At 48.7% G+C, this 71,666-nt stretch overlaps 2 protein-coding genes and 3 pseudogenes across 2 annotated transcripts; 3 read left to right on the top strand and 2 right to left on the bottom strand.

Annotated features, from left to right (window-relative positions):
- Nucleotides 1-3,765, top strand: part of LOC125629049 (olfactory receptor 4E2-like) — a 6,170-nt pseudogene extending 2,405 nt beyond the window's left edge.
- Nucleotides 3,766-9,032: 5,267 nt separating this feature from the next.
- On the bottom strand, nucleotides 9,033-11,633 carry LOC125629051 (olfactory receptor 4E1-like; annotated as a pseudogene).
- A 28,076-nt stretch (nucleotides 11,634-39,709) lies between these two features.
- On the top strand, nucleotides 39,710-40,627 carry LOC125629062 (olfactory receptor 10D3-like). Its single transcript, XM_048834312.2, has one exon. It carries the CDS (start codon nucleotides 39,710-39,712, stop codon nucleotides 40,625-40,627), a length of 918 nt encoding a protein of 305 aa, XP_048690269.2.
- A 6,896-nt stretch (nucleotides 40,628-47,523) lies between these two features.
- LOC125629008 (putative olfactory receptor 10D4) lies at nucleotides 47,524-52,295 on the top strand (annotated as a pseudogene).
- Nucleotides 52,296-61,025: 8,730 nt separating this feature from the next.
- LOC125629009 (olfactory receptor 10G6-like) lies at nucleotides 61,026-61,967 on the bottom strand. Its single transcript, XM_048834281.1, has one exon. The coding sequence runs from the start codon at nucleotides 61,962-61,964 to the stop codon at nucleotides 61,026-61,028; it is 939 nt and encodes a 312-aa protein (XP_048690238.1). The 5' UTR covers nucleotides 61,965-61,967.
- Nucleotides 61,968-71,666: the final 9,699 nt, after the last annotated feature.

The following is a 71,666-nucleotide window of genomic DNA, read 5'->3' as shown; positions in this document are numbered from 1 at the left end:
GCTTTTGCAAGAGTAGTTTACACTTGCAAGGGAGAGAAACAATAAGTGTCGACTACTGGACATTTCTTTTATCAGGGTAAATATTTTCCCACCTAGGATGTTGGTGTGTGTGCATCACGCTATTGAGTAGGGGCTAAGAGCCATGTCTGTCACAGGGCCTCTGCCTGCTGTGAGCTAAATCATTGTATCTGTTCCCAGAGGCACATTGTAGCAGCACACCTGTGCTTTTCACAGCTTCAAAGGCTGTGCTGGAATATATGTTAAGTGCCCTGTTCCGGCTTCCTCCTGTGTTTCCAGCAATGCTGGTCTGAGGGGGGGCGGGGGGGGGGGGGCTGGCTGTCTGGCTACACCATCAGAGGAGAGAAATTCTGGAATAGCCTCCCAATAGGAGTGGGGCAAACAAGCTAGTGAGCTTGAAGATGGAGTTTGATAAATTTACAAATGGGATTACAAATGGGTTGCTTGTAATAGTATGGAAAGGACTTCATGACTCAGGAAGTCCCTTCCAGTCCAATCTGCCTATGTTCTGGAAATTCCAAGTTCTTTCGTCTGATTGCATCTCCTAGTGGAATGGTGATTTTTTAAAAATAGTCCCTAGATGTATAGATGTTAAACCAAGAAGGGGCCGTTTGGTCACCTTGTCTGACCTCCAGCATAACCCAGGGCAGGAGGTTTCACCCAGGCACTTGGGTGGTGGAGTGAATTCCCCCCGTCCATTACTGAACCCAGTAACTGAGCACTCGTGTTATAAAGCTCTTGGAAGGGTTAGTTTTTTGTCAGTAAATATTGGTGAACACTGATTTAATCGTACACATAAACTGACAAAAATATCTCCATCGATAAATAATCAAAATTTAGCTAGGCAAAGTAAGAAAGATGTTGCTTGAGCACTTATTAGAGTTTAGTTGAAGGAGATTTACTTTGTATATTTTGACATGTGATGTTGACAATTTATGTTAAGGGTTATAAAGCTTTAACTTTTTATAGCACAGCGTTAAATAATTATTGTCTGACACCTCCATAATTTCCCACAACTATGAACATTTAAATAGATAAAAATAGAAACAAATGTTTAAAAATAGAACATGGATATTATCTGTTGAAATTATAAAAAATCTAATTCTGCCCTGGAGGATAGATTCATGGATTTTAAGGGTTAAAGAGGCCATTTTGATCACCCAGTTTAACCTCCTGCATAGCTTAGACCAGAGAATTTCACCCCTGGGATTCCCGAGTCGAGTCCAGTAACTCAGTGTTGGATTGGAGTGAATCCTCAAGAAAGTTGTCCCTTATTGGTTTACAGATTCCAGGGGTGGAAAATCCACCGTGTCTTTTGGTAAATTGTCTCAATGGCCTGTTAACTTTTTGTAACCACAGTTCCTGTCTGAATCAGTCTAGCTTTTCAGCCCACAGCCACTGGATCTAGTGCTGCCTTTGGCTGCTAAAGGAAAGCACCCTCTGTTATCAGAGATCTCTTCACCAAGCAGGTGTTTATAGACTGGGATCAAGTCACCCACATGTAAATGTCTACACCTAGGAACAAAGAATGTGGGCCAAACATACAGGATGGGGGACTCTGTCCTGGGAAGCAGGACCCTGAAAAAGATTTGGGTGCCATGGTGGATAATCAGCTGAACAGGAGTTCCCAGCGCAGCACTGTGGCCAAAAGGGCTGATGTGATCCCGGGGTGCATGGAGAGGGGAATCCTGAGCAGGAGCAGAGAGGCTGTTTTGCCTCTGTATTTGGCGCTGATGCTACAGCGGCTGGCATCCTGTGTCCCGTTCTGGTGCCCGCAATTCAAAAGGATGTTGATAAAGTGGAGGGGGCCGGAGAAGAGCCACGAGAATGATTAAAGGGTGAGAAAACCTGCCCTATTGTGAGCGACTCAAGCAGCTCAATCTATTTAGCTGAGCAAAGAGAAAGTTACAGTCTATAAGCACGTACACGGGGAACATCTGTTTAATAGTGGGCTCTTCAGTCTAGCTGAGGAACACCTAACATGATCCAATGGCTAGAAGTTGAAGATGGACAAATTCAGACCGGAAATAAGGCATAAGTTTTGAACAATGACGATGATTAACCATTGGAACAATTTACCAAGGATCATGGTAGATTCTTCATCAGCAGCAATTTTAAAATTGAGACTGTATGTTTTTCTGAAAGATCCGCTCCAGGAATTATTCTGGGGAAATTCTGTGGCCTGTGTTATACAGGAGGTCAGATGAGATGATCACAGTGGCTCTTTCTGGCCTTGGAAACTGATCTGTGAATCTATAAACCTCTTAACCTTCTCGTCAGCAAGCTGAATAGACCCAGCACTTCCCCTTCTCTCTCTTTGTAAGGTGGAAAGACACGGACATACTTGAGGCTCTATTCTGAGCCCACGGTGTGGAGGGTAGAGGTGTGTGTCTCTGTGCGAATGGCTTATGTACAATGATTTATTGGTTGTCTTGTGTGTGGACTGGGTTGTTGGGTCTAATGACTGTGTGTAGAGATCCTTGCTATTAACCATACATCAGTGTCCACAACAGTTTTATCTGGCTAATGGTTTCTTTCTTTCTTTCTCCTCCACACGCAGGCTGTGATTTCCAAGGGAGCCCAAGGGAGTGAGGCACTGCAAACGTCAATGGGAGTTGGGCACTCTCTTTTTAAAAAAAACGTCTGTACAGCAAGTGTTTCAAATCCCCCCCAGGGAATCAGATGCCTCCATCCACTCATTTTGAGTGCCCAGATCCCTTAGCTGGCTTTGAACCTCCCCCGTGCCCAGGCTCTGAACATCTTGCCCCAAGATCCCAGCGAAGAGCTCTGCTCGGCACATGTCCCCGTGATTCCCTGCCTGGTACAGTGCGTGGATCTCCCCTGCAGAGCCTGCTGCATGGATGGGGAGAATGTCACCATGGTGATGCACTTTGTATTGCTCAGCCTCTCTGAGAGCCGGGAGCTGCCGCTGGCCCTCTTTGCCCTCTTCTCCGTCACTTACCTGCTCATCCTGGTGGGGGTGGTCCTCATCATGGTGATGGTGTCCAAAGACTGGCGCCTCCATACCCCCATGTACTGTTTCCTGGCAAACCTCTCCTTCATTGACCTCTGCCACGCCTTGGTCTCGGCCCCCAAGATGCTGGCTGATCTCCTCTCCGTGGAGAAGACCATCTCCTTCGGGGGCTGCGTGGCCCAGCTTTTCTTCCTTCACCTCTGCACCTGCGCCGAGATCTTCCTCCTGACTGTCATGGCCTACGACTGCTACGTGGCCATCTGTCACCCGCTGCAGTACCCCACGCTCATGAGCATGTGAGCCTGCACCTGGCCTGGTGGGGGGCTGTGGTCTGGAGCCACTGTCCACTCCCTGGTGCAGACAGTGCTCACCGTCCGGCTGCCCTACTGTGGCTCCAACATCATCAATAGCTTCTTCTGCGACGTGCCGCCTGTCATCAAGCTGGCCTGCACTGACACCTACCTGAGGGGGTGATGATCGTCTCGAACAGCAGCATGATCTCTCTCACCTGGCGATCCTGGTCTCTCTGTGGAGCCAGAGTGCTGAAGGGCGGCACAAAGCGCTCTCCACCTGCGCTTCCCACTTGGCGGTGGTGGGGTTGTTCTTTGGGCCCTGCATCTTCATCTACATCCACCCTGCCACCAGCTTTTCGCTGGACAAGGTTGTGTCAGTTTTCTACACAGTGGTGAGCTCAGCCCGGTGATCTACACCCTGAGGAACCAGGAGGTGAAGGGGCACTGAGGGAGAGACAGGTCTTCTCCCGGGGGAAATAGGGTAATGTCCAGACAGATGGGGTCCATATGGAGGAGAACCCTCCAAGGTAGGAATGGACCAGTGCATGAGGAAATGGGGTCCAGCGGGATGGATTGGAAGACACACAAAAACACACACACACAAATACACAAACATTAACATATTTTTTCTTTACTGTGGTTACCAACAACAATAAAGCTGAGCGGATGTAAGTCCAAGGGAACGTAACAACAAAGCAGGAAGGGAAGGAAGGGAAGGAAAGCTCTCCTGGGTCCTGGACACAGAGTCCGATGCACTGAGCACATGCTATCGGCTGATATTATCCCTGGGCTTAACTGATCCAAAGGCCCAAGCTCACACGATTAAAGTTACTTTGCAAGAGTCCTTTTTTCTCTGTACTTCTTCTTTAAAGTTCTGTGGAGCCAGAAGCGCCAGGAAACTCCAGCTGTGGAATTCTCCTCCGCGCATTCTCTGTTCCCTGCCATATTTCACCAGGAGTTAGAAGAGATTTTACTTTGAAATCTGTCACACCATTAGGTCAGGTGCTGCTCAATAGAGCACGTGGGGAGCCCAGGGCTGGCCTAGCAGGGGACTATGGGTTGGGATTGAGGGACACTAACGGAGCTGGAGGGTGTGGGGAGTGCAGGGAGGCTGTGGGTTGGGATAGAGGGGCACCAGCAGAGCTGAGTGAGTGGAGTCTCAGAACTAGTCACATGTGACCATAGATGTCTGAGTTTACCAATGTCACTCGGTGGAATATTTTGCAATAGGACCTGGGAGTCCTATCGCCCAGCCCTGCTGCTCTATCCCAGTGGTTCTCAACCTTTCCAGATGACTGTTCCCCTTTCAGGAGTCTGATTTGTCTTGCGTACTGCCAAGTTTCACCTCACTTAAAAACGACTTGCTTACAAAATCAGACCTAAAAATACAGACATGTCACAACACATTCATACTGAACAATGGCTGACTTTCTCATTTGTACCATATCATTATAAAATAAATCAACTGGAATAGAAATATTGTATTGACATTTCACTGTATGGTGTGTTTAGAGCAGCATAAGCAAGACATTGTCTGTTTGAAATTTTAGTTTGTACTGGTTTTGCTAGTGCTTTTTCTGTAGCCTGTTGTAAAACTAGGCCAATATCTAGATGAGTTGATGGACCTCCTGGAAGACCTCTGTGTACCCCCTTCTAACCCCTCCTGGGGGAATGCAGAGGTCTTCCATGAGATATCCGTACCCCTGGTTGAGAACCACTGCTCTAACCCACTAGACCCCACTCCCCACCCAGAGCTGAGGATAGAACCCAGGAGTCCTGGCTCCCAGCCCTTGCTTGACCTCTTAGATTTCACCCTCAACCCCAAGTTTTGGGGGCTTTGTCTGGGTGGGGGTGAGAAGCTCGAATAGGTGATGAGTTTATGGGCAGGTGGGACATTACTAGTTCCCTAGGGGTCACTCCAGTCCATTGATGATTGGTGGGAATGCAGGGAGAGTTGGACAGTGGAACAGCCCAAATGTGACGCGCTGGGACAGTTGTGTCACTTCTTACGCCAGCAGGCTGGTGCAGTCTTTCCTGAGAGCTGATTCTGCTTCTGTCTCTTCCATGTGCCTCATCACACTCCTGCTGCTACTTTTAATTAGATCCTGAACAACTCGTTCCGGAGGCGGCATCAGCCCAGCTGGACTTCCTTCGAAAACTTGTAACGGGACCCCGAGGAATTGATTAGAAGGATGCAGACTTGTGCTGGAGACTTTGCAATGGCATGGACCAGAGATAAGGGGCCAGATCCCCAATAGGTGTAAGTCAGGCATAATGCCACTGGAGTCAGTGGGGCCAGATTCCACACTGGTGCAAATTGGCCATAACTCCAGTGGAGTCAATGGGGACCAGGTCCCCAGGTAGTGTAAATCACCCATAGCTCCATTAGAGTCAATGGGACAGATTCCCAGCTGCTCTAAGTTACCCACTCATTCATGCACCTAGGGTTTAGACTCATCAACTTAGGAATGGCCAGACCAGATCAGACTGGGGCCCATTCAGCCCAGATTTCTGTCTTGACAGTGCCCGGTACCAGCGATGGAAACCGCCTAGAGGAAAGTTTCCCCTATCCTCTGTCTGTTAGTGTTGGGTTTATGCTCAGAACCTGGAGAGTTAATGACCCTTCCAAACTACCTAATGCAACTCTGGATGTTCTCCTTAGCTATCTTGTTAAGTGAGATGTGTTAAACCAGAGGCGGAGGTCGGAACAAATTAGATGAGCCTTAAGAGACAGCTAAACCAACCCACTGAAGACAAATGGGGTATTTGAGCCCACCCAGCAGAGAGCAGAGAGCACCAAAGGGATTTGTCGTTGTAGGTCTGTGGTACAACACAAGCAAAGGGACACAAGGCTAGAAAGGGACAGCAGCAAGAGAGAAGGAGAGCCAACTATGCAGCCTGAACCAGCTGGTTGAAAGAGTTTGGTGTCAGGAGCAAAGAAGCTATCCCTGTTTTTTGCTTCTCTCCTGTGACTGGAGAAGCAGGAATGTACATTCCTTGTCAATAAACACGAGTCCATCAGCGAAAATACCAGACTCCCTTGTTGATTTCCCTGGCATCTGGATGCCCTGACTCCCAGGGATTTCTTATGCTGCCCTGACTCCCAACCGGAACACCCCCAGCTCCCCAAACTTGGACTAGCTGCTATGTCAAAAGGGATAATGATATCAACGTGGCACTGTATGAAGCCCTGCTCAGTGGAGCTGGGCAATACTCAGGATTTCCATGCCACGGGAAAACTGGACATTTTGAAATTTGTTTTCGTTCTGAAATCAGAACGAAAAACAACAAAAGTTCAAGCTTTCCCACTTTCAGGTCAATAAAAATGTTCTGTTCTGATTTCAGTTTTAAAAAATATTGTAAATTGTAATTCATACTGTAATGTACAATGAAGTAAATTTTGAAATAAAATGAAACATCAAAAGGTTTCATTCCGACAAGGTCAGAATGAAATATTTTGACTTTCTCAAAATGCTTTCTCCTCCCTGCTCCTGCCCATCAAAATAGACACATTCCCATAGAAAATTTCAAATTCAACAAAATGTCCCTTTTTGACAGAAAATGTTCAGGTGGAGAATGTTTTACTTGCTCCATTGCGAATGCTCAGTGGTACCATGAGGTATTGAGCTCCAGTGGCTAAATATTTCTTGTAATAACAGGCAGAGACAGGCTAGCACCTGAATATTTTTGCTGAACAATGCAGATTTGGATTGATGGAAACATTTCACACATAAGAATAGGAAACATAAGTGTTAGAGAGCTTATTCCTTCACTCTCCCACTTCCCTGGTCCTTCTCGCATGGACAGAGAGCAACAATACCTGAAGTCCGAAGGTGCAAACAATTCAATGTTTATCGGGGTGAACTTCCAGCAAGCTTAAATACAAGTTCCTTTTTCCTTATTTTCAAATCCCAACTTACTTCCTGTTTGCCCCTAATTTATATAGTAATATTCTTTGCTATACCTTAACCAATCATTCTACTGAAATTTAACTAACCAATTCTAACATACTGTAACATGATTAGCTAACCAATTATATCCCACCACCTTAATTAGTTTACACCCAGCAAAATTAACAGCAGACAGAAACAATCACAGAACCAGACAGAGACCATGCCAATAAACAGCAAAGTGGGAACTATAATGACAAAACAATACAGAAGTGGGGATTTCACAACTACAGCTATAAAGACATAAGAGTTTCCCAGCTGTGTCTATTGATAAGGGAGTTCTTATCAGACAGAAAACTATCAACCTCAATTTCCTTTTACATCTTCTAGGCACTTCCCTTTCTCTGGAGGTGATAGGCACTATCAGGACAGGATTGTATTCCTAACAGCCCAATAGCACCTTCTTTCAATGTGACTACTTTGGAATGTGAGGATGTGACCGGTCGCTTCCCAGCTTATGGCTGCCTCTGTTGCTTAGCCAAAAGCCTTAGCCTAAGAACAGGGCCTCAGACTGTCACAGTAAGAGAAAGACCTTACACTGGCAGACAGTGATTTGGATTCTTTCTTTTATACCTCTAACTTGCCAAGTGATAAGAATACACCTAAATTCTTAAAGTACAGGCCTTTGCAGACAGGCCTGAATATCTATATCCTAACAATAAGAACTGCCAGACTGGGTCAGACCAAAGGCCCATCTAGCCCAGTAGCCTGTCTTCAGACAGTGGCCAGTACCAGGTGCTTCAGGAGGAATGAACAGAACAGGGCAATTATTAGGTGATCCATTCTCTGTTGTCCAGTCCCAGCATCTGGCAGTCTCAGGCTTAGCCATCTTGGCTAATAGCCTTTGATGGACCTATCTGCCGTGAACTCCACCATGAACATTCACCATACATTCGTGTTTATTTTGCTGAATTGTTCTGATAGGGAAAAAACATTCTGAAAATATAAAAATGTTTCATTTTGACACTTTAAAAATAAAATGTTTTGATTTTTTGATGTGAGATAATTTTGTGTGTCAAAGTTTACTTTGATTTTATTAAGTTTTTTTTTAAAGTTAAAAAAATGAAACAAAAATTCAGTTTCAGATTGAAGGAGACATTTCATTCTATCCAAAATTATCCTCCCCTTCCCCCCTACATAATTTTTTGGGACTGCCAGAGAATCAAAAAATAATTTATTCTGTTAGCTCTGGTAAGCAGCACTCAAGCTTAACCCCCATCTCCCCATCCCCCAATGGGCCAGTTAGCTTGACCATAAACCACCACTTAACTTGAGCTAGAAATTGGTGAGTGTGTGTCAAGGTTCCTCCCCCACTCTGAACTCTAGGGTACAGATGTGGGGACCTGCATGAAAAACCTCCTAAGCTTATCTTTACCAGCTTAGGTCAAAACTTCCCCAAGGTACAAAATATTCCACCCGTTGTCCTTGGACTGGCCGCTACCACCACCAAACTAATACTGGTTACTGGGGAAGAGCTGTTTGGACGCGTCCTTCCCCCCAAAATACTTCCCAAAACCTTGCACCCCACTTCCTGGACAAGGTTTGGTAAAAAGCCTCACCAATTTGCCTAGGTGACTACAGACCCGAACCCTTGGATCTGAGAACAATGAAAAAGCATTCAGTTTTTTACAAGAAGACTTTTAATAAAAAATAGAAGTAAATAGAAATAAAGAAATCCCCCCTGTAAAATCAGGATGGTAGATATCTTACAGGGTAATTAGATTCAAAAACATAGAGAACCCCTCTAGGCAAAACCTTAAGTTACAAAAAAGATACAGACAGAAATAGTTATTCTATTCAGCACAATTCTTTTCTCAGCCATTTAAAGAAATCATAATCTAACACATACCTAGCTAGATTACTTACTAAAAGTTCTAAGATTCCATTCCTGGTCTATCCCCGGCAAAGACCCAGCATACAGACAGACACAGACCCTTTGTTTCTCTCCCTCCTCCCAGCTTTTGAAAGTATCTTGTCTCCTCATTGGTCATTTTGGTCAGGTGCCAGCGAGGTTACCTTTAGCTTCTTAACCCTTTACAGGTGAGAGGAGCTTTCCCCTGGCCAGGAGGGATTTCAAAGGGGTTTACCCTTCCCTTTATATTTATGACTGTGTGTATGGGAGCTGGGTTGGGGGCGATACTCAAGTTACACCATGAGTGATCACGGCAGAGAAGAAATCCCTAAAGATGGACAGATACCCAGATAAAAACAGTAATGGGTGGTGGAGAAGTGATAAATATTCATAGAGTCATAGATACAAAGGCCAGAAGAAACCACTGTGATCATCTATTCTGGCCTCCTGTGTGACATAGGCCAGAGAACTGCCCCAAAAACGATTCCTTGGAACTCAGGGTCATTTGTCTCCGGAATTGACCTGCCTCGCCTGCAGCTTGTGCAGTGCCTGCTGCATGTCCTCGTTCTTCAGGGTGTTGATGACGGAGTTAAGCAGCGGGGTGGCGGCCATGAGGAACACCGAGACCACCTTGCCTACGGCCAGGCTCTTGGCTGGCCTGAGGTAGATGAAGATGCAGTGGCCCAGGAAGAGCGTCACCACCGTCAGGTGGGTGTTGCAGGTGGAGAGTGCTTAGTGACGCCCCTCGGAGAAATGGTTCCTCAGGGAGATGAGGATGACTGTGTAGGATACCACCAGCACCACAAAGCAGGCCACGGAGTTGGAGCCCCGAGTTGGAGACGATGAGCAGCTCAAAGACATAGGTGTCAGTGCAGGCCAGCTGGAGGACCAACGGGACGTCGCAGAAGAAGTTGTCAATGGCATTGGGGCCACAGTACGGGAGGTTAAGGGTCAAGGCAGTCAGGGTCATGGAGTGAACCAGCCCACCCAGCCACTGCCAGCTTCAGGTAGAATCTGCGGCTCATGATGGTGCCCTAGTGCATGGGGTTGCAGATGGCTGCCTAGCGGTCGTAGGCCATGGCGGTGAGGAGGAGGATCTCAGTGCAGGTGAAGAGGTGGAGGAAGAACATCTGGGCAATGCATTCACCAAAGGAGATGGTCTTTCTCTCCACTAGGAGGTCAGCCAGCATCTTGGGCATCACCACTGAGGAGTGGCAGACGTCGATGAAAGAGAGGTTGCTGAGGAAAAAGTACATGGGGGTGGGCAGGCATTGGTCATAGGCGATGGTGAAGATGATAAGCGTGTTCTCCTGCAGGATCAACATGTAGATGACTGCGAAGAAGCCGAACAGGACCAGCTCCAGGGCATGGTTGGTGCTTAGGCCAGAAAGGACGAACTGATTCTCTCTGCTCTCATTCCATGCCACCATGTTCTGTCTTGGGTGTATTGCCCCTGAAAGAATGGACATGGTGGGAGAGGCAGGTGGGTAGCTGAGGGGTACATGTTGCAAGAAGTGATGGCAGGTATTTGGTGCCAACATTCTGGAGCCCTGTGCAAGAGGAGAGCCGGGAAAAATGTGCAAAATGCACACTCAAGAGGAGAACCCGCAACCCCTGTCGAGCTGCTCACAGCTTGGGAATTTCTGTCCCACAGGAAAATTCCAGGGTTTAAAAAAAATGTTCTCCTTCTGATTTGGAATAAAAACTTGAAAATTCAAAATTTCCTGCAGAAATGAAATTGTGAAATTTTACATTTTGGAAAAATCAAACTGTTTCCGTTTTACTTTTTTTAAAGATGAAATGGAGCATCTGGCTGCCCTGACTCCCAGGGATTTCTTATGCTGCCCTGACTCCTGTGGTCTCCCTGGGCTCCCCCTGATTCTGGGAGACTCAAGACTCTGCCCCCGACTCCAGCTTTAAAATCTGTTCAAGAGGAGAGAAGAACAAAAATATATGTAACAAGAGAGCCCTGCACAACGCATGCAAAGGGGAGCCCTGAAGAGCACATGCGATGGGAAAGCCATGCAAAAATCCATGCCACAAGAGAACTTTTGAAAATGCGTGCAAGAGAAGAGATGTGGAAAATGTTTGTAACAGGACAGCAGTGCAAAACGTGCAAAGCAGGAAAACTGTGTGAAATGTGTGCAGCTGGAGAGCTGTGCAGACTGGTAAATAGATCAGGCTCTGTTCCAGGCCCGTTGGGCTGCTTGAGCAGAGTCACAGTTCTTCCCCTGCTCCCTCACACATGCTCTAGGGGGCAGGAACCTTCCAGAAGTGCACGGCAGCATTCTAGCCCCTATCCTTGCTTGGCTGGGCCCTGTAGGGGCCTAAGGGATGGCCACCGTCTTGGCTAGCTATCCAGGGATTGACCTGTGGACCTTCATGGTTAAAAGCATGCTGCACCTTGAGCAAGCCAGGCTTCGCTCACTGCTGCTGGCACAGACCCATCTCCCCTGCATATGGGGCTCAGCGGGGGCATGTAAGGCACCAGCCTACTGCAAATAATAGGGGCTGTTCAAGCATTTCCCTGTGCAAAGAGTTTTAAATGAACAATTATCTTTTGTTCAGAAAACTTTGTTCAGTTTTTGTTTTTTAATTTTCTGAATTTTTAAATTTTACAAAAAAAATTTCCTCCAAATTTCCCCCCTATTTCCCCCCCATTCCCTGCATTTTTTAGTAGGAAAATGTCAAAGGGCAGTAACAGGTGACAGATGTTAGTTGTGTCAGTTAATGCAGATCTGGAAGAAGTTCAGTTACGATAATGAGAGTCAGATATAACTTGAACAGAACAGAAGAGAACAGAGAAAATTATAATATAACAGAGGAAATTAGGAGAGAAGAGAAAACACTGATAACTTGTCATTGAAAATGACATTTTTTTCATGAATTTTTTTGATAAAATAAATCAGAAGTGTTTGAAATTTTCCACGTAATCCTTTTTCCTAGACTTTTAGGCCAGAAGGGACCATTATGGTAGTCTAACCTAACCTTCTCCGTCACATGGCCCAGAGAACGTCACCCAGTAATTTCTGCATTACGACCATAACCCCTGTTTGAGCTAGAGGGAATCTGTAGGAAAGTCCTCTAGCCTTGATGGAGAAGTGATGGAGAATCTGCCACGTCTCTGTGTAAATTACTCCAATGGTTTAGTTCCATTCACTGTTCAGACTTTCTGCCTTGTATCTAGTCTGATTTTTTGGTAGCTTCAGTTTTGGTCAATTGGAACCCATGCCTTTGCTGCTCAATTTCAGAGCTGTCTGCTGCCAGAAAACTTTTTCACATGTAGGTATATCTGACGTAGACATGTCCTGAGTGTGGAGGGAGCAGAGAGACACGGTTATAATGAGAGGAAATGGAAGAAGGGGATTCAGGGGCCGTAAGCCAGGAGATAGCAGCCATCACTCACACAGACATGCACTCCTTCCAGCAGAGGCAGCAGACAGACAGATATTACAGATTTCAGAGCGGTAGCCATGTTAGTCTGTATCAGCAAAAAGAACGAGGAGTACTTGTGGCACCTTAGAGACTAACAAATTTATTTGAGCATAAGCTTTCGTGGGCTAAAACCCACTTCATCGGATGCATGCAGTGGAAAATACAGTAGGAAGATATATATACACAGGGAACATGAAACAATGGGTGTTGCCATACCAACTATGATGAGACTAGTCAATTAAGGTGGACTATTAGCAGGAGAAAAAAACGTTTGTAGTGATAATCAGAATGGCCCATTTCCAACAGTTGACAAGAAGGTGTGAGTAACAGTAGGGGAAAAATTAGCAAGGGGAAATAGTTTTTACTTTGTGTAATGACCCATCCACTCCCAGTCTTTATTGAAGCCTAATTTAATGGTGTCCAGTTTGCAAATTAATTCCAATTCTGCAGTTTCTCGTTGGAGTCTGTTTTTGAAGGTTTTTTTTGTTGAATAATTGTGACTTTTAGGTCTGTAATTGAGTGACCAGTGAGGCTGAAGTGTTCTCCGACTGGTATTTGAATGTTATAATTCTTGACATCTGATTTGTGTCAGAACAAATCAGATTTGTGTCAGAACAAATTAGACGCCAAGAACAGCAGTTGGCTCCAACGGGGTCAATAAAGCAGCATTGATTTACTGGGGCAGCTGAGGATCTGGACACTGGAAATGTGTTTGTGAAATGGCCTTTAGGATGGAGAGCATCTGTTTAACTCATTTCTCATGCCCAGTTCTGCCTTTTTAATTGCAAATTAATTCCAATTCTGCAGTTTCTCGTTGGAGTCTGTTTTTGAAGTTTTTTTTTGTTGAATAATTGTGACTTTTAGGTCTGTAATTGAGTGACCAGTGAGGCTGAAGTGTTCTCCGACTGGTATTTGATTTACATCAGAGGAATTGGTCCTCTGATGTAAATCAGCCTGCATCCAGTGATTGCAATGGGCGCTGTGGGTCAGACCCTATGACGCGACTTGTCAACTGGCAACTTGGCTTTATGCAGAGCCCTTTCAAAGGAGCCTGAGGGATTTAGGCACTCAATTCAATGGAAGTTGGGTGCCTAGCTCCCTTGACCCACTTGGAAATTCCAGCCTTCAGAACCAAAGGGAAGCCATGTGAGAGATTCCCCATTGATGATCCTCGCCTGCCATCTAGTGGCTGATCCATCCCAGTTCCATCTCACCCAGCCAGAGCTCCTGCACCTTTGCTCATACAGGGGCTGCATTCCCTCACCTCTGATTCTGCACCCTCGTTAGTCTCATCATGTGCTGTTTGTATTGCGGTAGCACCCTGGAGTCCTAGCCATGGGCCAGGGCCCCATTGTGCTCACTGCTGTACAGACATTCACTGCTGCTAATCCTCTGAGTCGTTCTCAAACATGGGCCCTCCCCACTCGTCCCCCAGGGTGGGGATTGGCAGCCTGAAAGAAATGTGGGAAATGAATGGAGGGTGAATTGCACCTTGGACTGGAAACCAGCAGTCATAGGTGGGCAGGCCCGGGTCCCCCAGCCACTTTGGTGTGATACCATCCACATCTATCCATCTATTTATCCATCCCCATCCACATCTATCTGTCTATCTATCTATCATCCCATCCACATCTATCTATCCCCATACATCCCATCTATCTATCTATCCATCCCCATCCACATCTATCCATCCATCCCCGTCCACATCTATCTATCTATCTATCTATTTCCATACAGCCCCTCTAGCTAGCTAGCTAGCTATCCCCAGACTCCCCTTCTACCTATCTAGATAGCTAGTGTGGTAAACCCAGGACAAACAGCTACAAAAGGGGGGATAGTAATTAGAACCAAGGGATTAAAAGGCCCCTCCCTATCCACTGAGGAGAGAGAACCACAGGGCAATAAGGTTCAGCTGGGAAAGGGGTTGCTAGGGAATCAGTTAGGTTCAGGTGACTCCAACTACTTGGGACCTTTTTAAACCCTCCCCTGGGTAGTAGGAGGGGGAGAGTGAGGGGAGCAGGAAAGCTGCCAGTAGGCTGTTTGCAGCAAGACACCAAACCTTCCCAGTAGGGAGGCTGCGCTCGCTCCCCAGAAGGGAAGGAAAACAAGCCCAAGGGACTGACTGAGGAGAGGGGTAGCAGGACCCTGTGCCACCTCTAAGGATTCGCCTTGCCCCAAACCTGAGTCTCCAAGGCTAAAAAGGACTGAGCCTACAGGGGCGAACAAGGTATTTTGCTGCACTAGCTATTTGCAGTGTTGTTGTAGCTGTGTTGGTCCCACAACATTAGAGACACAAAGTGAGTGAGGTAATATCTTTTATTGGGCCAACTTCTGTTGGTAAAAAGACAGGCTTTTGAGCCACACAGAGCTCTTCTTCAGGTCTGGGAAAGGCACCCTCTCTCTCTGTCCCTGTCTCTCTGTCTCTCCCCCTAGCCTTCCATTCCATGCATGGGTCTGTCTGTCTGCCTATCTAATCGTTTCTCTCCCCAGAGGGAAGGTCCTATCAGAACTTTGAGAGGGGATACTGTGGAATACAAAAGAGACAACCAAACTCTGCAGAGCAGCAGAACTTTCCCCTGGCTTTGGAAAGTAGCAGCCCTGGGTCCCCGTTTCCCTCCCCAACCAGCCACGAGGGTGCAGGAGAACTGACACACTGTGAGTTTGGGTGAGTGTTTGGAAGAACTTGGACATCTTCATCTTCATGTTTAAGTGTAATTTACAACTTATTTAAGGTCACTTGGGATACCAGATGTGTCTAAAGGGGCTCAGATGTAAATGAGAATGAGGCCCATTGATTGAAGTAGAATTACACCTGCATAAAAACTGGAGTAATGTAGCTGTGATGCAAACTATCTATTTCTGAGATTATCAGGACAAAGATCTTGGGAAAGAAACTGAGTTGAATTTGCCACCACAGAGCAGTGGCCTGTTTACACCAGTTGTGGGGCTGGTTACATTGACTCTGATGGTATTATGGCCAATTTACACCAGCTGAGAATTTGCCCATTGACTCAACTGGAACTTTGGACAATTGACACCAGTGGGGGCTCCGTCACTTTAAAATTAGTGATTGATTAGAATAAAAAGAACTGTTGTCCTGAGATTCATGTTTTCTCTTTTTTGGAATTAGTGAACATATTGGGCCAGATTCTCAGCTGGTACAAATCAGGACTGCTCCCTGGACTCTGAAGGAGCAACACTGATTTACACCAGGTGGCCGAAAGACTTTGAGTGCAAAAACATTCCTTCAAAAATGAGATGAAGTGGGTAGATTAAATTCCCAGCTGACGTCTTTTACTATGTCAGCTTGGCAGAATTTGATTTTTATTTTTTTATAATTTTGATGGACAATATTGATATTGATTTTTAAGGTTTCTTCTATTTTTATCAATTTAAATTTTCATAGTTGCACAGAATTATGGGGTTTAAGGTTTTTTTTTCAGTTTTTATCAATTTAAATGTGCACAGTCACAGGAAATTATGGAGGGCTCAGACAACTGCGGGGTGAGACAACAATTATTTAAAGACAGTAGATATTGAGATTCAAAAAGTTAAAACTTCATAACTGTTAAAATGCTTTGTCAACATCACATGCCAAAATATACAAAGAAAATATCCTTAAATGAAACTCTAAGGAGTTCTCACGCAGCATTTTGCTTCCTTATGGAGATCAAAAAGAAATAGACCCTCTGGGCAGGGTATCCCAGCAGTGTCTAGTTGGGAGACAGAGCTGGACTGAGCTTGGACTGATGAATGCCTTGCATGTGACAAAGGTAAATATCTTCCCTTCACATCTAACACCCTAACCGTCCCTCATACCAGGCAGCTTCCATGCTGGATAAAGAATCAGGCTGTTTAACTGCAGTTCAGCCCCTACCACTAAGAAATATGTTTCATGATAATGTTGCTCTTAAGAATCTTGGGCCAGATTTTTAAAGGTATTTAGGTGTCTAAAGAGGTAAATAGCTACTTAGTGTTTTTCACTAAGTGCCTAACTCCCATTGAAACCAATAGGCATTAGGCACCTATCTGATTACTGAGGTGCCTAAATACCTTTGACATTCTGGCCCATATAGATGCAAATAGCCCTTTCCCAATTCAGCACCATGGACAGAATCCGCCACTGCTTCACATTCCTATAGCTTCCACTAACATATCTACATGCTGGAGTCATGATATTCTATATTCTTTCAAAAGCAGAGGACATGGGACCAGGTTTACAAAGATATTCAGGCCCCTAAAGATGCAGATAGGCAACGACTGGGATTCAAACACATACCTAAGTGAGTTAGGTGCCTAACTCCCATTGAATTCCAACAGGATCTGTGTGCCCCTTTGTGCCTTTGAAAATCTCCCTCAAAGTGATCGGATATAGTGGGAACAAGCCCCAACACCAGAACTAGATAGATAGATACTGTGGAGAGAAGTAGCAGGCAGGTCTAGAATAAGAGTGACACCTGTTTACACCATTTGAGGATTTGGCCCTTTGTGGTTGAAGTGGTGGAGCAGGAGAAACTAGCCCTGGGCTGTTAAGAGGAGCAGTGAAATGGGGAAGCAGCTGGTTCTATTGGCTGGGACTCAGAAAACCTGGGTTCTGTTCCTGATTCTGCCACTGATCTCGGGCAAGTCGCTTCTCTTCTCTGTGCCTCAGTTTCACACCACCACCTCTTTTTGCTTATTTAGACTGTGAGCTCTTCAGGAAAAGTACCCGTGACTGTCTATCTGTGCAGTGCCCAGCACCATGGGGTCTCCAGAGGCTACTGTAGCCTTAACAGCAGTGAAGGCCTCACAAGACAACTCTTGCATCTTTGCTCTCTGTTAGGGTATGTCTACACTACGGAATAAGGTCGAATTTATAGAAGTCGGTTTTTTAGAAATCGGTTTTATAAATTCGAGTGTGTGTGTCCCCACAGAAAATGCTCTAAGTGCATTAAGTGCATTAACTCGGCGGAGCGCTTCCACAGTACCGAGGCAAGCGTCGACTTCCGGAGCGTTGCACTGTGGGTAGCTATCCCACAGTTCCCGCAGTCTCCGCTGCCCATTGGAATTCTGGGTTGAGATCCCAATGCCTGATGGGGCTAAAACATTGTCGCGGGTGGTTCTGGGTACATATCGTCAGCCTCCCGTTCCCTCCCTCCCCCCGTGAAAGCAAGGGCAGACAATCATTTCGCGCCTTTTTTCCTGAGTTACCTGTGCAGACGCCATACCACAGCAAGCATGGAGCCCGCTCAGGTAACCGTCACCCTATGTCTCCTGGGTGCTGGCAGACGCGGTACGGCTTTGCTGCACAGTAGCAGTAACCCCTTGCCTTCTGGCAGCAGACGGTGCAATACGACTGGTAGTCGTCCTCATCGTGTCCGAGGTGCTCCTGGCCGCGTCGGCTGGGAGCGCCTGGGCAGACATGGGCGCAGGGACTACATTTGGAGTGACTTGACCAGGTCATTCTCTTTAGTCCTGCAGTCAGTCCTATTGAACCGTCTTATGGTGAGCAGGCAGGCGATACGGACTGCTAGCAGTCGTACTGTACCATCTTCTGCCAGGCAGGCAAGAGATGAGGATTGCTAGCAGTCGTATTGCACCATCTTCTGCCAGGCAGGCAAGAGATGGGGATGGCTAGCAGGCGTACTGTACCATCTTCTGCCGAGCAGCCATGAGATGTGGATGGCATGCAGTCCTTCTGCACCGTCTGCTGCCAGCCAAAGATGTAAAAGATAGATGGAGTGGGTCAAAACAAGAAATAGACCAGATTTGTTTTGTACTCATTTGCCTCCTCCCCTGTCTAGGGGACTCATTCCTCTAGGTCACACTGCAGTCACTCACAGAGAAGGTGCAGCGAGGTAAATCTAGCCATGTATCAATCAGAGGCCAGGCTAACCTCCTTGTTCCAATAACAACGATAACTTAGGTGCACCATTTCTTATTGGAACCCTCCGTGCAGTCCTGCCTGAAATACTCCTTGATGTACAGGCACCCCCTTTGTTGATTTTAGCTCCCTGAAGCCAACCCTGTAAGCCGTGTCGTCAGTCGCCCCTCCCTCCGTCAGAGCAACGGCAGACAATCGTTCCGCGCCTTTTTTCTGTGCGGACGCCATACCACGGCAAGCATGGAGCCCGCTCAGCTCACTTTGGCAATTAGGAGCACATTAACCACCACACACATTATTCAGCAGTATATGCAGCACCAGAACATGGCAACGCGATACCGGGCGAGGAGGCGACGTCAGCGCGGTCCCGTGAGTGATCAGGACATGGACACAGATTTCTCTGAAAGCATGGGCCCTGACAATGCATGCATCATGGTGCTAATGGGGCAGGTTCATGCTGTGGAACGCCGATTCTGGGCTCGGGAAACAAGCACAGACTGGTGGGACCGCATAGTGTTGCAGGTCTGGGACGATTCCCAGTGGCTACGAAACTTTCGCATGCGTAAGGGCACTTTCATGGAACTTTGTGACTTGCTTTCCCCTGTCCTGAAGCGCATGAATACCAAGATGAGAGCAGCCCTCACAGTTGAGAAGCGAGTGGCGATAGCCCTGTGGAAGCTTGCAACGCCAGACAGCTACCGGTCAGTTGGGAATCAATTTGGAGTGGGCAAATCTACTGTGGGGGCTGCTGTGATGCAAGTAGCCCACGCAATCAAAGATCTGCTGATATCAAGGGTAGTGACCCTGGGAAATGTGCAGGTCATAGTGGATGGCTTTGCTGCAATGGGATTCCCTAACTGTGGTGGGGCTATAGACGGAACCCATATCCCTATCTTGGCACCGGAGCACCAAGCCGCCGAGTACATAAACCGCAAGGGGTACTTTTCGATAGTGCTGCAAGCTCTGGTGGATCACAAGGGACGTTTCACCAACATCAACGTGGGATGGCCAGGAAAGGTACATGACGCTCGCATCTTCAGGAACTCTGGTCTGTTTCAAAAGCTGCAGGAAGGGACTTTATTCCCAGACCAGAAAATAACTGTTGGGGATGTTGAAATGCCTATATGTATCCTTGGGGACCCAGCCTACCCCTTAATGCCATGGCTCATGAAGCCGTACACAGGCAGCCTGGACAGTGGTCAGGAGCTGTTCAACTACAGGCTGAGCAAGTGCAGAATGGTGGTAGAATGTGCATTTGGACGTTTAAAGGCGCGCTGGCGCAGTTTATTGACTCGCTTAGACCTCAGCGAAACCAATATTCCCACTGTTATTACTGCTTGCTGTGTGCTCCACAATATCTGTGAGAGTAAGGGGGAGACGTTTATGGCGGGGTGGGAGGTTGAGGCAAATCGCCTGGCTGCTGGTTACGCGCAGCCAGACACCAGGGCGGTTAGAAGAGCACAGGAGGGCGCGGTACGCATCAGAGAAGCTTTGAAAAACAGTTTCATGACTGGCCAGGCTACAGTGTGAAAGTTCTGTTTGTTTCTCCTTGATGAACCCCCCCGCCCCTTGGTTCACTCTACTTCCCTGTAAGCTAACCACCCTCCCCTCCTCCCTTTAATCATTGCTTGCAGAGCCAATAAAGTCATTGCTGCTTCACAGTCATGCATTCGTTATTCATTCATCACACAAATAGGGGGATGACTACCAAGGTATCCCAGGAGGGGTGGTGGAGGAGGGAAGGAAAATGCCACACAGCACTTTAAGCACAGCACTTTAAAAGTTTACAACTTTAAAATTTATTGAATGACAGCCTTCTTTTTTTTGGGCAATCCTCTGTGGGGGAATGGCTGGTTGGCCGGAGGCCTCCCCACCGTGTTCTTGGGCGTCTGGGTGTGGAGGCTATGGAACTTGGGGAGGAGGGCGGTTGGTTACAGAGGGGCTGCAGTGGCAGTCTGTGCTCCAGCTGCCTTTGCTGCAGCTCAACCATACACTGGAGCATACTGGTTTGGTCCTGCAGCAGCCTCAGCATTGAATCCTGCCTCCTCTCATCACGCTGCCGCCACCTTTGAGCTTCAGCCCTGTCTTCAGCCCGCCACTTACTCTCTTCAGCCCGCCACTTACTCTCTTCAGCCCTCCACCTCTCCTCCCGGTCATTTTGTGCTTTCCTGCACTCTGACATTATTTGCCTCCACGCATTCGTCTGTGCTCTGTCAGTGTGGGAGGACAGCATGAGCTCGGAGAACATTTCATCGCGAGTGCGTTTTTTTTTCTTTCTAAGCTTCACTAGCCTCTGGGAAGGAGAAGATCCTGTGATCATTGAAACACATGCAGCTGGTGGAGAAAAAAAAAGGGACAGCGGTATTTAAAAAGACACATTTTATAAAACAGTGGCTACACTCTTTCAGGGTAAACCTTGAAAGTTAACATTACATACATAGCACATGTGCTTTCGTTACAAGGTCGCATTTTGCCTCCTCCCACCGCGTGAACGGATTTTGGTTGAATGCCAGCAAACATACACTGCAATGCTTTGTTCTACAGTGATTCCCCAGTACGTGTTGCTGGCCTGGAGTGGTAAAGTGTCCTACCATGAAGGACGAAATAAGGCTGCCCTCCCCAGAAACCTTTTGCAAAGGCAGAACCGCAAATGCCAGGGCAAAGTAATCCTTTCACATGCTTGCTTTTAAACCATGTATAGCATTTTAAAAGGTACACTCACCAGAGGTCCCTTCTCCACCTGCTGAGTCCAGGAGGCAGCCTTGGGTGGGTTCGGGGGGTACTGGCTCCAGGTCTAGGGTGAGAAACAGTTCCTGGCTGTCGGGAAAACCGGTTTCTCCGCTTGCTTGCTGTGAGCTATCTACAACCTCCTCATCATCATCTTCTTCGTCCCCAAAACCTACTTCTGTATTGCCTCCATCTCCATTGAAGGAGTCAAACAACACGGCTGGGGTAGTGGTGGCTGAACCCCCTAAAATGGCATGCAGCTCATCATAGAAGCGGCATGTTTGGGGCTCTGACCCAGAGCGGCCGTTCGCCTCTCTGGTTTTCTGGTAGGCTTGCCTCAGCTCCTTCAGTTTCACGCGGCACTGCTTCGGGTCCCTGTTATGGCCTCTGTCCTTCATGCCCTGGGAGATTTTCAGAAAGGTTTTGGCATTTCGAAAACTGGAACGGAGTTCTGATAGCACGGATTCCTCTCCCCAAACAGCGATCAGATCCCGTACCTCCCGTTCAGTCCATGCTGGAGCTCTTTTGCGATTCTGGGACTCCATCATGGTCACCTCTGCTGATGAGCTCTGCATGGTCACCTGCAGCTTGCCACGCTGGCCAAACAGGAAATGAGATTCAAAAGTTTGCGGTTCTTTTCCTGTCTACCTGGCCAGTGCATCTGAGTTGAGAGCGCTGTCCAGAGCGGTCAGAATGGAGCACTCTGGGATAGCTCCCGGAGGCCAATACCATCGAATTGTGTCCACAGTACCCCAAATTCGAGCCGGCAACGTCGATTTAAGCGCTAATCCACTTGTCAGGGGTGGAGTAAGGAAATCGATTTTAAGAGCCCTTTAAGTCGAAATAAAGGGCTTCATTGTGTGGACGGGTGCAGGTTTAAATCGATTTAACGCTGCTAAATTCGATCTAAAGTCCTAGTGTAGACCAGGGCTTAGTGAGGAGTGAATAACTGATCTGTCAGTTTGGTGGCCAAAAGGAAAAATCCAAAATACTTTTGTTAGAGAGCTTATTCCTTCACTCTCCCACTTCCCTGGTCCTTCTCGCATGAACAGAAAGCAACAATACCCGAAGTCCGAAGGTGCAAACAATTCGATGTTTATTGGGGTGAACTCTCAGCAAGCTTAAATACAAGTTCCTTTTTCCTTATTTTCAAATCCCAACTTACTTCCTGTTTGCCCCTAATTTATATAGTAATATTCTTAGCTATGCCTTAACCAATCATTCTACTGAAATTTAACTAACCAATCCTAACATATTGTAACATGATTAGCTAACCAATTATATCCCACCACCTTAATTAGTTTACACCCAGCAAAATTAATTATACAGCAGACAGAAACAATCACAGAACCAGACAGAGATTATACAGACAAACAATAGCAAAGTGGGAACTATAATGACAAAACAATACAGAAGTGAGGATTTCACATCCCAGCTATTGAGAAGTGAGTTCTTGCCAGACAGGATGCTATCAAACTAAGTTTCCTTTTACATTTTCTAGGCACTTCCCTTTCTCTGGAGGTGATAGGAATACAATCCTGTCCTGATAGTGCCTGACAGCCCAATAGCACCTTATTTCAATGTGACTAGTTTGGAATGTGAGGATGTGACTGTTCGCTTCCCAGCTTATGGCTGCCTCTGCTGCTTAGCCAAAGGCCTTAGCCTAAGAACAGGGCCTCAGACTGTCACAGTAAGAGAAGGACCTTACACCAGCAGACAGTGATTTTGATTCTTTCTTTTATACCTCTAGAACTAGCCAAGTGATAAGAATACCCCTAAATTTTTAAAGTACAGGCCTTTGCAGACAGGCCTGAATATCTATATCCTAACAACTTTCATCTTGGTTTGACCTAAAATGGATTTTTTCCAGTTTTTCCCACTGAAGCAAAAACCTGAAAAAATTCATATTTCTTAAAAATATGAGCTATATTAGCAATTCTCCATTCATAGGAGAATTCTCCAGTCAGACACCCCTGAGTTTATGGGTTTATTAAAGATCCTTCCTATTGGCCTTGCAATTTCATGTGCCAGTTCCCTTAGTATCTTGGATGGAGATGATCCGGGCCCCCTGAGTTAGTCCCATTAAGCTGTCTGAGTTTGAATTCCACCTCGGATGTGGTAATTTCTACCTCCATGTCCTTGTTCCCATTAGCCACCCTGCCACTACCTCTAAGCTTTTCATTCGCCTTATTAAAAACGCGGGCAAAGTATTTGTTGAGGCATTGGGCCACGCCTAGATTACCTTTACTCTCCACCCCATTCTCAATGTTAATGCTCCACCTCCATTGTCTCTCTGCTAGTGCTCTGGTGATGTATGCTAATATAACTATGTTATGGGCCAAATTCTGCTCTCCGTTACACTGGTGTATATCCACCACACAGAGGACCAATTCCCAGTTAAATCGGTCCTGCTTCGAGCAGGGGGTTGGACTAGATGACCTTCTGGGGTCCCTTCCAACCCTTATATTCTATGATTCTATGATTCTATGATTCTACTTTGACAGGTGGGAACTGAGGCATACAGCGCCAGGTTTGTAAAGGTATTTAGGCACCTAAAAGGATTTTCAGAAGTGCCTAGGTCCAATGGGAGTTGGGCATCTCTGTGCTTTTCAAATGCCCACTCAGTACCTATCTGCCTCTGGAGGCACCTAAACACCTGGAAACATCTGAATCTAAATGATGTACGCAAGGTGACACATGAAGTCAGTGGAGGAGGAGGCAATGGAATCGAGATTCCCCAAGCCCCAGGCTGGCACGCTGACCCCTGGACCATCCTTCCCAAGGGAGCACTGTCAGCCACAGAGCCTGGGACATTTACGACGAGGCCTGGAAAGTGGTGTACGGGGTACTGACCTGTACGGAAGTGCCGTACTTCCCTGCCCTGCTTCACTGGGGCATTGTGAGGCTCAATACATTGCGGATTTTGGGGTGCTCAGATGCTGGGGAGCCAGATGAATTGTAGTGCTTGAGCCAGTCTGGTCTAATGGCAAGTGGTACAACCGCCCCAGTGCGGACACAGTGATACCAGCACAGAGGGGCTTATCTTGGCATAGCTATTGCTGAATGGTGAGGAGAATCAACGGCACCAGGACAAGGCCCCTTTTTCCCAGCGGAACCTCCTCCGCATTCAGAAAGTTTCTGGGATAACTAGATTGTGAAGAACTCACCCACCCAATGACAAAGTTCCATCTACAAAATCTGTGTGTAGAACAGGGGTAAAAGAGATGGGCTGGGAGCCTATTCCACAGCACCATCCTCCTCCTCAAACCACCCCCACCACCATTTTAGGTAGCACGTAGTTCCCACAGCTTCCAAGCATTAATAGCCTTAGACTCACATCCCCCAGTGAGGCAGAGAAGGGCTAGATCCCCCTTTCACTGCTGGGGAGATGAGGCAGAGGGCCAGATTTTTAAAGGTATGGAGGCACAGAGTGAGATTTTCAAATGCCCCTAGTGCCTAACTCCCACTGTCTGTGAAAGGAGTTGGACACCTAGGCCCTTTTGACAACCCCACTAGGTACTTTTAGGTGCCTAAATCTCTTTAATAATCTAGCCTGTGGAGACTAAAGGCCAGATTGTCAAAGGTAGTTAGGCACCTGAAGAGGCTGATTGGCACCGAGTGGTCTTTTCAGAAGCCTTGTGCACCTAACTCCTATTGATTTCAAAGGGAGTTAGGAACCTAATTTGCACAGGTGCTTTTGAAAATCCCTCCAGGTTCTTTCCTGCTCCCTTGGGCACCCCAATCCCTTTGCAAATCTCACGCTGAGTGACTTACCCAAGGGCACAAAGAGTCAATGGCAGAGGAAGGAACTGAGTCTCCTGAATCCTAGTGTTACCCTCTCCCTGTAACAGACGCCCCGTTACAGAGTGCCGGGTTCCAGGTGTGGGCTTGTGGGGCTCGCGCTCCTTGCTGATTTGAACTAGAAGGGGGAGGAGAAAGGACGATGCAAAGAAGCAAACCTCAAGGCCTAGAGAGCCATAGCAGTTTTAAGACAGGGCTCACCCTCAGCCACGACTCAGCTCCATGAGGCGGGGAAAGAGCAACATGGTCTTGCTTTGGCAGGCAGTCCTGGTGGGGCATGCAAAGCCCGGTGAGGGGCGACTTTCACCACAGGGGGAATCTGAGCGACCAAGAGCCCCGCTGGAGTCAGAGGGGAAAGTGCCCAGTGTCCTGAGCCCGTGGCAGAGCGGGTAACTGGGCCATTTGCACCAGCGGCGCTTGGGCGGCAGACGTGGCAGGGCAGAGAGACAGGGATGCGGATGGAGAGACGGGAATAAAAAGAGGAATAAAAGTCTGCCTGGTTCTGTGCTAGAGAGAGAGAGATTGTACAGGGTGAGAGAGAACGATGGATAAGACACTGTCCAAGGAAGAGCAAATAGATTGACAGATGGATAGCCAGCTAGATGAGATATTGAAGAAGGAAGAATGGAGAGAGAGTAAATGGGTAGGCAGGCTACATTCTGTAGAAGGAGAGATGGATAGATAGGTGAGGGTGTGCCTGGGATGGATGGATGGATGGATATAAAGTGGACCTGGAGGGATAGGTAGACAGGTAGGTGAGGGTGAGCATGGGGATGGCTAGCCGGAGACACAGGAAAGCAGTGTAACAATGACTCCTTATCTTTGCAGGCCATGGTCAGAAGGTTCTGTCTTCCAGTCCCCTCCTGCCCTGACAGTCCCAGCTGGGCGCCGTGTAACTCTGAGCTATAATTTTTCCACCAGTGGTAGTTTTCCGTATCTCTTCTGGTACCGGCAGCTCACACACCACCCCCCGCAGATGCTAATTCAGCTGGACAAATCCCAGCTCAGAAAGGAACTCGGGCAAGTCTTTGCTGAGTTGCACGTGGGCAATTATACGGCCCCCCTGGTAATCTGGGAGGTGACTCTACAGGACAGTGCTGTATATCTCTATGCACTGAGGGAAGGCAGCGTGGGTCTCTGCACAAAACGGGGTGGGCGGGCTCTGGATCTGTGCCTGCACTGAGCAGTCAGAGAGAACAAAGAGATGGGGGAGAGAGCGAGACACAGAGAGATGCTAGAGCCAGCCAGTGAGAGGTGATAGAGACTGACAGATATTAGAGATGGGCAGCTACCATGTATTAAAAATACACCTTTTATCCTAGTGTGGACAGCCCCTCAGGGTGTGTGGAGTCTGTGTGTTTACCTCCTGTGTTGTGTGAGCTTGTACCATCTGTGTTGTGTGGGCATGTCTGTTTTGTGTGGGCGTGTGTACTGTTTGTGTTGTGTGTGTGTGTGTCTGTGTTGTGTGGGCATGTGGTTTGCATGGGTGTGAAACAGGAAGTTTGACTGTTGTGTCAAAGGGGCTGGCTGGCAGGTGTCAGAGGAAGACAGTGACACAGAGAGTCCGATTGACAGAGATGTGCAGATGGCGGCAAGGACAGCAAGCAAGAGGTGTGGGTGTGGAGACAGAGAGGTTTGATCCTGAAGGTTGTGGGAGAAGGCAAAAGATGTTTTCGTCCCACCATGAGGACACTCTCAGTTCTGCTTTCCATCCTTGGTGAGTAGGATTTTCCAGCTATTTCCCTGTGTCTCCAGCCTGGATTTGAAAGTTGAGTTTCTCAGGCTGTGACCAGTTATTCCTCTCTCACTTCCTGCCTCTCTTCCTGTAGTGACTCCGAGATGGGCCCTGGCCCAGGTTTTTCAGCTCCCCCAGATCACATGAGTGGAAGGAGAAAGGATCTTGATCCCATGCAGCCAAAACGCCACCTCCCATAATTCGATGTCTTGGTACAAACAGCCCCAGCAGGGCTGGGAGCTGCCGAGCTTTCTAGGGATTGGGTATGACGGCTCCTCCACCGCTGGAGAATTCACCATGGCTGTGGACAAGGCCGCCCGCTCCACCAACCTCCCCAAGACGGAGCCAGCCTGAGCAATGCCGGCATCTACTACTGCACCGTGAGAGACACAGTGAGGGGAACCCAAGTGCCAGCTGCACAGAAACCCACAGCCTGGCTTCCTGCCACCCCTGTTCACAGTATAGCTGCTTTCCCTGGATAAACTATGCTGATCCACATCAGCTGGGCATTTGCCCCATTGACACAGGGAGGCTATGACCAATTTACACCCATTGGGGATATGCTCCTTTGACTCCAATGGGGCTACTCCAGTTTACACCAGCTAAGGATCCGGCCCACGTATGTTCACATAAATACATTTGGGCAAATTGCCGGCACTACGATGATGGGTCTCACACTTTCTCTTCTTGTGGGGGGCATTCAGGGCACCGTTTCTTGCCCCTGAACTGGGGTATTAACTGCCCCACTAGTGTCCTAGAGGAGGGGAGTGAAGAGGGAGGGACCCGGGCCTGCCCTCTACTCCGGGTCCCAGCCCAGGGGCCCTAGGGTTAGCAGCAAACCACTAGAACTGGCGGTTCCTTCCACTGGGCTACTTCCCTCTCCTGCCCTTCAGCGTGTGGGGCTTCCTGCCGTCCCTCTGCACAAACCAGGTGTCTCTTTACCGAGGGTCTTGGTCTTCTTAGGCCACCACAGCACTTCTCCAAACTCTCCTCTGCTTCCCTCCAAACTACTCTCTGCTCCAACACCAATCCACTCTGCTTCAACTCCTCCAAACCGCTCTTTGCTCCAATGCCAATCCACTCTGCTTCCCTCCAAACTGCTCTGTGCTCCAACACCAATCCGCTCTTCTTCAACTCCTCCAAACGGCTCTCTACGCCAGTGCCAATCCACTCAGCTTCAACTCCTCCAAACTGCTCTGTGCTCCAACGCCAATCCCCTCTGCTTCAACTCCTCCAAACTGCTCTGTGCTCCAATGACAATCCACTCTGCTTCAACTCCTCCAAACTGCTCTGTGCTCCAACGACAATCCGCTCCGCTTCAACTCCTCCAAACTGCCCTCTGCTCCAACGTGAATGCGCTCTGCTTCAACTCCTCCAAACTGCTCTCTACGCCAGTGCTAATCCACTCTGCTTCAACTCCTCCCAACTGCCCTCTGCTCCAATGCCAATCCGCTCTGCTTCAACTCCTCCAAACTGCTCTGTGCTCCAATGCCAATCCGCTCTGCTTCAACTCCTCCAACCTGCTCTCTGCTCCATCACCAATCCACTCTGCTTCAACTCCTCCAAACTGCCCTCTGCTCCAACGCCAATCCACTCTGCTTCAACTCCTCCAAACTTCTCTCTGCTCCAACGCCAATCCACTCTGCTTCAACTCCTCCAAACTTCTCTCTGCTCCAACGCCAATCCGCTCCGCTTCACCTCCTCCAAACTTCTCTCTGCTCCAACGCCAATCCGCTCTGCTTCAACTCCTCCAAACTACTCTCTACGCCAGCACCAATCCCCTCTGCTTCAACTCCTCCAAACTGCTCTCTGCTCCAACACCAACCTACTCTACTTCAACTCCTCCTCTTGTCTCATTGAAGCAGTGAGTTTTTTCATGTGACTGGCTTCAGGTCCTTTAGTTGCCTTCAGGTGCTTTAATTGGCTTCAGGTGCTTTAATTAATTTTTAGGAAACTTCCTTCCCTCTACAGGGACTAAGCTCCCTTCTAGCACTCTCCTGCTGCCCTCTGGCCTGGGCTTTCCTTGCTTTTTGCCCCTGCTTTAGGTCCTCCCCACAACCGGGCCAGATGCGTTTTCTTCATTTTTTTTTTCTGTATTTTTTTTGCTGACTTTCGAGTGCTGGTCGGCTGCCAGCTTGCCTGCCAGCCCCCCCACGCCTGCCCTCGGACACTGCTATTGCTTCAGGTGCAACCCCCGGGGGGGGGGAGAGGACTGCCGACCCGCTCCCCGGAGGAGGGGAGTGGACGCCCCCAGACCCAACCGTTTTGCTGTTCGTTTGTTGATCCGCGATTAATCGTCTTCTTATCTTTGCTTGGCATTTTTGGAATGCTCCAGAAAGACCGGGAGAGAAGACAGCTGACAGAGACATCGCCCAGGGAAGCTACAAATCATTGTGGAGGAGGCCGTAAGACTGAGTAACTTTTGAACTGTATTCTCGTGTGGGGGGAGTTTGACTGTGTCTTACCTGCGTTTGTAGGGGCACAGGGGGTGTGGCACGAAGCTGCCCCCCGATCCATCGGTGCCCCCCCCACACTACTGCAACCGTCACGGCCCCCCTGCCGTCCGTCCCTGCTGGCAACTTGCCGTCTGCCTCTAGCCTCAACTGCTTGCTTTGAATTCCATCACCCGGACCAGACACAACAGCCGACCAAACGAGACTCTTTGGATAAACGTGCGTGGGTCCGCGTTCCCCCCCCCCCGGACTGCCCACCCCACAGTTTGCCCCTACTACCTGACCCCAACCCCTGTTTCCTTCCCCTGTCCAGTCCGACCCATTTGGCCCCCCCTGCCTGCAGTCCAACCGGGAGAAGTGGTTAATCTGCTTCCCCCTCCCCCCTCCTCCTTCTGGTGTCTCCCTGTCTCTCCCTGCTCACGATGGCGGGGAATGAGAGGGGTGAGGCCCCTCTAGCAACCTCAGTTGCCCCTCCCCCACTTACCCCCCTGCCCAACCCCTAAGCCCCCCTCCCCACCACTGCTGCCAAACACCTGCCACCGCCCCCGCTGGGGCATTGGCAGCCGGAGGCACCGGGGTGACTATTACCGCTGCTGTGCCCACTGCCCCCCCAGATTCTAGGAAAGCCCCCCCGGTTAGCCGGAAAGACCAGGGTGTGAAGAAGGGGAAGGGCCCCACCACAACCACCAAGCCCTCCATGGCAGAGGCTGCTCCCACCGCTGTGGCCTCATCATCGACCATGGCGTCCCTCCACGCTGTTCCCTCCACCAGCTCTGTGAGCGTCCCTTCCCCGGCCCCCAGGGCGTATGCCCGGGCGGTGGCAGCCCCCGCCCGCCTGCTGCCTCGTCATCTCGCCCACCCACCGCCTCCGCTACCATCAATAGCGGCCAAGGTCCCTTTCCCACCATGACCAGGAAGCACAGCGTCCATTGCCTCCTGGTGCCCGCCTCGCCCCACGTGGAGACATACGTGCAGGCGTTGGCGAGGGTGGTAGGACCCACAGCCATTGTGGCGGCCTCCAAAATTTACGGGAAGGTCATCTTTTTCTTAGCATCGGAGGCTGCCACCCAAGAGGCGGTGGAGAAGGGCCTGGCGGTGGGGGGGGGGGGGTATTTGTCCCCCTGGAGCCGCTAGAAGACCTGGGAGTCCGCCTAGTCCTGACCTCCGTCCCTCCTTTTCTACCCAATGCCTCCCTGTTACCTGCTCTCTCCACCCTGGGGAAACCCGTTTTCGTCATCAGCCCTCTCCCATTGGGCTGCAAGGACCCCGCCCTCCGTCACGTCCTTTTGTTCTGCCGGCAAGTGCAGCTTTTACCGCTGCCGGCGGTGCGTGACGGAGAGGCGCTCGAGGGGTCCTTCCTAGTCCCCTACGAGGGAGCCCACTATCGGGTCTACTATTCCACAGGAGCGGCCCGGTGCTACCTCTGCCGATCAGTGGGGCATGTCCAAAGAGACTGCCCCTTGGCCCGGCAGGGACCCCCGAGACCCGGCAGGACATCGGCTCCGTCGTTGCCGACGCCCCTGGCCACCCGACATCTGAAACCACCTCTCCTCCTGCTCGATCCACCGCTGCTCCTGCCCGGGCCCAAGAGACACCTCCCCTACAACGCCCAGACGAGCGAGGGAGCCCCGCTCTTGCTGTTAACAATCCAGCAGAGCCTATGGAGGAGGGTGCAGCAAAGATATTACCAGGCATAGGAGAGGGCTCGCCCCAAGGAGAACCACCCCACCCTCATGCTGCCTCACCGTTACCTCCCCGAGCCACTGAACCATCGCCTCTGCCCCCCGACATGACCCCTGCTAACCAGCCCCCAGACGATGCTATGGAGGGCTGGACCCTAGACCAGGGGAAGCGAGGCAAGCGGAAGGCTTGAGCTCCGCTGCACCCATCCGATGCGGAGGTCCCCCAGAAGACCAGGAAGGGGGGCACTGACACTGAGCCTTCTGCTATGCCCACGAGTGAGATCCATCCGCCGGTGTCAGGAGGGGAAGACAAAATGGCACTGGAAGGTAGAATCTCCCCTCCACGGGAGACCCTCCCCTCCGAGACCCCTGAGGAAGCCCCTTCTGCCCGAATATCACCCGAACCCCCCGCGAACCCTGAAGCGATTGTCATAGCGGGCGCCAGAGGGGAGCCCCCCGGGGTGGCAGAAGATGACCTTTCCTCCATGTATGAGGAGATCGAGGCCCTAGGTTTGACCCCGGTCACCCAGGGAGAGAATGACCTACTGCCGGCTGGCCTTGATTTGGGCAACCTTACCCCAGTCCCCCTTTCCCCATGCTCCCTCCCCCTAACCGCCTTCCCGGGCGAGCACCCTGCAGAACGTGGTCCACCACCTGAGGCCATGGCTGCCAAATCCACCACAGAGCCTGCGCCTAGCATCACTGGGAGCCCCCTCCACACCCCCTTAACCCTCGAATCTGTTCGGGAGGCACCACCTCTCAGCTGCTTGCCTCCCGAAGCCCTGAGCCTCGCCTCTGCCCCCACCCCCACCCCTGTCCCTGCCCAATCCACCTCCTCCTGCAATGCTATTGCCGCCCCTGGGGTTATTTCCTTCCCGTTTTTTGCAGATCCCCCCCAAGGAGCAGCCTTTGCATTTTCCTGCCGCAACCCATTAGGAGCTGCAATTTTCCCTCCGCCATCCTCTTCTACCCCAAGGCTTTAGACGGACCTAATAACTTTAGCCTGTCAGACGCCCTGTCGGTGGTCTGCACACTGCCTGCCTGCCTCAGCGGACCATGAGGCTGCACCAAGAGCCCCACCAGGGAATAACCCGGAAATCGCAACCCCCCCACCCATGAGCTGTGAAAAGCGTTGCGACAGTTTTTTAGAAGACATCTGTGGCTCCCGCAACAGGGTACAGCTAGCTCTCCAGCTATGGGGGGACTTTGATCACATCATCCAGGCCACAAGGGCCCTTATAAAGGAGGGTAAAGGGAAAGGAAGGCACGGTGCTGCGGCCTACGGGCGGGCCCGCAGCTTCTGTGACGATTTACTCACTTACGGGATGGGTCACGGATTGTTGCGCGACCCGCCGGGGGCTGTGAACACCCCCGCCAACAAGGAACCCCCACCCTCCCCAGCCCTCCACATGACGCCCCTCATTATTGCAACTTTGACCACCAGGGGCTGTAGGATGCCTCTCTGCAGGTCCCAGGTGCTCTCTTACTTTCGGGAAGGGGGGTACTCTGTGGTTTTCCTGCAGGAGACTCATACGGATCCGACCGCTGAGGACAGCTGGCGGCTGGAGTGGGGGGAACGGGGTCTACTTCAGCCACTTCACGATCCGACAAGCTGGAGTGGCGACCCTGTTCTCCCCCAACCTATGGCCCGAGGTGCTAGGGGTCACTGAGGCCGTGCCGGGCCACCTGCTGCATCTCCGAGTCCGTATGGAGGGACTCGTGGTCAACCTCGTTAACATCTATGCCCCAACAACGAGCCCGAAGCGGCCGCAATTCTATCAGCGGGTGTCTGACTTCCTCAGCACCCTAGATTCTTGCGAGTGCTTAGTCCTGGGAGGTTTCAGAGTAACAGCCGTGTTAGTCTGTATTCGCAAAAAGAAAAGGAGTACTTGTGGCACCGAGGAACAGGACCGCTCAGGGGCCGAGCTGAGCCCGGCCGCTGTGAACATTCTCCGAGAAATAGTTGAACATCACTCCCTAGTAGACGTCTGGCGTGACCACCACCCAGATGACACTTCCACGTTCACGTTTGTCCGGGTGGAGGCCCATCGGTCACACTACTCTCGGTTGGACCATATTTATTTTTCCCGTTTCCACCTTTCACAGGCCCACTCCTCCAACATTCGGCTGGCCACATTTTCCGACCATCATCTAGCCACAATAACGGCCTCCCTCCGTGCAGAGAGGCTGGGGCCGGCCTATTGGCACTTTAACAACAGCCTGTTGGAGGATGAGGGCTTCGTAACATCCTTCCGGGAGTTTTGGCTGGCCTGGCGAGAGCAGTGGCGTGTCTTTCCCTTGGCGCAGCGATGGTGGGATCTAGGGAAGGTGCGCGCCAAGCTCTTCTGATGTGACTACACCCGGAGCACCAGCCGACGGAGAAATGCAGCGATAGAGCAGTTGGAACGGGAGGTCTTAGAGATGGAGAGGCGTCTGGCCACCAGCCCCGAGGACCCGTTCCTCTGCGGAGCATGCCGGGAGAAGCGGGAGGAGCTCCAGGCCCTCGAGGACCATCGGGCCCGAGGTGCCTTTGTTCGATCCCTCATCCGCCTCCTTCGGGAGATGGATCGCGGTGCCCGTTTCTTCTACGCCCTGGAGAAAATGAGGGGGGCCAAGAAACACGTCACCTGCCTTCTAGCAGAAGACAGCACCCCCCTCACGGATCCGGTGGAGATGTGTGGGAGGGCCCGTGACTTCTACATAAGCCTTTTCTCCCCGGATCTGACCGATCCTGGCACTTGCAGGATGCTCTGGGAGGAACTTCCCATGGTCAGCGTGGGCGACCGAGACTGACTAGAGCTGCCTCTCTCCCTGGCCGAGTTCTCGGAAGCCCTCCGTCGCATGCCCACCAATAAATCTCCGGGCATGGACGGGCTGATCGTGGAGTTCTACCGCGCATTCTGGGACATCCTTGGCCCAGACCTAGCCATTGTCTGGGCTGAGTCTTTGCAGGGTGGGGTCCTCCCCCTTTCGTGCAGGTGAGCGGTGCTCGCCTTGTTGCCGAAGAAGGGGGACCTCCACGATTTACGAAACTGGCGTCCCATCTCGCTCCTTAGCACGGACTACAAAATCGTAGTGAAAGCAATCTCGCTGCGGCTAGGGTCCGTGATGGCAGACGTGATCCACCCAGACCAGACCTATACTGTCCCAGGTCGCAGCATTTTTGACAACCTATTTCTAGTCCGAGATCTTTTGGAACTCGGGCGTAGAGACGGTCTGTCGTTCGCCCTCCTGTCTCTTGATCAAGAGAAGGCGTTCGATAGAGTGGACCATGGGTACCTCCTGGGCACTCTGCAGGCGTTTGGATTTGGACCTCAGTTTGTGAGTTTCCTCCAGGTGCTGTACGCTTCCGTGGAGTGTCTGGTTAGGCTCAACTGGACCCTGACCGAACCGGTCAGCTTCGGGTGAGGAGTACGGCAGGGGTGCCCCCTCTCGGGCCAGCTGTACGCTCTGGTGATCGAGCCCTTCCTCTGTCTCCTCCGCAGGAGGTTGATGGGGTTGGTGCTGCGGGAGCCGGAGCTGCGGCTGGTCCTGTCGGTGTATGCCGATGACGTGCTCCTCGTGGTCCAGGACCCGGGGGACTTGGCGCGGGTGGAGGCTTGCCAGGCCATCTATTTGGCAGCCTCCTCCGCCCGAGTCAACTGGGTCAAGAGCTCTGGCTTGGCGGTGGGGGACGTGGAGCATATTGGCGCACGCCTTCCTGCGCCGCTTCCAAGGGCTCCGATATGACCGGCAGCTCTTTTATCTTTGTCCGAGAGGTTTTCCGCGAGACCTCTCCGGGCTGCCGGTCTTCTACCAGGACCTCCTCCGGACCTGGAAACTGTTTTCAAAGACCATTTCCGTGGTGGCCACCGTGGGAGCAGATCTCCTCGCGGAGCCCCTGCTACACAACCCCCAGCTCCATGTGCAGGTGGTGGAGTCCCGCTCAGTGCGCCAGAGTTTGGTCCTGGCGGAAGTCACGAGAGTCGGAGACCTCCTGGACCACGACCAGGGAGACTGGCTGGATCCCCTGACGCTCGCTCGGCGCATGGGGCTCTCCAGACCTCGTACCCCCCGGCACATACTTCAGGAGGTGAAGGCCGCCTTGACAACCGCTGCTCGGGCTTATCTCAACCGAGCCCTGCGCGAGGGCGCACCCCGCCCACCCTCTACCCCAGGCCTGCCGGACCTTTCAATTGGGCCCCTATGCTGTAGATCCCAACAAACCCCTCACCCTTTCACTGCGAGCCGTCTGCATGAACTGCAGCCGGTCAGCTTCCAAATCGCGCCACGGAAATATCTATACACACTCACGCTTCACACCCTTCGCGCCCACACCCTGGTGTCCCGCCCCGATACAAAGTGGCGGGACCTCCTGCCACCTTTGGAAGGTGAGCAACCCCGGTGGGCCAGCTTGGTCCTGAGGCCCATCGGGGACATTAGTTGGTGGCTCCTTCACGGAGCTGTGAGCACAGGCGTGTTTTTGAAATGGTTTACCCCCATCCCGGATACTTGCCCTTTTTGCAATATGAGGGAAACCCTGGCGCATGTATATTTGGAGTGTGCCAGGCTGCAGCCCCTTTTCCGGCTCCTCACAAATATATTATGCTTTTGGCTACACTTTTCCCCTCACCTTTTTATCTACACACTGCCCATCCGTGGCCCCACAAAATCGCGAGATCTCCTAGTTAACCTCTTCCTAGCCCGAGCTAAAACATCCATTTATAAAACCAGAGAGGGGAGGTTGGCTAATGAAGCGTCCTGCGACTGTAGAGCCGTTTTCCGATCCTCAGTACATTCACGTATCCGGGCGGAGTTCCTCTGGGCGGCGTCCACCGACTCCCTTGACACTTTCGAGGAGCGGTGGGTGCTGTCCGGGGTTCTCTGCTCGGTGACCCCGTCCGTTTCCCTCCGTCTGACCCTTTGATTGAGGCGAAGAGCGAGAGACCCCAGCCCCAGCCGTTGCCGCTGTGGATACCATCATCACTGTCATCTAGGAGGGGTCCTATCACACGTGGGTGTACGTCCCCCCAACCTCCAAACCGCCCATCCCGCAGCTGTGCCTATCTTGTCGGGCACTCTCAGGAGAGGGATAATTGGTGACACTGGGCGTGACACTAGGTACTTGAGGGGGTGGAAGACCATGAGTGTCGAGGAAGCCCCCCCGCTCTAGGCCACCAGGTAACTCAGGAGGGTGGAAGGCCACGAGTGTTGAGGAAACCCCCCCGCTCTGGGCCCAGGCTAGCCTGAACACTTCTCCCTCCTGAAGGCTGCTGTGTTATACCTTGTGTTTGCTTTTGTTTTGTTGCATAGTTTTGCTTTATCCTTTTTGGTGATTCCTTGTAAGTGTTACACAAATAAATTCTTTTCTGCCTCAAAAAAAAAAAAAACCCAAAAAAACCACTCTGCTGCTGCCCTCTGGCCATGCTGTATCACAACATACATGTACTTTAATGCACACCCCTGAACACAGGTAACTGCTAACGGTGTTAACCACTAGATGGATGCCCAGGACCTTTTGGTGTGGGAAGAGTTTTATACGGTCTTTTAGGCTGGAATTTTCAGAGGAGCTGAAGGGAGAGAGGTACTCAACTCACAGTATGCTAACATTTTTATGGCTGACTTGGAACAACGCTTCCTTAGCTCTCGTCCCCTAATGTCCCTACTCTACTTGTGCTACACTGATGACATCTTCATCATCTGGACCCATGGAAAAGAAGCCCTTGAGGAATTCCACCATGATTTCAACAATTTCCATCCCACCATCAACCTCAGCCTGGACCAGTCCACACAAGAGATCCATTTCCTGGACACTACTGTGCTAGTAAGCAATGGTCACATAAAAACCACCCTATACCAGAAACCTACTGACCGCTATGCCTACCTACATGCCTCCAGCTTTCACCCTGACCACACCACACGATCCATTGTCTACAGCCAAGCTCTAAAATACAACCACACTTGCTCCAATCCCTCTGATAGAGACAAACACCTACAAAATCTCTATCAAGCATTCTTTAAACTACAATACCCACTTGCTGAAATGAAAAAACAGATTGACAGAGCCAGAAGAGTACCCAGAAGTCGCCTACTACAGGACAGGCCCAACAAAGAAAATAACAGAACGTCACCTTCAGCCCCCAACTAAAACGTCTTCAGGGCATCAAAGATTTACAACCTATCCTGAAAAATGATCCCTCACTCTCACAGATCTTGGGAGGCAGACCAGTCCTCGCTTACAGACAGCCCCCTTACCTGAAGCAAATACTCTCCAGCAACCACACACCACACAATAAAAACACTAACCCAGGAACCTATCCTTGCACCAAAGCCCGATGCCAACTGTGTCCACATATTTATTCAAGTGACACTGTCAAGGTTCCTTCCCCACTCTGAACGCTAGGGTTCAGATGTGGGGACCTGCATGAAAACTTCTTAAGCTTACTTTTGCCAGCTTAGGTTAAAACTTCCCCAAGGTACAAACTATTTTACCTTTTGTCCTTGGACTTTTGCTGCCACCACCAAATGCCTAACTGGTTTTATTTTATTAGGAAAGAGCCCGTTTGGAAACGTCTTTCCCCCCAGTATCTTCATCAAAACCTTGCACCCCCCTTCCTGGGGAAGGTTTGATAAAAATCCTCACCAATTTGCATAGGTGACCACAGACCCAAACCCTTGGATCTTCAGAACAATGAAAAAAGCATTCAGTTTTTTAAAAGAAGAATTTTAATAGAAGAAAAAGTAAAAAAAGGATCACCTCTGTAAAATCAGGATGGTAAATACCTTACAGGGTAATCAGATTCAAAACATAGAGAATCCCTCTAGACAAAACCTTAAGTTACAAAAAGACACAAAGACAGGAATATCCATTCCATTCAGCACAGCTTATTTTCCCAGCCATTTAAAGAAATCATAATCTAACACATACCTAACTAGATTACTTACTAAATTCTAAGACTCCATTCCTGTTCTGTCCCCGGCAAAAGCACCACACAGACAGACCCAGACCCTTTGTTTCTCCCACCCTCCAGCTTTGAAAGTATCTTGTCTCCTCATTGGTCATTGTGATCAGGTGCCAGCGAGGTTATCCTAGCTTCTTAACCCTGTACAGGTGAAAGGGTTTTTCCTCTGGCCAGGAGGGATTTTAAAGGGGTTTACCCTTCCCTTTATATTTATGACAGACACCATCATAGGACCCAATCACATTCGCCATGCCATCAGGGGCTCATTCACCTGCACATCTACTAATGTGATATATGCCATCATGTGCCAGCAATGCCCCTCTGCCATGTACATTGGCCAAACCAGACAGTCTCTATGCAAAAGAATAAATGGACACAACATAACATAACATTCAAAAACTGGTAGGAGAACACTTCAACCTCTGTGGTCAGTCAGTAAAAGATTTAAGGGTGGCAATTTTGCAACAGAAAAGCTTCAAAAACAGACTCCAACGAGAAACTGCTGAGCTTGAATTAATATGCAAACTAGATACCATTAACTTGGGTTTGATCAGAAACTGGGAGTGGCTGGGTCATTACACATGTTGAATCTATTTCCCTCAGTTAAGTATCCTCACACCTTCTTGTCCATTGTCTAAATGGGCCATCTTGATTATCACTACAAAAGTTTTTTTCTCCTGCTTATAATAGCTCATCTTAACTAATTAGCCTCTTACAGTTTGTATGGCAACTTCCTCATTCTCTGTATGTATATATGTCTATCTTCTTACTCTAGGTTCCATTCTATGCATGCGATGAAGTGGGCTGTAGCCCACGAAAGCTTATGCTCTCATAAATTTGTTAAAGGTGCCACAAGTAACTGGAAAACAGCTGATTAATTGCTCCCTCTGCTCAGGTCTCAGACTGGGAGAAGGGAGCTGCCCAAGGGCTAAGCTCCCAAAGGCCGGGCTCAAGAACAGCATAAATGCTCCTGCAGCTTGAGATCACACACACTTCTGGTGTCACCGTGGTGGCTGTGTCAATACGCAGGTTTCGCCTGTAACCTCTGTCACTAAGAGAGACCATCTCCAAGTCCCAACAGCATACACTGTGCTCAGAGCTCAGGCTGTTTGGGTTTAGAGGATCTGATTCCATCTATACAGGTGGAGCAAACGGGGGAGAAAGAGCTGGTTGGTTCTTGCTCGGGTTTAACTGATCACCAGATTTTGTGTGCATAAGGAATTTGAAGCAACCTTCGGGGTTTTTTCGCTTTCTTCTGCAGCTGGGGGTTGGTCACCTGCTGGGATAATCTGAGTTTCTCACTCTGTCAGTTCTGTGCCTCAGCCATTGGGGGCTCCTTGGTTTCTCCTGTTCATTGCCTGAGATGACAGAAGTTTAGTCTTTTGAGAACTGAAGTACTTTGGTTTAAGTGAAATCATTGAGTTCAGTGTGGGGTATATATCGTGGAAGTTAACAGCTTGTGATGTACAGGAGGTCAGACTAGATTATCTAATGGACCTTTCGGGACTTAAACTCTCTGAAACTTACTCTCTCTCCCCCATTCAATATACAGTTTCTCTCTCTATATATACACATACAGAAGAGAAATTTGCATTATCATGCTGAAGCATTTTGGAGATTTTCCTTCTGCCTTGTACACTCATTGTGAAGGCACCTAGGGGTCAGGTAAGATCATGTTCCAATTCATGATAATTTGCTTTGCTTTCATTAATTTTTCTTTGGCTCCCTGATGCCACGATGACAGATGAGCTATAAGAATTGAATAGAATAGAGGACAGCTGAATAGAATCGAGTAGAATTGTACAGAATCAACCAAATATAAGAGTCATGATTTTCCACTCACTTTCACCAAACTTAGGCTGGTTAGAAAGATTTACCTTTTGTGATTAAAGCTTGTGGGGTGCAAAGGGATAAATAAACAATGTTTTATTGAGATTGCTAATCTGGTTGCATAATCTTTGTCTCCAGGAATGATGCCATCTTGCATGGAAATGGAGAATTGCACTGTGGTGTCTGAATTCATTCTCTTAGGGATCCCCAACACCAAAGGTCTTGAGACCATCCTCTTTGTCACCTTCTTATCCTTCTACCTCTGCACCCTGCTGGGCAACCTGCTCATCTTCTCAGCCATCCTTGCTGAACCCCGTCTGCACACCCCCATGTACTTCTTCCTCTGCAATCTCTCCATTCTAGACCTCGGATTCTCTTCCATCAGCACCCCTAAATTTCTGGCCAACCTCTGGGCCAAGAATAGAACCATCTCTCTGGGCGGGTGCATGTCCCAGGTCTTCTTCTACCACTTCCTGGGCAGCACCGAGTGCCTGCTCTTCACTGTCATGGCCTACGACCGGTACGTAGCCATCTGCCACCCCCTGCGCTACCTGCTCATCATGAACTGGAGGGTGTGCACCCTCCTGGCCGCCGGCACCTGGATCACCAGCTCCTTCCACGCCACCATCCTCACCAGCCTGACCTTCACGCTGCCCTACTGCGGGTCCAATGTGGTGGACTATTTCTTCTGCGACATCTTCCCGGTGATCAAGCTGGCCTGTGCAGACACATACATCATCGAGACTGTGACCTTCACCAACACTGGTATGGTGCCCACGACCTGCTTCCTCCTCATCCTCGCATCCTACGTCAGGATTGCTGCCTCCGTGGTGAGAATGCGCAGCGCAGAGGAAGGTTTGAAAGCCATCTCTACTTGCGCATCGCACCTGACGGTAGTATGCTTCTTCTTTGGGCCCTGTGCCCTCCTCTACACCCAGCTGTCCCTGAGCAAGGTGCTGGCTACCCCCATTCAGATCTTTTGTGATGTGGTCACCCCGATGCTAAACCCAGTGGTCTATACACTGAGGAATAAGGAAGTCAAGGCAGCATTCAGGAGAATGAAAGGTGGCTAAAGGCAGCCCAGCAATAATTTCTAGCTGAAATGGAATGTCTTCCCCCTTAGCCCTGGTCTACACTAGGACTTTAGATCGAATTTAGCAGCGTTAAATCGATTTAAACCTGCACCCGTCCACACAATGAAGCCCTTTATTTCGACTTAAAGGGCTCTTAAAATCGATTTCCTTACTCCACCCCTGACAAGTGGATTAGCGCTTAAATCGACGTTGCCGGCTCGAATTTGGGGTACTGTGGACACAATTCGATGGTATTGGCCTCCGGGAGCTATCCCAGAGTGCTCCATTCTGACCGCTCTGGACAGCGCTCTCAACTCAGATGCACTGGCCAGGTAGACAGGAAAAGAACCGCGAACTTTTGAATCTCATTTCCTGTTTGGCCAGCGTGGCAAGCTGCAGGTGACCATGCAGAGCTCATCAGCAGAGGTGACCATGATGGAGTCCCAGAATCGCAAAAGAGCTCCAGCATGGACTGAACGGGAGGTACGGGATCTGATCGCTGTTTGGGGAGAGGAATCCGTGCTATCAGAACTCCGTTCCAGTTTTCGAAATGCCAAAACCTTTCTGAAAATCTCCCAGGGCATGAAGGACAGAGGCCATAACAGGGACCCGAAGCAGTGCCGCGTGAAACTGAAGGAGCTGAGGCAAGCCTACCAGAAAACCAGAGAGGCGAACGGCCGCTCTGGGTCAGAGCCCCAAACATGCCGCTTCTATGATGAGCTGCATGCCATTTTAGGGGGTTCAGCCACCACTACCCCAGCCGTGTTGTTTGACTCCTTCAATGGAGATGGAGGCAATACAGAAGTAGGTTTTGGGGACGAAGAAGATGATGATGAGGAGGTTGTAGATAGCTCACAGCAAGCAAGCGGAGAAACCGGTTTTCCCGACAGCCAGGAACTGTTTCTCACCCTAGACCTGGAGCCAGTACCCCCCGAACCCACCCAAGGCTGCCTCCTGGACTCAGCAGGCGGAGAAGGGACCTCTGGTGAGTGTACCTTTTAAAATGCTATACATGGTTTAAAAGCAAGCATGTGAAAGGATTACTTTGCCCTGGCATTTGCGGTTCTGCCTTTGCAAAAGGTTTCTGGGGAGGGCAGCCTTATTTCGTCCTTCATGGTAGGACACTTTACCACTCCAGGCCAGCAACACGTACTGGGGAATCACTGTAGAACAAAGCATTGCAGTGTATGTTTGCTGGCATTCAACCAAAATCCGTTCACGCGGTGGGAGGAGGCAAAATGCGACCTTGTAACGAAAGCACATGTGCTATGTATGTAATGTTAACTTTCAAGGTTTACCCTGAAAGAGTGTAGCCACTGTTTTATAAAATGTGTCTTTTTAAATACCGCTGTCCCTTTTTTTTTCTCCACCAGCTGCATGTGTTTCAATGATCACAGGATCTTCTCCTTCCCAGAGGCTAGTGAAGCTTAGAAAGAAAAAAAAACGCACTCGCGATGAAATGTTCTCCGAGCTCATGCTGTCCTCCCACACTGACAGAGCACAGACGAATGCGTGGAGGCAAATAATGTCAGAGTGCAGGAAAGCACAAAATGACCGGGAGGAGAGGTGGAGGGCTGAAGAGAGTAAGTGGCGGGCTGAAGAGAGTAAGTGGCGGGCTGAAGACAGGGCTGAAGCTCAAATGTGGCGGCAGCGTGATGAGAGGAGGCAGGATTCAATGCTGAGGCTGCTGCAGGACCAAACCAGTATGCTCCAGTGTATGGTTGAGCTGCAGCAAAGGCAGCTGGAGCACAGACTGCCACTGCAGCCCCTCTGTAACCAACCGCCCTCCTCCCCAAGTTCCATAGCCTCCACACCCAGACGCCCAAGAACACGGTGGGGAGGCCTCCGGCCAACCAGCCATTCCCCCACAGAGGATTGCCCAAAAAAAAGAAGGCTGTCATTCAATAAATTTTAAAGTTGTAAACTTTTAAAGTGCTGTGCTTAAAGTGCTGTGTGGCATTTTCCTTCCCTCCTCCACCACCCCTCCTGGGATACCTTGGTAGTCATCCCCCTATTTGTGTGATGAATGAATAACGAATGCATGACTGTGAAGCAGCAATGACTTTATTGGCTCTGCAAGCAATGATTAAAGGGAGGAGGGGAGGGTGGTTAGCTTACAGGGAAGTAGAGTGAACCAAGGGGCGGGGGGGGTTCATCAAGGAGAAACAAACAGAACTTTCACACTGTAGCCTGGCCAGTCATGAAACTGTTTTTCAAAGCTTCTCTGATGCGTACCGCGCCCTCCTGTGCTCTTCTAACCGCCCTGGTGTCTGGCTGCGCGTAACCAGCAGCCAGGCGATTTGCCTCAACCTCCCACCCCGCCATAAACGTCTCCCCCTTACTCTCACAGATATTGTGGAGCACACAGCAAGCAGTAATAACAGTGGGAATATTGGTTTCGCTGAGGTCTAAGCGAGTCAATAAACTGCGCCAGCGCGCCTTTAAACGTCCAAATGCACATTCTACCACCATTCTGCACTTGCTCAGCCTGTAGTTGAACAGCTCCTGACCACTGTCCAGGCTGCCTGTGTACGGCTTCATGAGCCATGGCATTAAGGGGTAGGCTGGGTCCCCAAGGATACATATAGGCATTTCAACATCCCCAACAGTTATTTTCTGGTCTGGGAATAAAGTCCCTTCCTGCAGCTTTTGAAACAGACCAGAGTTCCTGAAGATGCGAGCATCATGCACCTTTCCCGGCCATCCCACGTTGATGTTGGTGAAACGTCCCTTGTGATCCACCAGAGCTTGCAGCACTATTGAAAAGTACCCCTTGCGGTTTATGTACTCGGCGGCTTGGTGCTCCGGTGCCAAGATAGGGATATGGGTTCCATCTATAGCCCCACCACAGTTAGGGAATCCCATTGCAGCAAAGCCATCCACTATGACCTGCACATTTCCCAGGGTCACTACCCTTGATATCAGCAGATCTTTGATTGCGTGGGCTACTTGCATCACAGCAGCCCCCACAGTAGATTTGCCCACTCCAAATTGATTCCCAACTGACCGGTAGCTGTCTGGCGTTGCAAGCTTCCACAGGGCTATCGCCACTCGCTTCTCAACTGTGAGGGCTGCTCTCATCTTGGTATTCATGCGCTTCAGGACAGGGGAAAGCAAGTCACAAAGTTCCATGAAAGTGCCCTTACGCATGCGAAAGTTTCGTAGCCACTGGGAATCGTCCCAGACCTGCAACACTATGCGGTCCCACCAGTCTGTGCTTGTTTCCCGAGCCCAGAATCGGCGTTCCACAGCATGAACCTGCCCCATTAGCACCATGATGCATGCATTGTCAGGGCCCATGCTTTCAGAGAAATCTGTGTCCATGTCCTGATCACTCACGGGACCGCGCTGACGTCGCCTCCTCGCCCGGTATCGCGTTGCCATGTTCTGGTGCTGCATATACTGCTGGATAATGCGTGTGGTGGTTAATGTGCTCCTAATTGCCAAAGTGAGCTGAGCGGGCTCCATGCTTGCCGTGGTATGGCGTCCGCACAGAAAAAAGGCGCGGAACGATTGTCTGCCGTTGCTCTGACGGAGGGAGGGGCGACTGACGACACGGCTTACAGGGTTGGCTTCAGGGAGCTAAAATCAACAAAGGGGGTGCCTGTACATCAAGGAGTATTTCAGGCAGGACTGCACGGAGGGTTCCAATAAGAAATGGTGCACCTAAGTTATCGTTGTTATTGGAACAAGGAGGTTAGCCTGGCCTCTGATTGATACATGGCTAGATTTACCTCGCTGCACCTTCTCTGTGAGTGACTGCAGTGTGACCTAGAGGAATGAGTCCCCTAGACAGGGGAGGAGGCAAATGAGTACAAAACAAATCTGGTCTATTTCTTGTTTTGACCCACTCCATCTATCTTTTACATCTTTGGCTGGCAGCAGACGGTGCAGAAGGACTGCATGCCATCCACATCTCATGGCTGCTCGGCAGAAGATGGTACAGTACGCCTGCTAGCCATCCCCATCTCTTGCCTGCCTGGCAGAAGATGGTGCAATACGACTGCTAGCAATCCTCATCTCTTGCCTGCCTGGCAGAAGATGGTACAGTACGACTGCTAGCAGTCCGTATCGCCTGCCTGCTCACCATAAGACGGTTCAATAGGACTGACTGCAGGACTAAAGAGAATGACCTGGTCAAGTCACTCCAAATGTAGTCCCTGCGCCCATGTCTGCCCAGGCGCTCCCAGCCGACGCGGCCAGGAGCACCTCGGACACGATGAGGACGACTACCAGTCGTATTGCACCGTCTGCTGCCAGAAGGCAAGGGGTTACTGCTACTGTGCAGCAAAGCCGTACCGCGTCTGCCAGCACCCAGGAGACATAGGGTGACGGTTACCTGAGCGGGCTCCATGCTTGCTGTGGTATGGCGTCTGCACAGGTAACTCAGGAAAAAAGGCGCGAAATGATTGTCTGCCCTTGCTTTCACGGGGGGAGGGAGGGAACGGGAGGCTGACGATATGTACCCAGAACCACCCGCGACAATGTTTTAGCCCCATCAGGCATTGGGATCTCAACCCAGAATTCCAATGGGCAGCGGAGACTGCGGGAACTGTGGGATAGCTACCCACAGTGCAACGCTCCGGAAGTCGACGCTTGCCTCGGTACTGTGGAAGCGCTCCGCCGAGTTAATGCACTTAATGCACTTAGAGCATTTTCTGTGGGGACACACACACTCGAATTTATAAAACCGATTTCTAAAAAACCGACTTCTATAAATTCGACCTTATTCCGTAGTGTAGACATACCCTTAGTCTTGTGGGAATTAAATTATTGGAAGAAATGGGGAGATTTTAAAAGGCATAAAGGGCTTGTAGGTACCCAACTCCCATGGAAAGAGTGAGAGTTGGAAACCCAATTCACGTTTTTGCATTTAGAAATCTCACTTCATGTTCTCTGCTGGCGGAACTCCTTTGAAATCACCATACTTACATCATTGCTAGGGCTAATCCTTCAGTTATTCTCATGGCTCATCTCTGAATCCTCTCCAATTTATCAGCACCCGTCTGGAATTGTGAACACCAGAACTGGACACAGTGTACCACCAGCGGTCACACCAGGGCCAAACGGGAGGTAAAATCGCCTCTCTCCTCGTATTTGAGATTCCTCCTTTATGCATCCCAGGGTCACATTAGCTCTTCTGGCCCCAGCGTCCTACTGGGAGCTCACATTCAGCTGATTCTCCACCACGACCCCAAATGTTTTTCAGAGTCATGGCTCCCCAGGAGAGTCCCCAGTCCTATAAGTGCAACCTAGGTTCTTTGTTCCTAGATGTATGTGCGTACGTTCAGCTACATTAAAATACACATTGTTTGCTTGCGCCCCCTTACCCAGAGATCCTGATCCCAACTGGGGAGGAGGTCAGAGGAGCTATTCCAGGGTTGGGGTTCAGAGGGACGTCAGTGGAGTTTTCCCAGGGTGAGGGAGGAGGACACTGGTGTTTTCCTAGGGTTAGTGTTAGGGTCAGGGAAAAGGCCAAAGGTTTGAGGTAGGGCAGCTGGGTGATGCTAGGGTTCAGGTGATGCATTAAGTTAATGAAATTACCCAGTGTTTGGGTGAGGCAGGCAGCGAATACATTCATGCCAGGGTTTCTGAGGGCTAGGCAGGAAGTGAGGCAAAAGACATCATCTCTTTGGTGCTCAGTTCCCCATCTGAGAGACTGTGGTAAGAATTATTCTGTTCTCCCACCCATTTCCCTTGTAAACTCTTCGGGGCTGGTGCTGTCTCTCACTGTCAGTGCAGCATCCCTTGCAACTGGGCCTCCAGGCCTTCCATACAATAGAAATAATAATGCACTGTTTAGAATGATCACTGACTCCTCGGATGTGGGTTTTAACCTTGTGGCCTTGACATGAAAAAATAATAAAATAAAAAACGTGAAAGGAACGTGGGGTAGATACCATGAGCCAGGCTCCTGGCCCTTCTCCCTGCAGAACAGCACATGGGAGCCCAACATCTACTCCTGGGGAAATTCTGTGCCAAAAATTTTAAAAAATCTGCGCATAATAGTTTAAAATTCTGCAAAAATCTGCATATTTCATTTGTGAAAATATCACAATATAATCACTTCCTTTCAATTATTTTGGTAATTTATTTCAAAATACCTGTCAACAAGTATGTCAGCAATACAGACAACAGCAAAAAAGATTCCCCCAGAAGTAGAGAGTTAAAGAAACCCCTAGAACAACCCAGTTCCAGGTGGGGGGCATTGGAGGGGGCTGTGTGGAGGCCCCAGAGCCCAGTCACCTGCACTCCCATCCCACCAGGGCCAAGCTGCAGGGCACCCCCCCCGGCCCAGACAGCAGTACTCCCCTCCCCCGAGGACTGAGCCACGGGGCACCCCCTAGCTCAGCCACCAACATCCCCCTCCCCCCAGAACCCAGCAACAGGGGACGTCCCAGCCCAGACATAAGCACCCCCATTCCCCAAAACTTAGCCATGGGCAACCCCCAGCTCAGACACCAGCACTCCCCTCCCCCAAGGACCCAGCCACAGCACACCCCCTAGACCAGACACCAGCACCCCCCTCCTCACAGGACCCAGCCATGGGGCACCCCCTGGACCAGACACCCACACCCCCAGAGCCTTTACTGCCCCCAGCTTCTTTATTGTCCTGCCAGGGGATGCGGTGCGGTGCAGCCCTGCCCTTCCTCACTCTTTGCTAGAGATAGGTCTCCCAGGTGCTCTCCTGTCCCCAGGAGAATGGGGATCAAGAGGAGTGACCAGCCTCCAGCCCAGCCAGCCTGGGCTCTCTTCTCACTGCGAGCTGGGCTCCACAGAGTCCAGTGGCTCCTAGTTGCACCAGGCAGCTCTGCAGCCCCGATTCTGTGGGGGAAACCGGGAATTCTACAAAATTCTGCATTGTGCAGTGGTGCAGAATTCCCCCAGGAGTAAACATGGCAGCACTAGAAACAGCCCTGACTCTGAGGGAAGAGTAACTAAGGTACCTACACCACTTCCTGCACCGCAGCGCCCCCCTTTGCACTGCTGGGATTCATCCTGAATTTTCTCTGTGGTTTCTTTGCATTGGTCCAGGGAATCAATTTCCAAAGAGCCACAAACCCAGACTATGGTGACTGAGATAAGAGAACCTGGAATGGAAGATCAGGGCAGAAATTACACACATTGATTTTAAAATCCGCAATAGACTCTGCTGGACAGTGGGAAAGCTCCATTTACCTCAAAACCATGGGCACTGCGTGACCGTAGAGGGAGAAGCAGAGAGATCAGGTGGCTATAATATTTATAACTGAGAACTGTGTCAGTTCATCGCACCTACATCTAAAAAGCCCATGGGAATTATTTGCAAACCATTATCTTGCAGCTAAGACAAAGGACTGAAACACAGGAGATCTGGATTCAAGTATAGGCTTTGTAGATGACTCTCTGTTTGACCTGTAGTAACTCACTAAATCGCATTGTGCCTCAGTTTCCCCACCTGTTATATATATGGATAATTAAATCCTTTGTCACTCTCAGCTATTAAATATGTATCACATTCAGGCTGGGGCTGTGTCTCTGTATCTGTGATGGGTATTGAACATGATACTTATAGTAATAATACAAATTAAAATAGTCAAATGCAGTTCCGGCTCTGCGGTACGTGGCAATGACACACGGAACTCAGCTGACACAAAACAAGAGTAAATTCTGAGCTTTGGTACCCAGTGCAGTGAGAAAGCCCAGCCTGGGGATTCATTAGAAACGTCAACATTTTAATTAATCCCAATGGCCATTGCAGCCCGTGGGATGCTCTGACTGGGCTGGGGATAACACTTCTACAGAGATTAATTATAACATCTGCTTCTGCCCCTTCATTCTGGCTCCCAAGTAAGATGCCCACCAGAGGTGGAGCAGGAAGTGATAGTGATTAGAGGAATCACAAGTGGCCTTATTAAAACTGCGGTGCTGGGCTACAGCAAATGGATGGATGAGATCATTGCTGGAAAAACCCCTAATCCAGCCCTGTTTCTCTCACATCCCTCTCTGTGTGGTGTATGGATTTGTTCACACTATAGAGCTTCCCAGTGATGTAGCCTACCCCTTAGTGTAGATGCACAGTAGAGGTGCAAGACGAGGCTTGTGTCTATTCCACTTACCTGGCTCGTGAAGGAACACCTTTGATTCAGTTAAATCAGCTGTAATCCTCTAAAGGCCCTTTGTCCTGAACCGACTGTGCAAAGGGGAGGGTAAGAGAACATGCCGGAGGCCCAGAAAGACACAGAGCAACTTTCATCCCGATGACAAGAGGAGGGTTTTATGGCTAATGCTCAGACTGGAACCCAGGAAATCTGGAACAGATTCCCAGCTCTTCCACACACTCTCTTTGTGACCTTACACAACTCAACCAGATTGAGAATTTCCCAAACCCGTAGGAATTAAGTGTTCAATGCCCACTGAACTTTGGCTAAACTGGACAGTCTCTACGTAAAAGAATAAATGGACACAAATCAGACGTCAAGAATTATAACATTCAAAAACCAGACGGAGAACACTTCAATCTCTCTGGTCACTCGCTTACAGACCTAAAAGTGGCAATTCTTCAACAAAAAAACTTCAAAAACAGACTCCAACAAGAGACTGCTGAATTGGAATTAATTTGCAAACTGGATACAATTAATTTAGGCTTGAATAGAGACTGGGAGTGGTTGAGTCATTACACAAAGTAAAACTATTTCCCCATGTTTATTTCTCCCCCACCCCCCACTGTTCCTCAGACGTTCTTGTAAAGTGCTGGAAATGGCCCATCTTGATTATCACTACAAAAGGTCCCCCACCCCCGCAGCTCTCCTGCTGGTCATAGCTCACCTTAAGTGATCACTCTTGTTACAGTGTGTATGGTAACACCCACTGTTTCATGTTCTCTGTGTATATAAATCTCCCCACTGTATTTTCCACTGAATGCATCCGATGAAGTGAGCTGTAGCTCACGAAAGCTTATGCTCAAATAAATTGGTTAGTCTCTAAGGTGCCACAAGTACTCCTTTTCTTTTTGTGGATACAGACTAACACAGCTGCTACTCTGAAACCTGTAATTTTGGCAGCATGGCTCCTTCGACAATCAAACCCTGAAATTCTCTGTGCCTCAGTTCTCCCTTGTAGAATGGGGCTGGTAATTCTTACTGTGTTTGGTTTATTTAAATGGCAAACTCTGAATGGCTGGGTCTGTCTGACTCTGTGTCGGAGTGGCACCCAGAACAACAGTGCCAGGATCTTCATGGAGTTGGTGGGGGCTGTTGTACTGTGAAAAGTGAGGTGGAGTGGTGCACAGGATGTGTGCTGCCCTCTGTCTGCCCAGCGGTGAATTTCACCCTCACACATAACCACACAAGGGCACGAATACATCCCTGTGCACAGAGACACAGAGAAGGGGCAGGGGAACAGCAGGGGATACAAACCAAAGACAAAGCTCTGTTGGCTTCAGAGGCTTCCAGCTGAACCTCTGGCCCAGGTTACTCTTATTTCACACCACTGGGGGGAATTCTCTGCCTTGTGTCACACGGCAGGAGAGCTTAGACAAGCATGAACGTCCCCTCCCCCCTCACAATGTCTGGGTTAGATTCTCAGCTGGTAGAAATCTACATAGCTCCCTTCAGTCCAATGGAGTTACTCATGATTTACACCAGGGTGTGTGGCTGAGAGGGGAAACAGCCCCAGGGAATCCAGTGGAGTTCCCCAGAAGCCATAGCCCTTGGGGGAGGGATAGCTCAGTGGTTTGAGCATTGGTCTGCTAAACCTGGGGTTGTGAGCTCAATCCTTGAGGGGGCCATTTAGGAATCTGGGGAAAAAATTGGGGATTGGTCTTGCTTTGAGCAGGGGGTTGGACTAGATGACCTCCCCAGCCAAATGCAAATAAATGCTTTGTTATTGTCCTTCAAATCTCACCTTAAAAATCCATCTGGCATGTTATCCACAGAGCCCAGCCTGCTGATCACAACCAAGCAGAGACAAGCTGTGGCCAGGGTGGGTGCTGAGAGCCATTGAAGCAAACTGTGAACTCTGGATATGATGGTAACCACATAAAGCCAGGCGGTGTAGCAGCCCTCCCCGCCCCAGCACCTCTGGCTGGGGCTATTCCCCTTCTCCTTCTTTCCTTTTCCTTCTCTCTGTATTCCCAGTGAACCCCCCACCCCCAACAATTCACATCATTAACACAGCTGGGACATTTGTTCTCCACATTCATTTGTTTGTATGTTCCGTCCTCTCCCTCTTCCTTAACACAAATGTGTATGAGCCCGTGTGTTTATAAGAACAAAACCCTACCAAAACAAAGTGCTCCACTGCACACACAGACATCCCTCTGTGGAGAGGGTGAGAGAGGGAGAGAACAAACCACACATGGGAAATGTTAGCCACAAAAGGAAGGCTCTAAGGTACTGTGGGGATAAGGGTGGGGAAAGGGCCTAGGCAGAACAGAATTGAAGAAATTGGAATAGGACAGAAGAGAAGAGAAGAAACTGGAATAGAATAGAATAGATATCCCCTTTGTCTGTTTGTGTCTGGACTGTAAGAACGTCAAGGCAGACATTTTCTCTTTCCATGTTCAGCACCAGCACAGTGAGACCCTGACCCCAAGTGGCATTACAATGATAGAAATATACACCACTCCGAATGACAGTGAGTCACGTGGGCTGTGGAAGGAAGGGTGAGCATTGCAGCTCTAGGATGACAGGTCTTTTGGTTTCAGTAACTCACTGGCATTATTTCTCTCCCCTACCCCAGGAATGAGTCCCATGTGGGGCAGGTCAACCACACTGTGGTGACTCTTTTCATCCTCTTAGGGATTTCCAACACCGATGGCCTCCAGACCATCCTCTTCGTCACCTTCTTAGACTTCTACCTCTGCACCCTGCTGGGCAACCTGCTCATCTTCTCAGCCATCCTTGCCGATGCCTGCCTGCACGCCCCCATGTATTTCTTCCTCTGCAATCTCTCTATTGTGGACCTTGGATTCTCTTCCATCAGCACCCGTAAATTGCTGGCCAACCTCTAGGTGAAGAGTACAACCATCTCGCTGGGCGGGTGCATGTCCCAGGTCTTCTTCTACCACTTCCTGGGCAGCACCGAGTGCCTGCTCTACACCGTCATGGCCTACGACCGGTATGTGGCCATCTGCCACCCCCTGCGCTACCTGCTCATCATGAACCGGAGGGTGTGTGCCCTCCTGGCCACCGGCACCTGGATCACCAGCTCCTTCCATGCCACCATCCTCACCAGCCTGACCTTCACGCTGCCCTACTGTGGGTCCAATGTTGTGGACTATTTCTTCTGCAACATCTTCCTGGTGATCAAGCTGGCCTGTGCGGATACGTACGTCATCGAGACTGTGAGCTTCACCAGTATTGGGGTGGTGCCCATGACCTACTTCCTCCTCATCCTCGCGTCCTACATCAGGATCGTCTATTCTATCCTGAAGATAAACTCGGCCGAAAGGAGGTGCAAAGCAGCCTCCACTTGCGCCTCGCATCTGGTGGTGGTGAAGCTGTTCTTCAGGCCCTGCGCCCTGGTCTACACTCGGCCGCAGCTGAGCACAGTGCTGGTGACCCCTATGCAGCTCTTTGGCTATGTGGTCACGCCCATGCTGAAGCCGGCCATCTACACGCTGAGGAACTAGGGGGTGAAAGCAGCTCTGAGACTACTGAGAGGGGGTCAAACGCCTGCACGCTGATGTGCGGCAGCTGCAGGAGTAGCATGTGGGTCTGCTTGGAAATACATCGACAAATACATATGCATGGCTGGTTCGTGGCTTTTGTGAACCTCTGTCTCTCCCATCCCCACACAGCCCCATCAGTCTGGATCTCTACAAATCATAAAAATGCTCCTAAAAATACCTACCTGTCTTTGACATGCAGTATGGGTGATATTTTCAAAGCTGCCTAAGTGATAGGCACAATAAGTCTGCACTAAAATTAATAGGAATTTGATATCCAAAGCTTGTAGCTGACTTTGAAAATCTCAGCCTTATTACACAGATCTGCGGAAGGAAGTGCAGCATCTTCTAAACATGTAAAAGGGAAGGGAAAAAAATTCCCTTCATCTTCTGGCATGAACCCCAGCTCACCAGGCACCTAGGTAGTTGCCTAAAGCTCCTGGGTGAACAGTTGGACTTTTCAACATACCCTGAAGATCAATGGATTTGTGATGAAATTTGCAAAAACCACCTAAGTGATTTGGGGACTTAACTCCCATTTTCAAAAGTGATGGAGGTATTTAGGAGTCTAATTCTGACTGAATGGCAGTGGGATTTAGGCATCTGCAGACCAGATTTTGTAAGGTGTTTAGCCACTTACTTTCAATGGGAGTTAAGTACCTGACCTATATAGAAGCTTTATGTACCTAGTGGGATTTACTAAACCTCTTTGTAAAGCTAGACAGTAGGCCAGATTTTTAAAGATCTTTAGGCACCAAGTAGGATTTTCAATCATAGAATCATAGAATCATAGAATATAAGGGTTGGAAGGGACCCCAGAAGGTCATCTAGTCCAACCCCCTGCTCAAAGCAGGACCAATTCCCAGTTAAATCATCCCAGCCAGAGCTTTGTCAAGCCTGACCTTAAAAACCTCTAAGGAAGGAGATTCTACCACCTCCCTAGGTAACGCATTCCAGTGTTTCACCACCCTCATAGTGAAAAAGTTTTTCCTAATATCCAATCTAAACCTCCCCCACTGCAGCTTGAGACCATTACTCCTCGTTCTGTCATCTGATAAAAGCATTTCAGAAGCATTTTCTAAAGATTTTCTCATTGAAATCAATGAGAGTTAGCTATCTAGAGCCAGGTGTGACAGTTACAGCAATTTGCTGGATAAACCTTATTGAATTAAGTTTAATCCCTTTGGGGTCCGTTGTATTAAAAATACAATTGTGTATGTGTTATTGTGGATTGAACGTAACTTTTCTTGGAGACTGACTAATGTAATCTTGGGGAAATGTTAGGAACTTCTAAGAACTGTTTTGGACAGTATGTGTGAAGGGGGCCAGGACATACTTGGGAGGTCTTTCAAAGCTATGTCCCAGGGAGCAAAACCGATTTTCTACTGATTACCTGGTCCTGGAAACCCCAGATCAACCCCCCCATTCTGCATAAAGCATGGACTAAACTTGTTGTGATGGAGCTAGTTCTGAGCTGAGGCTGTACTAATCATCTGACAGAGTCCATGGTGGAGCTGGGGTGATCTCTGCTAAGTTTATTACTATGCACGTAGGAGCTTTTATTAACATAAGAACATAAGAATGGCCATACTGCGTCAGACCAAAGGTCCATCAAGCCCAGTATCCTGTCCTCTGACAGTGGCCAATGGCAGATGCCCCAAAGGGAATCATAGAATCATAGAATATCAGGGTTGGAAGGGACCTCAGGAGGTCATCTAGTCCAACCCCCTGCTCAAAGCAGGACCAACACCAACTAAATCATCCCAGCCAGGGCTTTGTCAAGCCTGACCTTAAAAACTTCTAAGGAAGGAGATTCCACCACCTCCCTAGGTAACGCATTCCAGTATTTCACCACCCTCCTAGTGAAAAAGTTTTTCCTAATATCCAACCTAAATCTCCCCCACTGCAACTTGAGACCATTACTCCTTGTTCTGTCATCTGCTACCACTGAGAACAGACTAGAGCGATCCTCTTTGGAACCCCCTTTCAGGTAGTTGAAAGCAGCTATCAAATCCCCCCTCATTCTTCTCTTCCACAGACTAAACATCCCCAGTTCCCTCAGCCTCTCCTCATAACTCATGTGTTCCAGTCCCTTAATAATTTTTGTTGCCCTCCGCTGGACTCTTTCCAATTTTTCCACATCCTTCTTGTAGTGTGGGGCCCAAAACTGGACACAGTACTCCAGAGGAGGCATCACCAGTGTCGAATAGAGGAGAACGATCACGTCCCTCGATCTGCTGGCAATGACCCTCCTTATACATCCCAAAATGCCATTGGCCTTCTTGGCAACAAGGGCACACTGTTGACTCATATCCAGCTCCTCGTCCACTGTAACCCCTAGGTCCTTTTCTGCAGAACTGCTGCCAAGCCATTCGGTCCCTAGTCTGTAGCGGTGCATGAGATTCTTCTGTCCTAAGTGCAGGACTCTGCACTTGTCCTTGTTGAACCTCCTCAGATTTCTTTTGGCCCAATCCTCCAATTTGTCTAGGTCCCTCTGTATCCTATCCCTACCCTCCAGCATATCTACCTCTTCTCCCAGTTTAGTGTCATCTGCAAACTTGCTGAGGGTGCAATCCACATCATCCTCCAGATCATTTATGAAGATATTGAACAAAACCGACCCCAGGACCGACCCTTGGGGCACTCCACTTTATACCGGCTGCCAACTAGACATGGAGCCATTGATCACTACCTGTTGAGCCCGACAATCTAGCCAACTTTCTATCCACCTTATAGTCCATTAATCCAGCCCATACTTCTTTAACTTGCTGGCAAGAATACGTGGGAGACCGTGTCAAAAACTTTGCTAAAGTCAAGGAACAACACGTCCACTGCTTTCCCTTCATCCACAGAGCCAGTTATCTCATCATAGAAGGCAATTAGATTAGTCAAGCATGACTTGCCTTTGGTGAATCCATGCTGACTGTTCCCGATCACTTTCCTCTCCTCTAAGTGCTTCAGAATTGATTCCTTGAGGACCTGCTCCATGATTTTTCCAGGGACTGAGGTGAGGCTGACTGGCCTGTAGTTCCCAGGATCCTCCTTCTTCCCTTTTTTAAAGATTGGCACTACATTAGCCTTTTTCCAGTCATCCGGGACCTCCCCCGATCGCCATGAATTTTCAAAGATAATGGCCAATGGCTCTGCAATCACATCCACCATCTCCTTTAGCACTCTCGGATGCAACGCGTCCGGCCCCATGGACTTGTGTACATCCAGCTTTTCTAAATAGTCCCGAACCACTTCTTTCTCCACAGAGGGCTGGTCACCTCCTCCCCATGCTGTGCTGCCCATTGCAGCAGTCTGGGAGCTGACCTTGTTTGTGAAGACAGAGGCAAAAAAAGCATTGATTACATTAGCTTTTTCCACATCCTCTGTCACTAGGTTGCCTCCCTCATTCAGTAAAGGGCCCACACTTTCCTTGACTTTCTTCTTATTGCCAACATACCTGAAGAAACCCTTCTGGTTACTCTTAACATCTCTTGCTAGCTGCAACTCCAGGTGTGATTTGGCCTTCCTGATTTCACTCCTGCATGCCCGAGCAATATTTTTATACTCATCCCTGGTCATTTGTCCAATCTTCCACTTCTTGTAAGTTTCTTTTTTGTGTTTAAGATCAGCAAGGATTTCACTGTTAAGCCAAGCTGGTTGCCTGCCATATTTACTATTCTTTCTACACATCGGGATGGTTTGTCCCTGTAACCTCAATAAGGATTCTTTAAAATACAGCCAGCTCTCCTGGACTCCTTTCCCCCTCATGTTATTCTCCCAGAGGATCTTGCCCATCAGTTCCCTGAGGGAGTCAAAGTCTGCTTTTCTGAAGTCCAGGGTCCGTATTCTGCTGCTTTTCTTTCTTTCTTGTGAAGAGACAGGTTATCATCAAGTGATCCATGCCCTGTCACCCAATCCCAGCTTCTGGCAAACAGAGGCTAGGGACACCATCCCTGCCCTCCTGGCTACTCGCCACTGTGGACCTATCCTCCATGAATTTATCTAGCTCTCTTTTGAACCCTGTTATAGTACTGGCCTTCACAACACCCTCTGGCAAGGAGTTCCAGAGGTTAACAGTGCGTTGCATGAAAAAATACTTTCTTGTGTTTGTTTTAAACCTGCTATCTGTTAATTTCATTTGGTGGCCCCTTGTTCTTGTATTATGAGAAGGAGTAAATAACACTTCCTTATTTACTTTCTCTATACCACTTATGATTTTATAGAACTTTATCATATCCCCCTTAGTCGCCTCTTTTCCAAGCTGAAAAGTCCCAGTCTTATTAATCTCTCCTCATACGGAAGCCGTTCTATACCCCTAATAATTTTTGTTGCCCTTTTCTGAACCTTTTCCAATTCCAATAGATCTTTTTTGAGATGGGGCGACCACATCTGAATGCAGTATTCAAGGTGTGGGTGTACCATGGATTTATATAGAGGCAATACGATATTTTCTGTCTTATTATCTATCCCTTTCTTGATGATTCCCAACATTCTGTTTGCTTTCTTGACTGCCACTGCACATTGAGTGGATGAATTCCAAGAACTATCCGCAATGACTCCAAGAACTCTTTCTTGAGTGGTAACAGCTAATTTAGACCCCATCATTGTATATGTATAGTTAGGATTATCTTTTCCAATGTGTATTACTTTGCATTTATCAACATTAAATTTCATCTGCCATTTTGTTGCCCAGTCACCCAGTTTGGTGAGATCCTTTTGTAACTCTTCGCAGTCTGCCTGGGACTTAACTATCTTGAGTAGTTTTGTATCATCTGCAAATTTTGCCACCTCACTGTTTATCCCTTTTTCCAGATTGTTTATGAATATGTTAAATACGACTGGGCCCAGTACAGACCCCTGGGGGACACCACTATTTACCTCTCTCTATTCTGAGAACTGATCATTTATTCCTACCCTTTGTTACCTATCTTTTAACTAGTTACCAATCCTTGAGAGAATCTTCCCTCTTATCCCATGACTGCTTATTTTGCTTAAGAGCATATTTTTAAATGTTTTTTCTTTATTGTTTTTACCTTAAAAATAAAATACGCTTACTTAGGAAGAACTGTGTGAACTTAAAGCTGAGGCAATTACACTGTGCACCACCTCTGGTGGGGGGGCAGGGAAGCAAAGTCGGGCTGCTTAGGTTGGCTGGCTTTTGAGGGAATAATGCAGTGAAAGGAACTGCTCAGCCTGGAAAGGCCCCATTGAGGAGGGAGGGAGATGTGGGTCTCCACCCAATAGCTAGGGAGCTGGAAGCCTGAGAGAGATGCTCCTGCTGGACCACTAAGGGGAAATACAGGTGCAGTTGCTCTGAACTGTGACTAAAGGCTGGGCCTAAACACCAAGGTCCATTTGAAAATCCCACTACGTGCCTATCTGCATCTTTAGGTGGTGATAAACCTTTGGAAATCTGGCCATTTCTAATTGAATTTCAGTGAGAACTGGGCTCCTGAATGGCTTGTGAAAATGGGACTTACTCTCCTAAGTTAATTAGGAGGTTTTGAAAATTTTACTCGCTACATAGATAAAGCTAGAAAGATAAAAAAGGTAGAAAAAATGCTAATAGATTTAACCGAGGTGAGAATGGCTACACTCATCACACAGAATGTATTTTGGATCTGTGGTGCTTATGTATTGTGTCTTCTGCGCCTGTTGCCTTGAATTTTGAGTAACATGCAATATGCATAGAACCGAAATCTGGGAATAAAAGGGGAATTTTTTTCTTGTTTCCTGCCCCAAGCAGTTGTGTCATTGGAACTGGTCATTAAGTTTTCTGTGCTTTTTCTAGTTGTTCAAATTAAAAATAAATCCGGAAACCAGTGTCTGGAGAGGGCTGGGCCCATTTATGAGACTGACAAAGAACAAGTGAAATTTTAGAGAACAGGAAAAATAGCTGGACTTTAAGGCTGGAATTTCCAAAGGAAGTTAAAAGTCTATGTCAATTAGACACCTAGCTCCTGTGAAGTGCTTTTGAAATTCCCAACCTAAAGCAAAAATGTGAGATGAACCTGGGTGTGCAGCGGGTCAGCTCACCGGTTCTATACCAACTTCTGTCCTAAACCATTTTAGACTTGCACAATTAGCCTGACAAACTCATCAGTACATGTTATTATTGAGGCCAAGAGCTTAGTAGATTTCAAACAAGGATCAGAGATTGATCCGGATAATGAGAACGTCTTGAGTTATATAAAAGCCAGTCATCATCATCATCATTAAGGTCGAATAGTAAATTTTCCTTTGAAGCTTTTCTTTGGTGGAAAATTGGGTTTTCAATGGACCTGCGTGTTAGGATATAGATATTCAGACCTGTCTGTAAAGGCCTATACTCTAAGAATTTAGGTGGTATTCTTATCACTTAGCTAGTTCTAGAGGTATAAAAGAAAGAATCAAAATCACTGTCTGCTGGTGTTTGAGGCCCTGGTCTTAGGCTAAGGCCTCTGGCTAAGCAGCAGAGGCAGCCATAAGCTGGGAAGCAAATGGTCAGAGCCTCACATCCCAAACTAGTCACATTGAAATAAGGTGCTATTGGGCTGCTAGGATACAATCCTGTCCTGATAATGTCTATCGCCTCCAGAGAAAGGGAAGTGCCTAGAAGATGTAAAAGGAAACTTAGTTTGATAACATCCTGTCTGGCAAGAACTCACTTATCAATAGCTGGGATGTGAAATCCTCATTTCTGTGTTTGTTCTATCACTGTAGTCCCCATTTCCCTATTGACAGGTTTCAGAGTAACAGCCGTGTTAGTCTGTATTCGCAAAAAGAAAAGGAGTACTTGTGGCACCTTAGAGACTAACCAATTTATTTGAGCATGAGCTTTCGTGAGCTACAGCTCACTTCGGTATGCATCCGATGAAGTGAGCTGTAGCTCAAGAAAGCTCATGCTCAAATAAATTGGTTAGTCTCTAAGGTGCCACAAGTCCTCCTTTTCATTTCCCTATTGTTTGTCTGTATAATCTCTGTCTGGTTCTGGGATTGTTTCTGTCTGCTGTGTAATTACTTTTGCTGGGTGTAAACTAATTAAGGTGGTGGGATATAATTGGTTACATAATCATGTTACAATATGTTAGGATTGGTTAATAAAATTTCAGGAAAATGATTGGTTAAGGTATAGCTAAGCAGAACTCAAGTTTTACTATATAGTCTGCAGTCAATCAGGCAGTAAGTGGGGGGAATGGGAACAGGGAATGGGAGTAAGGAAGTTGGAATCATGTTTGGCTAAGGGGAGGAATGGGAACAGGGACACAGGTGTAAGGCTCTGTGGTGTCAGAGCTGGGAAGGGGGACACTAAGGGAGGAAACTGGAATCATGCTTGCTGGAAGTTCACCCCAATAAACATTGAATTGTTTGCACCTTTGGACTTCGGGTATTGTTGCTCTTTGTGCATGCCAGAAGGACCAGGGAAGTGAGCGGGTGAAGGAATACGCCCCCTAACACTGCACAGGGGTAAACATCACCCACTAGATGGGAATGTGAACCTCTACTACTGAAAAAGTGCTATTGCTTACATCAACCCACAATGAACTGGGCACCAAGGAAAGTAATACTGCTGGGCCAGAACAGTTTAGGAGTCCCACTACATACAGCTTTGGCCACATGGCCTAGTGGTCTGGCTCCATTCTGGCAGGCACTGTGCAGTGTCAGTCCTTGTCCTAAAGAGTTTATACAGCCGTAAGGAAGTGGCCCTAGCCCCATTTTACAGATGGGAAACCAAGGCATGCACAGAGCAAGTGACACAGGCTGTCTGAAGTCCCACTCCAGTGCCTTCACCACAGACCCGTCCCTCTTTGGGAATCGTTGGGGGTTATTTTTCGTAGCACTGACGTGCCTGTGGGCCCCCTTGTGCTATGTGTTGCACAGAGAGAGACTGCGTGGGCCCTGAGGACAGGACATTCTAACCTGAGCTAAGACACAACAAGTGTATGTGGCATACTGGGGGCGGGGATGGGGTTTACAAAAATAAGACCATGTGGTGACAGACGTCATTTTATTTTAAGAGTGGAAGAGCTTTGACAGGAATGTGTGGAACAATGTTCTGATGCTGTTTGGCCATTCCTGTGTCCCTAAAACAAGTCAAACACCTCGGATTCTGCCCCAGGACCCCTTATTAGATGAGCCTGAGATTCTGTTGTTTTCCCTTCTCCCTCTTGGATTAGTATGTCAGAGCCACACTCATGGACCAGGACCCCAGTGTGCCAGGTGATGTAAAAACACACAACAGCAACACAGCTCCTAACCCCAAGCTGCCCATTCCATCACCTCCCATTGTCAGAAGCAGACCCCATGCAGTGGTTAGAAAGCCTATTTCTCTGGCTCCCGTGACTGAACCCCTCCTCATACTCCTCCCAGTCAGTAATGACTTTAGCCTCACAACCCTGGGTGTCGTGCAGTAGGGAAATGACCTGCATGGGGAAATTGATGCCAAGGGACTTGCCCAAGGTCATACAGGGGGTCTGTGGCAGAGTTGGAAATAGAACCCAGCAGTCCTGACTCCCAGACCACCCTGCTCTTACCACGAGACATGACTCCCTTCCAAGAAACAGAAATGCAACCCAAGAGTCTCTAGTGCCAATCTGGGCATCTCTAGCCATGAGAGCATTGGAACAAATTCCAATAGATCCCAGGAGCCTGGAGTTCAATTGTTAGACCCCACTCCCCTCCCAGAGCCAGGGACATAACCTAGGAGTCCTGATGCTCATCTCCAAGTCCCTCTCTCCCTGTCCAGTTCTCAGGCAGCTCCTGCTGGCCGCAGGATAATCATGGCTCAGGCCCTGGCAGTTTTCTGCCCCCCAGTCTCATGAGGGCAGCTTTCATCTCCTTGTTCCTCAGTGTGTAGATGAGGGGGTTGAGGAGCGGGGTTACTGTGGTGTAGAATACAGCCACCACCCTGTCCATGGGGTGCTGGGAACCTGGCCTCAGGTAGATGAAGACCACGGGCACATAGTAGGTCACCACCACGGTGATATGTGCTGCACAGGTGGAGAAGGCCCGACGTCTACCCTCATTGGAGCGGATCCTCAGGATGGCCGAGATGATGTAGATGTAGGAAGTCAGGATCAGCAGGAAGCAGGTCATGGCCACGAATCCCACGTCGATGAATGTCACCAGCTCGTTGAGTGCCGTATCCCCACAGGCCAGCTTCAGCACAGCTGGGATATCGCAACAGATGTAGCCTACCTGGGTGCCCCGGCCATAGCGCAGGCGGAAGGTGAGTGCAGTCTCTATGAACGAGTGCAGGGAGCCCCCTAGCCAGGTCCCCACTGCCAGGCACAGGCAGGCTCTGCGATTCATAATGACGCTGTAGCGCAGTGGCTTGCAGATGGCCAGGAAGCGGTCGTAGGCCATGACCGTGTAGAGGAAGCACTCGGTGCAGCCAAGGAAGTGGAAGAAGAAGAGCTGGGCCATGCAGCCATGGAAGGAGATGGCCCCGCCGCCCGGCAGGAAGCCGGCCACCACCTTGGGCACCACCACCGAGGAGACCGTCATGTCCAGGAAGGACAAGTGGCAGAGAAACCAGTACATGGGCTTGTGCAGCCGGCACTCCCGGGCCACCGCCAGCAGGATGAGCAGGTTCCCGCATAGTGTCAATAGGTAGATGAGGAGGAAGAAGAGGAACAAGGGCACCCGCAGCTCTGGGGGGTATGGGATCCCCACCAGGATGAAATGGGTGAGCTGGGATCTATTCCCACACTCCATTCACTCTGTTTGTGTTCCTGTGAGTGAACCTGCAGTGTTTATAATGAACAAAAAGTGAAATGGGTGATTTCTGCATGGGCTTTCAGAATAACACTCATGTAAAGGGCTCAGAATCAAACCCAGGTGTCCTGGCTCCGCACCTTCCTGCTCCAACCCACTGAACCCCACTCCCCAGAAGTCCTGACTCCCAGCCTGCTCTGTTTTAACCTACTAGACCTCACTCCTCTCGTGGAGCTGGGGATAGAAGCCCAGAGCAAAATACAGACAAATTCAAATGGGAAACAAAGCATGCATGGTTAGCCACGAGGGTGATTAACCCTTGGAACAAGCTCTCAGGGGAAGTGGCAGATTCTCTGTCTCTCGCTGTCTTCAAGACAAGAGCACTTGCCTTTGTGGAAGCGTGCCTGCCTCTGTGGAGGAGGGCCTTTAGTCAGGCAGGAGTTGCTGGGCTTGGTGCAGGGGTAACTGGGTGAAATTCTATGCTTTTGGTACCCAGGATCATCCTGGCCTCTTCCAGTCTTAAAATCTCCCTCTGTATGACTGTGTAGAGCTGTGTACGGTACCTGGCCGTGCGCTCAGTGGGACGCTGCAGCCAGCGCTCTGCGCCGCTCTCACTGGTGCTCTCTCGGCTGTCCCTTTACCTCGTTAAATCCCTCCAACCAGACACTTCACACAGGAGCTGGGGTTGATTCGAACGTGAAGCCAGCCTCAAACTGGCCGGGGCTCAGGGTTATCGTCTCTACAGAGGATTACGCCAGAGCTGCCCGCTGCAGGCTCCTTGCATCTGCCTCCTAAGTAATTGGTACCAGCCACAGCGGGAGACCAGGCTGGAGGGGCCCCGGCACTGATCTGATCAGGCAGTTTCTCTGTTTCTAGCAATCGTTTCTCTGCTCTGTTTAGTTTCTCCTTCAGCTCTGACTTGTCCTTTCTCTCTGCAGTTTCTTATAACCTTCTCTCTGCTCCTCCTTGTTCTCTCCTCTCTTCTCCCCTTGTGTATTTCTCTCCTTCGGGATCACTCACGGCTGAGCCAATATTAAACTGTTGACGTTCGCTGTATTTATAAGTACATATAATGATGCCCTCCGACCACTACTGGGAAACTCCAGTGGGCATTATTAGAAGTGTTTGGGCACAGTGAAGAAGACCCGTGTATTTCATTAGTGAGGAGAGTCTGTGGGCCTGGCTAGGCTGGACTGCAGAATGCACCTCGTGCTGCTGATGATGGTTACACCAAAGGTCCTGCCTTTGCTTAATTTAATGCAATAATTCTTATAGAAAACTGCTCTCACTGATATTCCACACACACAACGCTCTGAGCCAGGCCTGAGCCCAGGGCTCAGCAAGGGGATGCTGCTTTGCACAGAGTGGAGTGAGTGTCTCTTCCCTTGGTGTGAGTGCTGACCCCAATGTCCCAGCAAAGTTCTAGGGGCTCTGTGCTGCAGGGAAAGGGGTGGGGCCCGGTTTTCTCTGGTTATGTCTGAACAGGGATCAAAAACCTGCAGCTGGCTCGGGTCAGCTGACTTGGGCTTGCAGGGCTCTGGGGCTAAAAAAACCCAACAACACAAAAACATTCGCTCAGTAGATTTCTCAACTTGGCTCCAGTCTGAGCATGTACACAGCAGCAGCCTGAGTCACATTTACCCCGGCAGCCTGAGTCAGCTGACCCAGGCCAGCCACCGGTCTTTTATCCCAGTGTAGACACACCCTCTGAGTCAGTTTTGGACCCAATGTCCCAGCATGGCAGCTGGGGGCACGATGCTGTAGGGGATGCTGTCTCCTGAGAGTCAGCATGAGCCCAGATGAGAACCCAGCGCTTGGGGTCACCATCATGGTCACTGGAGAGCTCATGGCACATTTTGATCAAAGTAGATGTTTTAACCTTCATTTCCTGTCTACACTCTCACTTGGACAGTTAATTACACTCTAGTTATAGAGGCAGCTCTAATGTAAAGCAGCCGTATCCCCAGCTGGCACGACTCGCCAAAGCATCAGGAGCGTTAATATCCTCATGTCTTTTTACACCGAGCACATTCACTTTGACTCTTGGCTGCATGTCTATCGGACTACACAATGGTGGGTTTGCTTTCAAAGCAGGGCTAGGTGGGAAAAAGGTTTTCCATCCCAGGAGAATTTCTGGCATTTTGAAATTTTTCAGAACGGAAAAAGCAAAATCTCCAAAGTGTTTCTTAAAAAATCTAAAAAAAAGTTCACTTTGGGTAAATAAATGTTTCGTATTAACCATTTTAAAGTGTTTTAGTCAATACTGACCTTTCCCCTTTTTTAACAATTCTAAACAGGGCATTGTTTTGACTCAACCCCTCACCCCAACTTTTTGGGCTGACAACATTGAAACAGGGTGTTTCTACAATCTTGAAGATTTTTATCTGAGTCAGGTGTTTCAGTGAGCCCAACACTGTTTCAGGAGCAGTTCTGGTTTTGCAAAATAGACATTATCCAACCAAAAATCCACAAACAAAAACAAACAAAGAAAACCCCACACCAAACACCAGAAAATGCCCCACCAGCTGTACGCCAAAGGTTTGTTTTCCTGGCATCTGGCTGAACTAAGTGGAGTGTTAGGGGAAGAGTGAGAAGACTCTGAAGAATACAATTTCTACCTGAGTGCTTGCATTGCCCTGGGTCCCTCTATGGCCCCTCACTTACACCAGTGAATCTCTCCTCCCTCGTGTCAGAGAGGGAAGGGTTAGCCCATTTCACAGGCTGAGGGCCACAGAGGTTGTCAGGAATTTTCATAGGGGCCCAACAGACTTAGTTGCCTCCTTTGACCTTTCCAGCATAGGTGACTCACGCAGTGTCTGGGCAGATCTCGAACCCCCAAATCTCTTGAGTTGCAGGTGACCCACTGTGACGGGTTGGGTCACAGAAACCCCCTGGGGGCTGCCAACTGATGTGCCAAGACTACTTCTGCCCCTGCTTTCCCTGCAAGCTTGAGACTCCAGCACCCTGTCTCGCTGAGCCAGACACGTCCGTCTGCTCCAGCACAGACCCAGGGTCTGAACCACGGGCCCCAAAGCTGCAGACTTAACCGAAAGCAACTTAAGAAGTGTTCCTGTCTTTAACACTCAGATGCCCAACTCCCAATAGGGTCCAAACCCGAAATAAATCTGTTTTACCCTGTATAAAGCTTATACAGGGTAAACTCATGAATTGTTTGCCCTCTATAACACTGATAGAGAGATATGCACAGCTGTTTGCCCTCCGCCCAGTATTAATACATACTCTGGGTTAATTAATAAGTAAAAAAGTGATTTTATTAAATACAGAAAGTAGGATTTAAGTGGTTCCAAGTAGTAACCGACAGAACAAAGTGAATTACCAAGCAAAATAAAATAAAACATGCACATCTAAGGCTAGTACAGCTGATTGAATACAGATAAAATAAAGCTGAATACAGATAAAATCTCACCCTAAGAGACGTTTCAATAATTCTTTTCACAGACTGGACACCTTCCTAGTCTGGGCCCAATCCTTTCCCCTAGTACAGCCCTTGTTCCAGCTCAGGTGGTAGCTAGCGGATTCCTCATGATGGCTGCCTCTTTTGTTCTGTTCCACCTCCTTATATGGCTTTGGCACAAGGCGGGAATCTTTTGTCTCTCTGGGTCCCCCCTCAAATGGAAAAGCACAAGGTTTAAGATGTCAAGTATCAGGGGGTAGCCGTGTTAGACTGTATCCACAAAAACAACAAGGAGTCTGGTGGCACCTTAAAGACTAAGACGTTTAAGATGGATTTCAGTACCAGGTGATATGGTCACATTTCCTGTGAGACTCCAAGCCTTCATTCCTCCTGGCCTGACTCACAGGAAGGCCTGCCTGCGAACAGAGCCATCCACAGTCAATTGTCCTGGTTGATGGGAGCCATCAAGATTCCCAACCACCATTAATGGCCCACACTTTGCATAATTACAATAGGCCCTCAGAGTTATATTTCATATTTATAGTTTCAGTTACAAGAGTGACACCTTTATACAAACAGGATGACCACACTCAGTAGATTATCAGCTTTGTAATGATACCTTACAAGAGAGCTTTTGCATGAAGCATATTCCAGTTACATTATATTCACACTCATTAGCATATTTTCATAAAATCATATAGAGTGCAACGTCACACCCATAATAAACCATTTGCACAACAACAACTTCCATTGCTCCTATGAAATCCAGGAACTCCACTACATGTTCCAGTGTGTCACATACCCGCAGCTTCGCTGCTAACAAGCCATGCACTCATGGAGGCTTGTCTCCTTTCCAGAGCACTCCTGTAACACGACACAGTGCTGTGACCGCACGGGCACACCTTGCAGGTGGAAATGTCTCTGTTGTTTCTGAAGAACCCTGGCCCAGATCCTGAGCGGGTGGAAATGGGTAGCTGCACTTCTATTGGGTTGCAATGGCTTTTGGCTGCTCTCGAGGTGGGCAGTGCAGCTTGGAGACCTAGAGGTGAAAGGCTCCCTGAACGAGTCTGTCCAGTGCTCCCAGGTCTGGATCAGCCTGCAGATCTCACTAATACTTATTGTGTGCATGGTGGTTGCACCTGGAGGCCCAGCTGGGAATGGAGCCCTGTTCCCCCAGGGGCTGCACAGACACAGTAACAGGTCAGGACCACACTGGGTCAGAGACTGCACAAACAATGACAGCGGGTGGGATCCCGCTGCACAGACAAACCCAGAGTGACTGTGGTTGGGGACCCCACTCTTCTGGACACTGCTCAGACATACAGAGCAACAGAGATCAGGACACCGCAGTGCTGGGCACTGCACAAATGCACAGGAACTGAGACTGGGACCCCACTGTGCCAAGCACTGCAGAGACACACAGGAATGGAGATCGGGACCCCTTTGTGGCAGACGCTGTCTAAATATACAGAAACTGACCTCCAACATGTAAGGCACTTCAGAGTCACACAATGATTGAGCTAGGGACCCCACTGTGCCAGGTGTATCATAGACACACAGTGACTGAGATTAGGACCCCACTGTGCATCACAGACACACAGTGAGAGACGGCACCTCCCCAGAAGACCTTCCAGGGTAGCTGGTAGATAATAATGGAACCTAGTGGAGGAGGTTTGGTGGGGAGGAAGGCCAAGGTAAGAAACAGATAATGTTTTCATAGACTTTAAGTCCAGAATAGATGATTTTGAGTGTCACAGTTCCAGTGTTAATTGCACCTCTACCCCCTTTGTTGTATGCTCACAGTGCCCCCTTAGCTCAAATGCTTCCGTCAGTCACCTCTCACTGGGTTAGGATTGTGATGGGTTGGGTCACAGAAACCACCTTGGGAACTGCCACCTGATGTGCTGGGACTATCTCTAAGCCCGTTTTCCCTGGCAACTTGGGACTTCAGTGCCTTGCCTGGTTGTGCCAGACACACTTGCCTGCTTCAAAGACAGATCCAAGTCTGAACCACGTCCCCGACAAGCTGCAGCCTTAACTGAAAACAGCTTAAGAAGTGCTCCTGTCTCCAACACTCAGGTACCCAACTCCCAATGGGGTCCAAACCCGAAATAAATCTGTTTTACCCTGTATAAAGCTTATACAGGGTAAACTCATAAATTGTTTGCCCTCTATAACACTGATAGAGAGATATGCACACCTGTTTGTCCCCCCAGGTATAAATACATACTCTGGGTTAATTAATAAGTTAAAAGTGATTTTATTAAATACAAAAAGTAGGATTTAAGTGGTTCCAAGTAATAACAGACAGCGTGAAGTACCAAGCAAAATAAAATAAAACACACAAGTCTAAGCCTAAACAGTAAAAACTAAATGCGGTAAGTCTCAACCGCAGACATGTTCCAATAAGCTTCTTTGACAGACTAGCCTCCTCCTTGTCTGGGCCCAGTACTTTCCCCGGTACAGCCCTTGTTCCAGCTCAGGTGGTAGCTAGCGGATTTCTCATGAATGTAGCCTCTTTTGTTCTGTTCGACCTCCTTATATAGCTTTGGCACAAGGTGAGAATCTTTTGTCTCTTTGAGTCCCCAACCCTCCTTCTAAATGGAAAAGCCCCAGGTTTAAGATGGATTTCAGTACTAGGTGTCATGGTCACATGTCCTGTGAGATCCCAAGCCTTCATTCTTCCCAGCCTGACTCACAGGAAGACTTGCAAGTAAACAGAGCCATCAACAGTCAATTGTCCTGGTTAATGGGAGCCATCAAGATTCCAAGCCACCATTAATGGCCCACACTTTGCATAATTACAATAGGACCTCAGAGTTATATTTCATATTTATAGTTTCAGATACAAGAATGATACATTTATACAAACAGGATGACCACACTCAGTAGATTATAAGCTTTGTAATGAAACCTTACAAGAAACCTTTTGCATGAAGCATATTCCAGTTACATTGTATTCATACTCATTAGCATATTTTCATAAAATCATATGGAGTGCAGCATCACAAGGATCCGTGTACCTCTTCCACTCGACCAGGGAGCTTGAACCCCCCTGCAATTTACTGTGACTATCTCCAAGGGTCTGAGCTTAATCCAGCACCTGTGGTTTGCTCCTTCTCAGGGAGAAGGACAAGAATGACCAGTGACCAGTCAGATTTCACACAGTCCGTTAAGTTTAGAATTACAGAGAGAACATACAACAACAATAATAATTAAAAAAACACAGCTGACGCCTGCTAAGATTACCAGGTGCCACGCATCTCCCACCCTGGCAGACCACAGTCCTTCAGACACTAGCTAGAATCCAGGAGTCCTGAATCCCCCAAGTCCAAGTCCAAGTCCAAGTCCCGCTCTCCTGTCCAGTCCTCAGGCAGCTCCTGCTGAAGGCAGGATAATCACTACTCAGGGCACAGCTAGTCTCCTGCTCCCCAGTCTTATCAGGGCTTCTTTAATCTCCTTGTTTCTCAGCATGTAGATGAAGGGGTTGAGAAGTGGGGTCACCATGGTGTAGAATACAGCCACCACCCTGTCCAGTGGATCATGGCATCCCGGCCTCAGGTAGATGAAGACCAGGGGCACGTAGTAGGTTACCACCACAGTGATATGTGCCACGCAGGTGGAGAAGGCCTGGTGTAATTTAGTGAGGAAGAAGTACATAGGCACGGTGAATTTTCTGAGAATTTACAAGTAAATCTTGGTTGAGTGACTGATGATAGATAGATAGATGGGCTGTATGGGGATAGATAGATAGATAGATAGACATACTCCTCACTCTTAGAAAGAAGAGCACTGTGGCTTCCTAGATATTTCTGCCCAGAATTCAAGTTAGTACAGTATTCTGCCTCCAATGATAGTCAGTACCAGATGGATCACAAATTGAATACGAGACAACAATGTAAGAAATATAAGAACAGCCACACTGGATCAGACCAAAGGCCCATCTAGCCCAGTGTCCAGTCTTCCAACAGTGGCCAGTGCCAGATGCTTCTGAGTGAATGGACAGAACAGGGCAATTATCAGTGATCCATCCCCTGCTGTTCAATTCCAGAATCTGGCAAGTCAGAGGCTTTGGGTTGTGTCCCTGACCATCTTGGCTAATAGCCATTGATGGACCTGTCCTCCATGAACTCATCTAATTCTTTTTTGAACCCAGTTATACTTTTGGCCTTCACAACATCCTCTGGCAATAAGCTCCACAGGTTGACTGTACATTGTGTGAAGAAGTACCTCCTTAGGTTTGTTTTAAACCTGCTGTCTATTAATGTCATTAGGTAACCAGGTGACATTGCACTCTATATGATTTTATGACAATATGATAATGAGTGTGAATATAATGTAACTGGAATATGCTTCATACAAAAGATCTCTTGTAAGGTATCATTACAAAGCTTATAATCTACTAAGTGTGGTCATCCTATTTGTATAAATGTATCATTCTTGTATCTGAAACTATAAATATGAAATATAACTCTGAGATCCTATTGTAAATATGCAAAGTGTGGGCCACTAATGGTGGTTTGAAATCTTGATGGCTCCCATCAACTAGGACAATTGGTTGTAAATGGCTGTTTTCTTGCAGGCCTTCCTGTGAGTCAGGCCAGGAAGAATGAAGTCTTGGGGTCTCACAGAACATGTGACCATGTCACCTAGTACTGAAATCCATCTTAAACCTGGGGCTTTTCTATTTAGAAGGAAGGGTGGGAACCCAGAGAGAGACAAAGGATTCCCACCTTGTGCCAAAGCTATAAAGGGGGGTGGAAAAGAACAAAAGGGGCTGCAATCATGAGAAATCCCCTAGCTACCATCTAAGCTGGAACAAGGACTGTACCAGGGGGAAGGATTGGGCCCAGACTAGAAAGGAGTCTAGTCTGTGAAAGAAGCTTATTGGAACATCTCTGAGGGTGAGATTTCATCTGTAATCAATTTCTTAATGTATTAGGGTTAGACTTGAGTGTTTTGTTTCATTTTGCTTGGTAACTTACTTTATTCTGTCTGTTATTACTTGGATATGAAGGTAGATATTACCACATCTGAGGTAGAAGCCAAACTTGAACAGCTTAATGGGACTAAATCAGGGGGCCCAGATAATTTTCATCCAAGAATATTAAAGGAACTGGCCCATGAAATTGCAAGCCCATTAACAAGAATTTTTAATGAATCTGTAAACACAGGGGTTGTAACGTATGACTGGAGAATTGCTAACATAGTTCCTATTTTTAAGAAAGGAAAAAAACATGATCCAGGTAACTACAGGCCTGTTAGTTTGATATCTGTAGTATGCAAAGTCTTGGAAAAATTTTTGAAGGAGAAAGTAGTTAAGGACATTGAGGTTAATGGTAATTGGGACAAAATACAGCATGGTTTTACAAAAGGTAGATCGTGCCAAACCAACCTGATCGCCTTCTTTGAGAAGATTTTTTAGACAAGAGAAACGCAGTGGATCTAATTTACCTCAATTTCAGTAAGGCATTTGATACGGTTCCACATGGGGAATTATTAGCTAAATTGGAAAAGATAGGGATCAATATGAAAATTGAAAGGTGGATAAGGAATTGGTTAAAGGGGAGACTACAATGGGTCATACTGAAAGGTGAACTGTGGGGCTGGAAGGAAGTTACTAGTGGAATTTCTCAGGGATCAGTTTTGGGACCAATCTTTTTACTACTGACCTTTGCACAAAAAATGGGAATGTGTGCTAATAAAGTTTGTGGATGACACGAAGCTGGGAGGTATTGCCAATACAGAGAAGGACTGGGATATCATACAGGAAGATCTGGATGACTTTGTAAACTGGAGTAATAGTAATAGGATGAAATTTAATTGTGAAAAGTGCAAGGTCATTCATTTAGGAATTAATAACAAGAAATTTTCTTACAAACTGGGGACGCATCACTTGGAAGTAACAGAGGAGAAGGACCTTGGAGTATTGGTTGATCACAGGATGACTATGAGCCACCAATGTGATATGGCCATGAAAAAAGCTAATGTGGTCTCGGGATTCATCAGGTAAGGTATTTCCAGTAGAGATAAGGAGGTGTTAGTACAGTTATACAAGGCACTGGTGAGACCTCATCTGGAATATTGTGTGCAGTTCTGGTCTCCCATTTTTAAGAAGGATGAATTCAAACTGGAACAGGTACAGAGAAAAGCTACTAGGATCATAGAATCATAGAATATCAGGGTTGGAAGGGACTTCAGGAGGTCATCTAGTCCAACCCCCTGCTCAAAGCAGGACTGATCCCCAATTAAATCATCCCAGCCAGGGCTTTGTCAAGCCTGACCTT

The sequence above is a fragment of the Caretta caretta genome, chromosome 13, assembly GCF_965140235.1.
Source record: "Caretta caretta isolate rCarCar2 chromosome 13, rCarCar1.hap1, whole genome shotgun sequence".
In the NCBI taxonomy this organism is placed as follows: domain Eukaryota; kingdom Metazoa; phylum Chordata; order Testudines; family Cheloniidae; genus Caretta; species Caretta caretta.
The sequence above is the reverse complement of the archived record's forward strand: the minus strand, read 5'-3'. Positions and strand labels throughout refer to the sequence as shown.

Bases quoted from the DNA above. Each gene is read 5' to 3' on its own strand.
- LOC125629009 (XM_048834281.1), bottom strand. From the start codon at position 61,964: ATGGAGTGTGGGAATAGATCCCAGCTCACCCATTTCATCCTGGTGGGG.
- LOC125629062 (XM_048834312.2), top strand. From the start codon at position 39,710: ATGGAAATGGAGAATTGCACTGTGGTGTCTGAATTCATTCTCTTAGGG.